This window comes from Nelumbo nucifera, chromosome 5, assembly GCF_055504915.1.
Source record: "Nelumbo nucifera cultivar China Antique chromosome 5, China Antique-T2T, whole genome shotgun sequence".
In the NCBI taxonomy this organism is placed as follows: Eukaryota; Viridiplantae; Streptophyta; class Magnoliopsida; order Proteales; family Nelumbonaceae; genus Nelumbo; species Nelumbo nucifera.
Genome location: NC_142653.1, coordinates 62,783,772 through 62,855,860, shown reverse-complemented (window position 1 = coordinate 62,855,860; position 72,089 = coordinate 62,783,772). Strand labels below are relative to the sequence as shown.

The 72,089-nt window shown below is 40.4% G+C and overlaps 1 protein-coding gene across 3 annotated transcripts; it reads left to right on the top strand.

The window, feature by feature from the left end:
- Positions 1–20,021: 20,021 nt before the first annotated feature.
- Positions 20,022–57,256, top strand: LOC104589040 (uncharacterized). Of its 3 annotated transcripts, none has more exons than XM_010247220.3 (11): positions 20,025–20,482; positions 21,193–21,317; positions 30,038–30,482; positions 30,616–30,731; positions 31,479–31,980; positions 33,105–33,560; positions 33,716–33,904; positions 33,998–34,219; positions 51,827–52,172; positions 52,297–52,480; positions 56,497–57,256. In XM_010247220.3, exons 1-11 carry the CDS (start codon positions 20,273–20,275, stop codon positions 56,966–56,968), a joined length of 3,267 nt encoding a protein of 1,088 aa, XP_010245522.1. In that variant the 5' UTR covers positions 20,025–20,272; the 3' UTR covers positions 56,969–57,256. The 3 variants fall into 3 exon arrangements, with proteins under 3 accessions (XP_088744026.1, XP_010245522.1, XP_010245521.1); XM_010247219.3 differs by having other exon boundaries at positions 20,026–20,482; positions 31,236–31,980; XM_088887900.1 differs by lacking the exon at positions 52,297–52,480 and having other exon boundaries at positions 20,022–20,482; positions 31,236–31,980; positions 56,497–56,690.
- Positions 57,257–72,089: the final 14,833 nt, after the last annotated feature.

Sequence of the window (72,089 nt, the reverse complement as noted above, 5' to 3'; positions counted from 1 at the left end):
CAATCATCCCAATACATACATGCATCGATAGGCCGAATAAACTGGAATTCCCCTGATATTTATTATTGTCTATAAGGTGAACTTCAAGAGGGAATACGGTGAAGTTAAAGGAAATCACTGTAAGTGCTAGAATATACTCCTATGAATTATCCAATTTTATCACAATACATGAGGATGAGGAAGTTGAATAGGACTTTCATCATGACCAGCACCAACTCTACTCATGTGTATAGTGTGCTTGGTTGAAATTTTAATGATCATTCAAGCTATTAATGCACATCTGAACTGTTAATGCATGAATTTCAACAATTGCAAAAAAAAAGAAGAGAAAAGAAAAGAAGAGAGGACAAAGTCCGAATTACTCCGCTATCATGAATTGAAAAGTAAAACTAGTGGTTCATGATATGAGTTCAGTCCCAACTCCGCTATTCCAAGTTGAATAGTAAAACTAGCAATTGGGAATATGAGTATTGTTACCTGCCTCTAGCCTATGACCCGTGTGAGATGGAGCATAAAATGCACTCACACCAAAAAAAAAGAAAGAAAAGAATTCGGTGATGGCTGAGGTTCAAAGGGACAAAATTATAGTTGAAAATTCAATGTAACGCATTGACAGGATTTGAGACCAAGCTCGAGGTGATGGTTTGTTATGGCGGTCAAGGAGCTGCTATACATATTGAACGGACTTAAGTGTTGGAGCATGAAGAAGCTCATGTTCTCCCTTCCTTTGTTCTCATGTAGGTGGTAAGAGTGGCTAATCATGGGGATGAATCGGAGTGCTTATGCAGTATTTCCAATCACTTAATGCATTATCATCCTAAAAGTCATTTGATAGATGGAAATAATCTGGGGGATGATCAGTTTATGGGTAATGTATTTGCTTGAGGACAAGCAAAAACTTAAGTGTGGGGGTGTTTGATGTGCGCGCACGCTACACATCATTTTTACTGTTGTAAACAAGGTTTTGATGATGAATTTTCAATAATTTTCACCCTAATTGAGAATGATTTCAGGAAATCAAGAGTTTGGGACAGCTTAGGGTGAAGATAGCATAAAGACATGTTGATAGGGCAAAAAGGGCAGCACTTCGACCCATAAAGAAGCAAAGTCCAGCCAAAACCCTATGGGAGACACCTAGAAGAAAGGCTTGGCCGAAAAACTCCATGAGAGAAGCACTTCGACCCACCAAAGAGGGAGGCCCAACTGCAGTCCAATTTGCAGCCCTAGGGGAGGCTCTAAAAGGGAGCTAACTTTTAGGAGAGAGAGGCCTAAAGAGAAGAGTATAAAAGGAAAAGAAAAAGGAGGAATTAGGGTTGGAACCCCTGAAAGCAAATTAAAGAAGAGAAGTGCTAGAGAAGGAAGGAGGCTGCTGAATGCGAATTGAAGAGGAATCATATCAAGGAGATCGAAGATTGATGCAAGGATCATAGGTTGTCTTCTTCTTTGGTTCTGCACATTTGGTAACCTAGATTCAGCTAGGGTTTAATGGATTTTTGTCATTGAATCTTTCTTTCTTGCTAATATTCAAACCATGTTGGGTGCTAATTCAAATATGTAATTAATTCCTTTATGTTATTCGATTGATTGGATTCATTCTTGGGATTTCTTGATTAGGGTTTTCAATTGATAGAATAATCTTGGCCAAATTGTTCTTATTTCTTGGATTGCTTGAATTGCTTGAGAAAGAATTTAGGTAATTAGATCAATTGATCAAGGAAATGGATCTAATGCATCTTAGAGATAATATGCATGGTTCGTTTGGTATTCATTCATACTTGAATTGATGCCCTTTGAATTCTTTGTTTTTAACACATCTATGGTGATTAAATTCTTGATAGAGATATAGGAATTGTCACCCATAGATAGAGTGAGATGTGCTCGAGAGAGGCTGCTCATATCATTAGGGTTTTGCCAAACCATGACTGAAGTCCGTTTCAAATGAATAGCTTAATGGTTTAATTGCTGAACCGATTCTGCTAGTGTTTACATGCAACTTTTCTTCTCATTGCTAAAGGTGGTTTAATCCGAAATTAATAAGGGTAGTTTGCTAATTAGGGAATTAGGTTTATTTCTGTTTAGCCCTTTGAATTATCAGATAACAAATGGCTGATTCATTACTAGTAGTTATTGGATCAATCCCCGTGGGAACGATACTCTACTCATCATTATATTACTTGATCGGCTAGTGCACTTGCTACTGTAATCTATACGCATCACTTCGTATGAGCTTGGAACCAATAAGAAACCAAGTGTGAGACACTTAAAGATTTGGGGTTGCTCGGCACATATTAAAAGAACAAGTGATGACAAACTAGAATCAGTGCCTATTTGTAGGTTACCCCAAAAGCCCTACAGGTTACCTATTCTATGACCCAAAAGAGCAAAAGGTGTTTTATAGTCGAAATACCTACCTTTAGGAAGAAGATTACATCCTGGACAATCATCATTAGGAAATTGTTCTTGATGAGGAGAGCTCAGGAGTAGTTGGAGATGTCCAATAGGCTCCAGATAATACCCAACTTAGAATATCTACCTGGGCTTTTAGGCCTCTAGTTCATTACGGCTAAGATCAAAAAAGTTACTTGAGGAAAATCACGATTAGTGAGGAATATCCCATGACTTATACGGAAACTATGTTGGACATAGATTCCTTGAAGTGGGTAGATGCCCTGAAAGTTGAGATGGACTCGATGGAAACCAACAAGGTCTGGACTCTTGTAATCCCACCCCCTGGGGTGAAAGCAATTTGTTGCGAATGGATCTACAAGAGGAAGAAGGGCCCTGATGGGAAGATTGTGACCTATAAAGCTCGTCTTGTAGCGAAAGGGTACACTCAAAAAGAGGGAATCGATTATGAGAAAACCTTTTTCGCCAGTGTCCATGCTTAAATCCGTAAGGATCCTATTAGCTGTAGCAACACATTATGACTATGAGATTTGGCAAATGAATGTCAAAACCACATTCCTGAATGAAGATCTTATTGAAGATATCTATATAAAGCAATCATAAGGTTTCAATGTTGTAGGTTAGGAACACATGGTGTATAAACTTAACCGATCCATCTATGGACTTAAGCAAAACTTCCAGAAGTTAGAATATCCGATTTGACTCAACCATCAAACAGTTTGAGTTTGAGTAGAATCCGGATAAGCCTTGTATTTACAAGAAGGCAGTGGGAGATAATGTTATGTTCTTGGTTCTGTATGTAGATGACATTCTACTCATTGGGAATGATATAGGAATGCTAACTACAGTGAAGGTATGGCTTTCACAGCAATTCTCCATGAAAGATCTTGGAGAAGCCTCCTATATCTTGGGACTTCGACTCTATATAGATAGATGGAAAAGGATAATAGGACTATCCCAGTCTACTTACATTGACAAGATTGTCGAAAGATACAGCATGGAGAACTCCAAGAAGGGATTTGTCCCTTTCAGATATGGAGTTACTCTCTCCAATGGTATGTCTCCCAAGACTCCTAAGGAGATTGAGGGCACGAGAGAGGTTCCCTATGCCTCATCCATAGGGAGAATCATGTATGCCATGTTGTGCACTTGGCCAAACATTGCTCAGGCTGTGAGTGTGGTAAGTAGATACTAATCAAACCCAGGACATGAGCACTGGACAGCTGTGAAGAACACACTTAAATACCTTCAAAGGAGAAAAGAGTTTTGTCTAGTATTCGATGGTAGTTCACTACAGATACTAGGGTATACCGATGCTGACTTCCAATCAGACCCAGATGATAAAAAGTCTACATCTGGTTACATCTTTACAATGGGGTCCTATTGTTAGACAATGTATGCCCTTAGCTCCAATCAGATTGATGTACTTTTGACATTTATTGTAAATTAATAAAAGTACATAATTGATTCATGTTATATCTTGTGTGTTTTTGTGTAATACCCTTAAACTGGACACTTATGAAACTTGTGTTAGTTTAGAATGTTCATAGTCGTTGGATAGACGTAGGGAGGCTTATCCTGCCAAGGCTGACACTAATGTGTTGTCAAATCACTTGGGGTGGCTTCTCTGACTCAAAGCACAAGTAGTGTGGGTTTATTTGAAACTCTGAAATGGACCATTTTCTAGTTATGTCCTGGACCTTGAAGACATATGAGCAAAACTGGAAATTTACACCTAACCACTAGACTTGATTATGGTCCTGCCCTAGGTGTTGGATTGGGCTATCTTTGATATGCCAATCAGTGAGATCCTTAGTAGGGGTCAAAACCTAGGTATGTTGGGGCAGTCTGACAATTCATCTGAGTAGGTGTGATCATAGTGACAAAATCAGCCCCTTTGTCGGACTAAGCGAATGATCGGTGACAACACTCTATTTGATGGAAACCTAAATTGCCGGTAATGGATTTCAAACTGGTTTGAGATTTGTTTTGCAAAATATATTTATATAGATATATATTATGTTTTATGAAAAAGGTTTGCAAAGGTTTTAATTCTCGGGATCCATTCTGAGTAGAGAGTGCAACATTGTACCTTGCAACCGAGGGAGAGGTCATCTCTTATTGGGTAGTGTTTGATCATTATGGCTAAGAGGTTAAGTGTAACACCATTTAGGGTTTCTACCTGATGGGCTAATGTCACTTAAGTCCATAGTCCTTGGGCCTTCATAAGGTGGCTGGACCCAAGGACCATTTAGTGTAAATGTTGGGCTTGGTAAGAGCCCATACTGATGGGCTTAGGGGTTCACTATGTTCAGCTATGAATTCGGCTAGGCTTTGTAACAAAGGCTAGGCTAAACCCATATGTATTTTGTAGAGATCAATATTAGGGTCTCATGCCATATAAAGAGAGCCAAGCTAGCAAACAAATTAAAAGGGAAGTGAGCCTGATAACTTAATGGGCCTAAAGCCCAAATCAAACTAGGTTAATTTGATTAATTACCTATGAGAGAATTTGAGTTTAGATCAGCTTCTGGATCAGCGAGAGGATAAGATATGTCTTATCCACTTAAGAGTTCAGATCCAAATAAAGATTTGGATCAAAGAACCCTTTCCTGATAGGATTAGGAAGCTAATCCAAAGAGGTTATAAATAGAGGGTGAAATCTTTCTGTTAAACAATTTTACTACACCCAGTTCTTTCCTCTGTTCTTGCCGCCCTACCCAATTCGATCTCCATAGTCTTGGACTGATCAAGAATTGTTATTGATTCTGATTTTTGCTAGAAAATCAGATATGAAGTTGTGATCATATCCCCTGCTTGATCCTTGCTGAAGGATTGCGGTTCTTATTGAAGAATTGCTTTGTTGATCTTGCTTCATCCTAAGCTGTGTCATCTTCAGTGGAGGCAGGATTTGGTGACCTCTTTGGGCGTGAACACCTACGTTGGGAGTTACGTTTGTCGATTCCATATTAGGTCTATCCGTCCCTTAATCTTGGTTATAGATCCGGTCCGGTTGGTTTCAAGAACGAACCTTGAAAATTGTAGTTTTTCTAAACTAGGGAATACGATTCCTAGAAGGGAGAAAGAAATTATTTTGAAATTTTGCCTATCCACCCTGCATGGTTCATCTATCCATATGATGGATATCCCTTCCCTTTAGTGGTATTAGAGCCAGGTTCAATTCTTGAACCAAATTCTGAACAAATTTGGACCTACCCAAATCGGTAGAAACTATTCTATTTGATTTGCGCATATTGGCATTTTCTAAGAAATCGGTTCTCGGTAACTAGGCGTATGATCTAAACAATATTTCATTACTATTTTGTTATAACTATGGAACAATTTTGTGGTTGTTTCTTGAATTTTGGGTTGTACGTGTGATGGAGATCAAAATATTTTTGGCGCCAAGATTAGCGCACCCTGTTTTTTTATTCTATTCGATTTGGTCTATAAATATTTTTTTATTTTAGACAAATTGTATAGGATTCAATCTTATGTAATTAATAGAAAACTAGGGTTTTTCTATTTTTTTACATTAGAAGAAGTGTTGGTGCACATGGAGGAGAAGTTTTGCAGATACAAGATCTGTAATCTGCGATTTGCAGAAACCGATTTTGCTATCTGCAATTAATCTTAGGTTATCCAAGATCATCACACTTACAACCCTCTGATTATGTTTTCTTGCTGATCTTGATTGTCTTTTTCATCGTAAATTAATTTCTGATCACTTTCTTGAATTAAATCTTGAATTGGACACCAAACCCAAGGCCGAATTTGACTTGTTTTGGTCCAAACTGGTTGGACTAAACCCATGGTTCGATGGGGTCAGTTCTCTGACCTAAATTCGGTTATGAGCCAAGGGTCTGATGGCCCATTACAAGATGTAAATTGGCACACCCCTATAAAACCCAGCAATCCTAAAAAAAAAAATAGTTCTAAGAACGAAACAAAAAAAAATAATCCTAAAAAAAGTAAATCAGATCTACCAAGAAATAAAAATAATTAACTAAGAATTCGAAAACGCTACTTTACCAAAAAGAATTCAAAAATAAAAACAAAAAAAATCAAGATTAAATTGGGACAACTATACCTGAATCGCAATCCCAATTTCTCTCCTCTTCTCTTTTCTTCAACAGTCCAACAACGCTCTGATACCCCACCTTTTGCTATTTTGTCCTGCAAAATCAAAGAGAAACAAGAATTAAAATGAGATTACAAATCAAGCAATCAAACAAAAATAAAAAAAATAATGAAATAGATTCGAACAAAGCAAATAAATTTTTTTCTCCATTACTTCCCCGGCAACGGCACCAAAAACTTGGTGTGTCCATAAGTGTGTTGTTAACCACTTCAGAACACCAATTTCAATATTTATAAATTTTTTGATTCTCAAAATAACTACAAAACGCAGTTAGTGGTGAGAAAGGGGTCATATCCACAGAGAAGCGAGGGAAAATTTGTTACGTACTTTAATCTGAATAAAATAACAAGATTTGATATTATAGAAACACAAAATTAGATTAACTGAACTGGAATCCATTAAAATAATATTCTAACAATGCTAAAGGTAAAAATTGTAGAAAAATAAATAAATAATAGAAATAAAAAATCTGCAACTTGGTCAGAGGTAGCAGTTTCCGGATCTATCCTTTGACCCTCGAACTCCTCAAGCTGGGCCTACTGTCTTACCTGGCCGAATTTCAGATCTACAAAAAAGGAAGAAAAAAATTAAATTTGATAAAAATAAATTATAGAAATAAAATAAAAACTGGAAAATAAAAACACACGTAAAAAGTAAATCTAAAACTACAAGCAGGAACCCTCCTCTTGCCTGGGCGTTCTCCTCTTCCTCTACCCTTTAACTTCTCAAGAACAACCTTCTGTCTTATTACCTGGGGGCAGAATCCAACCAAAATTAAATCTAAAAGATTGCCAGAATAAAAATAAGATAAAAGAAAATAAAGAAAACGAAAGGGATGGTTGATAAAATCCAGTGGCAGTAGTTGCAGATTGGCTGGACTGCTTGTAGGAACCCCTCTTGACAAGATATGGGCGTCCTTCCTTTCTACAATCCTTGAACTCCTCAAGAAACCTTAACCTTGTGAACTGGGTGAATTGACTAACCCCTTCTCAAGGGCCCCTTGGGTCCTTTTTATAGAAAATGGTGGACATAACTAGGATTAGAGAGGAAGAGATGGGCAGCTCTTGGGTTTATGCGAAAATATGGGCGCCCTAGGGTTTGAGAATGGAGAGTTATAATTGTTCTAAGGAGATCATTAGGCTAAAAAGAGAAGGAGAGGGCACTCAATATTATGTAGGGATGAGATTTGGGCGCCTAGAGCTAGAGAAATGTGATTATTTGGTGTGATGTTGCACCCTAAGGTGATTGGTTGAGGTTTAAGGAGTGAGGTGTAAGGCTAGGATGTTGTCTAGGGAGAGATCTAAGGATATGAGGGGCTGCTAAGGCTTGGATAGTTGAGATTAGTGGTTAAGAGAGAGTGAAGAGTGGAGATTTGATAGCCTAGGGCGGCTAGGGCTTGTTAGAGGTGAAAAAATGAGTGGGGAGGCGCCCTAGGGTTTGCTAAGGAAAGGGGAGTACGCTAATATAGAAGGAGGGGCGCCTATCTGGGTTTAGCAGATAGGAGGCACCCTCCTGTGCTCAGTTTTTCACAAAAACACCCCCTCTCAAAGTTGGAATTCGCACCAGCTTCCCAAAAACTATATTTTAGCCTTGAAACTTCCCTAGTTTTCCCTAGGATTTGCACAGGGACCCTCAGAGGTCACAATATTGAATTTAACTAGAAAAAGGGCACATTTTGACTATTCTAAGGCCTAAAATACCCTTGAAATGATGCCCTTAAGGCATCAAAATATAGAGTTATCAGTCATCGTATGGCAGGCGACGTCTTATTAGACTTATGTAGCTCCTTGCCATGTTAATTTCCTCGACCTTACGTGTGTGGGTGGCGTGTGGTCACGGTTCCTTAGCGAACCAAGGTGTTGCGGTGATTCAGGGTTTATCACAAGGCCAAGTGCATGCGAGCCTCATCGCAGGTTCAGTCCGGGTTTGCTTTGTTTCGAGCTGCAAATGGGCTCGTCGAGAGTGTGCAATGAACCGCGAGTTTATCACAGTCTTGCGATGTGCACTATGGGTTCATCGCAGGCCTGCGATGCATCGCGGGTTTTTCGCAAAAGGAAAGTTGAATGCAGGCTGATCGCAAGCATCCATGTGGTATCAATACGGTGATTAATGTGCTCTGAGGGAATGAGTGAGCACTATGTACCTACACCTGGAGCCAGCCTTGAATACCAGAGCCAGGTCTCTTCTTTGGGTGTAGTTGGGAAGACGATAGACATACTTGCATCATTAGCCCCGTGCTGTAGCATTAGGGCTTGAAAACTATTATCATGTTCATTTGGGTCAGTTGTAGCCTTATATGTATCGAGGGGAGGTGCCCTGAAGTTTTTTGGTCATGGGGCCTTAAGAATCTCTAGTGCCAATGGAGATTCCTAAGTCAGTCGTGGCTCTTCAAATGCGGCATTTGCCTGACTAACCGCTTTACTACTTACTTTGCTTTCTACTTTGTTGTTCGCCTTGCTACCTGATGCCTCCCCAGTTGGGATAGGCTGGCTTTTCTTTCTAGCACAATGGGCATGCCTTCTGTGCCTCCTTCTGTACCCTTCGGACGAGCTGGCAGCCTCTGTCTCGATGGGAGCTGTAGCTCAACTTTCCATTGGCAACTGATTCTGATTCAGTCCAAGGGATACATTGTTGATTTGAGGTGGGTTGTCGATGTGCACCAATACTATGTTGGAGACTTGTACTTGACTACAAACTTGGGTAAGGGCCAGGTTGTTGTTTCTAACCTGGTTGTGCTTTGGGCCAGTGCTCTTTTGGAACACCTATTGGTTTTGTTGGTGGTGCACCTGGTGTTGCTATTGCTATTGCTACCCACCCCCCCCCCCCCCCCCCCCCCCCCGCCATGGAGGCGAACTTGGTTTCCCAATTCTTCAGTTGCTCGCTCATGCCCTGCACACATCGCACCAGATCATAGAAATGAAATGCATTAACTACTACGGGCTCTACCACAGGTCTAGCGCAATAGATGGGTGTAGGGGAACGTCTATCTGGCCAATAGTGACGGTGAGGATTTGGTCATTGTTATTATTGTTGGTGAGCTGGTTGCTTAAGGATGCCATTTCTTAGTTTTCAAAGAGATAGGAGAGAACTTAGCTTTTCTTATAGTTTCCTACAGACGACGCCAATTGATGTAACACAATCTGAAAGTTCCCCATGTGTCTAATGACTCAGACTCTGATTCGGATGTTTCCTGGTCAGGGATGAGCTGCGCTAGGCCCAACGGAAAGGTGGTCGAGCTGATATATGCTGCGAGAAGAAGAGAATTAGAGTGCCTGGGCATCTTTACCTAGGGATGGCACTCCGATGCTTAAGTCAGAGAATATTTGAGAGTTCTTTGAGAGATTGAGAGAGCTTGAGAGTTTATGATTATGCGTACCTTTTCCAGGTAGAAGTGAGTGCCTTTTATAGGCACCAGCAGTCAAAGCCCTCTTGTAATGGGCCTGAGCTCTTCGTGTAGTCATTTTCGCTTTGTTAGGCAAGTTAAAGTGTTGGTTGTGAGATCTTCACGGGGTCTACTAGTTCGACCTTGCTGAGGTGGAGGTTGGCCAAAGCCAGGTGCTCCAAGCTAACTTACTGAGCTGGTCTGCTAATTCAGCATCGTGGTGTCATCTGGAGGCCATGCGTCATTGTATTGATTGGGAGGATCAAATTACCCCTCATCATACCCCAACCTCTATAGTCTCCTATAAAGTGTTGCAGTCACATCTCCACAGAATGTTCTTTGAGTTTCATTCATGACTACTTCTACCTCTTTGGGTCCTAGGCATCTTACCCTGACTCCATCATATCTCCATCATCCTTTTTTATGTCGTCTTTTGTTTCAACCCAGTGTCCTATCCTTTCCGTCGATAGTTCATAGTGCAACTAGATTGTTATGTTGATTGAATTCTCATTCGGTTGTATTTTGGAACCCAATGTGGCTAATGTGTTGGCATATCTATTTTTGGCTTTATTCTTGTGCTCATAGGTTACCTCCAAGTCACTGGTTAACTTCTGTATCAGTGTCCTATATGGCAAGATCATCAACTCTTTTACTGTTGTGATGCCATCCATTTGCCCAATCATTAGTTTAGAGTTTCGTATTACCTTTACTTTCTTTGCTCCGGAGTCCCTGACAATTGTTAGGCCCAATACCAATGCCTCATACTCAGCTATGTTGTGTGAATAGGGGAACTATAACTTAAAGGAGTAGGTTGAAGTGTCTCCAGTAGGTGAAGTCAATGTGACTCTAGCTCCTGCAGAGGTGTTTGTACTACTCCCATCAAAGGTTAGGGTCCACTCTCCATCTTCTACCACTGCAATGATAGTTAGTTCTCTAGGTACCTCTTTAGAGATGGTCATCAGTTGGGAAGGCGGCTAGGTGGTTTGTGACTTCTTGGCATTTAATTGCCTTTGGCTGGGTGTACTCTATGTTGTACTCATTTAGTTGCATCATCCACTTCACAAGTGTCCTTGAGAGTGGGGGTCTATCTATGAAATACTTGATGGGATCACTCCTTGCAATCAACTTCAGTTTCTGGCCTAGGATGTAGTGTCTGAAATTCTATGTGGCAAATACTAACGTCAAACACTACTGCTCCATATAGGAGTAATTCTTTTCTTTCGGCTTCAAGGTTCTACTAGTATTGTAAATTAGACACTCAATGCCCTCATCATTTTCTTGGGCTAACAGACATCCTATGGCCTCTAAGTTTGATGTGATGTACACTTTGAACTCCCAGCCGCTCTTTGGTGGTGACATGGTTGGGGCTTTGGCCAAAGTCTACTTCAACTAGTTGAAGGCATTTTCATGTTCCATCGACCTTTGTATTATGTAGACTTCTTGGTTAACTTTAGCAACAGCATCGCTACATGTGCCAAGCAAGGGATAAACCTTCTAAGATAGGAGACTTTCCCAAGGAAGGCTTTTAATTGAGACTCAGAGTTTGGTGTGGGTAGGTTTAAAACTACTTTTACCTTTACTTCATCTGAGTCGATTCTAGTTTGGTCAACTCTGTACCCCATAAATTTCCTGGGTTGTACTTTGGATGCACACTTTAGTGGATTAAGCCTTAGGTTAAAGGCTCCACATCTGGCGAGCGCCTTTGTAAGTACCTCTGAGTGGTCTTCTCTTTTCTTTGCTTTCACCACTATATCGTCTACGTAGCACTCAATCTCCTTATGCATCATGTCGTGAAACACACTCGTCATGGCTCTCTAATATGTGGCTCCAACATTCTTTAGGCCAAAGGGCATCATCTTATAATAGAAATTCCCAATTAGCGTTCTGAATGTTGTGTGTGGTGGATCTACAGGGTCTATATAGATTTGATTGCATCTATTGTAGGCATTAAGAAGGAGAACAATTGGTTCTTGGCCGTTGAGTTTATAAGGATATCCATATTTGGCAATAGGAACTCATCTTTGGGGCATGCCCTATTCAAGTCTTTGAAATCAATACAACACCTAGGGTAGGGGTGGGAAAAGTCAGTGTACTAATTTCGTTCTAATGGTTGTAAACTAATGTGCTAGGACTTGGATACTAACCTTAGTTGTTTGTTCTTCTTTTTTACTGAAACCACATTGGCTAACCACTATGGGTGAGTGATGGGGTTAATGAAGCCTACTTTTAGAAGTCATTCGACCTCCTCTTTGATTTTCAATGCTATTTCTAACTTGAAGATCCTCTGTGACACTATTTCACAGGTTTGAACTTGGAATCAATGCAAAACAAGTGCTTGACTAGTGCTAAGTCCAGTCCGAGCATCTAGTCATACGACCAAGCAAAAACCTCCTAGAATTCTATCAATATGAGGGAAAACACATTTCAGTTTTGTTTTAACAAATGTCCTAATTTTTGCGATGGGGAAAGGAAAGGTTTCTATACCTTTCAAAAGATCTAATGACCCTCTGCTTTTCCTCAGGTTCTAATCTAGTTGAGATACACACCAACCTTTTCTCTACTCCTTCTGTGGCCATGTTTACCTTTTCTAATGGTTCTTCCACAGCATCAACGAAATTTTGCATGTGTCTGGGTGGCGCATGAACTTCATCGTAATATTCTAAAACCTTTTTATTTTGCCCCTATTATTGTATTGATTTTTAGCATTTCCTTATGTTACTAATTGTATGTACCAATTTATCATTTCGTACCTTTAATTCTAGTGGGCTTTGTTTTGCTTGTTCACGGTCCTTTTGCGATGATATCATTGCAGTGTCCATTTGTGGAGGCAATACAACAAAATAGTTTTGATTGAGGCAATGTTTAGAATGCATGCATATACTTCTTTAATTGTGGAGGTATAAAGCTTACAATGTTCATTTGGTTTCAGTAGTAATAGTAAGTGTATGCATGGTGATCATTCAGTTTAGTAAATGCATGTACAGTGATCATTTGACTTCGTTAATCATTGCATGTAAAAAGTATTAATCATAAAGTCATACCTCAGAGTTACCTATATCATTTGACTTCGTTAATCATTTCACTTCTCGTCCACTCAAAGTTACCTATATCCTTTTGGCCTTACGCATTAGAGACTGCGATTTATGTGTTGAACCGGGTTCTAACCAAATCCGTTCCTAAGACTCCATATGAGCTATGGACAGGTAAGAAACCAAGTGTAAGACACTTGAAGATTTGGGGTTGTCTAGGACATGTTAAAAGAACTAGTGCTGACAAATTGGAATCCAAGACCAATCGCTGTCTATTTGTAGGTTACCCCAAAGGCTCTGTAGGTTACTTATTCTATGATCCAAAAGAGCAAAAAGTGTTTTGCAGTTGAAATGCCTACTTCCTAGAGGAAGATTACATCCTGGATAATTTTCATCAAGAAGTTGTTTTTGATGAGGAGAGCCCAAGGATAGTGGGAGATGTCCCACAAGCTCTAGAAAATAACCAACCTAGGAAGTCTACCCAGGCATCCAGGCCTCTAGTTCGTTACGGCTACGACCAAGAAAATTACTTGGTGGAAGCCACGACAAGTGACGAGGATCCCGTGACTTATATGGAAGCTATTTTGGACATAGATTCCTTGAAGTGGGTAGATGCCATGAGAGTTGAGATGGACTTAATAGAGACCAATGGAGTCTGGACTCTAGTAGTCTGCCATTGGGGTAAAAGCAATTGGTTGCAAATGGATCTATAAGAAGAAGAAGGGCCCCAATGGTAAGGTTGAGACCTACAAGGCTCGTCTTGTGGCGAAAGGGTACACTCAGAAAGAGGGAATCGACTATGAGGAAACCTTTTCGCCCATGGCCATTATTAAATTCATTAGGATCCTACTAGCTATATCAGCATACCATGACTAAGAGATTTGGAAAATGGATGTCAAAACTGCGTTCCTGAATGGAGATCTTATTGAAGATATCTACATGCAGCAACCGCAAGGATTCATTGCTGTAGGTCAGGAGCACATGGTATGTAAACTTAACCGATCCATATATGAACTTAAGCAAGCTTCTAGAAATTGGAACATCTGGTTTGGCTCTACTGTCAAACAGTTTGACTTTGAGAAGAATCTGGATGAGTCTTGTGTTTACAGGAAGACAGTGGGAGATAAGATTATGTTCCTGTTTTGTATATAAATGACATCCTACTCATTGGGAATGACATAAGGATGCTAACTACAGTGAAAGTGTGGCTTTCACAGCAATTCTCCATGAAAGATCTTGGAGAATCTTCCTACATCTTGGGTCTTTGACTCTATACAGATACATCGAAGAGGATAATAGGATTATCTCAGTCTACTTATATTGACAAGATTATCAAAAGATACAGTATGGAGAACTCCAAGAAATGAAATGTTTCTTTCAGGCACGAAGTCACTCTCTCAAAGGGCATGTCTCCCAACACACTCGAGGAGATTGAGGGCATGAGAAAAACTCCCTATGCTTCAACTATAGGGAGCATCATGTATATGTTGTGCACTCGGCCCGACATTGCTCAGGTAGTGAGTGTGGTAAGTAGGTTTCAATGTAACCCAAGTTAGGAGCATTGGGCAGCTGTGAAATACATTTTAAAATACCTACAGAGGATAAAAGAGCTTTATCTGGTATTCGATGGTAATTCACTACAGATCCAGGGGTATACTGATGTTGATTTCCAGACAGACCCAGATGATAGAAAGTCTACATTTGGTTACATCTTTACGATGGGGTTTTGTGCAGTTAGCTAGAAGAGCAGCAAATAGGGGTCCATAATAGATTCCACAACCAAGGCCAAGTACATTGCCGCAAGTAAAGCTGCAAAGGAAGCCGTTTGGATGAAGAAGTTCATTTAGGAATTAGGAGTAGTTCAATTCAGCACATCACTCATTCCACTGTTGTGTGACAACACTGGAGCTATTGCTCAGGCTAAGGAGCCACAAGCCCACTTGAAGTCAAAGCACATCGAGAGGAAGTACCATGTACTACGGGAGATAGTTGGTAGAGGGGACATCCTAATTCAGAAGGTAGCATCAACGGAAAATGTAGTAGACCCATTGACTAAGCCACTAACATAGAAAGTGTTTGAGAAACACATGGAAAGTATGGGACTCCGACTTGTACTCGATTGGACCTAAGTGAAAGTATGGGACTCCAGCTTGTAACAAAGGCTAGGCTGAACCCATGTGGCTGATGTGTAGATCAATGCTAGGGTCCCATGCCATACAAAGAGAACCAAACTAGCCACCATATAATGGGCTAAGTAGCAATATAACTTAATGGGCCTAAAGCCCATTTTGAACTGGGCTTAAACGGTTTAATTAAAATGGGCCATTCTGGGTTTATAGTTTGACTAGGATTAGCAATTGGATAAGATAAATCTTATCAACATGAGAGTTTAGATCTAAATACAAGATTTAGATTAGGAAATCTCATTCCTAATCAAATTAGGAAGCTGATTTTGAAGGAATTATAAATAGGGGGTGAATTCCATAGAAGGAACACAATTCTCTTTGTAGTCTTTTCTCCTCCTCAGCTCTTGGTGCCATTCTAGTTCAATCTCCACTTGCTGGATTAATCAAAAAGTGTTCTTGATATTGTTTCTTGGTGAAGAAACAATCAGAAGTCATGCTCACACCACCCTACTTGATTCTTGGTGAAGAATCCCAAGTTCTTGCTGAAGAACCATTCTTGCTAATCCTGCCTCAATATACGTAGTGTCATCTTCAGTGGAAGCGGATTTGGTATCCTCTTTGGGCATGAACACCTACGTTGGGAGTTTCATTTAATTCCGTATCAAGTATTTCTCTCTCCCTGTTTTGGTTTTAGATCTGCTCCGGTTTTGTTTTAAGAATGAACGATCCTATAGGGTTCGGCAATCCATATGATGGATCTCCCATCCCTTCACTTTCAGATCTCTGTCCAAGGTGAACAATCCTAGGATGTTTTCGAACTTGTTCACATGCCTCCCATCATATTGTGGCCAATATTGAGGCAGGACATAACTGGTAGGGTAAGGTTTGTATGGGGTCCAGTCAGAGTAGGGCTTCTAGAGAATAAGTGAGGCTTGGGCTCTGTTTTGGCTTTCCATCAAGCCTTGGACATATTCCTTTAGTTCATCCCGACTAATTGGAGCTTCCATTACTAGGTTGGTTTGTGCGGTGATAGGGGGTTGTTCAATAGTAGAAAAATGGGTTCTTTGTGTCGTGTCTTATGCTAGCACAGGGTTGGCTCTGGCCGGGCCTTCGGGATTGGAGGGGTTTAGGTTAGCAGATTGGTGGTTGGCAGATTGGCGGGGTTCGGTCATGAACAACTTTTGGAGGAGCAGTTGTAGGGTTCTTCTCATCTCGTTATGCATTTGTTCCATGCGATCAATATGAGAGTCAAGCTTGTACACTTTGCTGGAAAGTATTTCGATGTGGACTTGCTTGGCCGACTCTTGTCCAACCTGGTCTCCAATTTCCAGGCCAATGTTCTCCTATTCATCGATCTCCTCTTTAGGGATGGTGGAAAGGTTGATCTTGTGCATAACCATTCTTCATGATCAAGGAAGAACCAGAGATTCTAATATTAGTAGGGAGGTAAGGCTACGTGCAAGGGTCTCCTTGAAAGATGAAGGAAGGTTGAAGGCAAGGGGTAAGCTAAAGGTTAGGGTGAGTGGAATGATAGAATGATGTTCTCGTTATGAGTTGGACCCCTATTTATAGGGAGAGATCTTGAGGTCCTGAAAGGAAGGAGCTAAAAGTGTTTGATTCCCACTAGGGAAGGGAATCTTGGATTCAGTGTTAGTTGTTAGGTAACACCGCTAGGGTTTCGTCACATGTCTTATGTGATATCTCAAGAATGGGGTTTCCTTTTGTTTGAGGATTCTCATAATACACGTGTGCTACTTCCTTTCGCGAGTTTCTTATATTGACTTGGCACGGGTGACATCGATACTCATCTCACATGTCTTTTCTAATCTTATTGGACATTTTGTCATGTGTGTTATTAATGAAGCACATGTTTCTTGACTCGTTGCGACTTGCGATGGTCTTGGACTCATTGCAAGTTTGTGATGGGTTTGAGCTTATCGCAGGTTTGTGATAGTTTTGAGTTCATCATAAATCTGCGATGGCTTTGTGCTCATCGCAAGTCTGCGATGGATCTGAGCTCATCGCAAGTCTGCGATGGATCTGAGCTCATCGTAAACCTACAATGTCCATCACAGGTTCACAATAGCTTTGAGTTTGCTTTCGTTATTATGGTTCCGGGTCTATTGGGGGCTTGTGGTGGTTTTGAGCTCATTGCAGGTATTTGTGGGTTCTGAGTTCATCGCGAGTGTGAACCGAGTCGTAGATTCATCACGGGTGTTCTTGTGGTGTCGGTATAGCACATTTCATGTCTCCATAGTCGAGGCAATCAACATATACCTACACAAACAATTATGCAATTAGTTTTATTCAAGGTTCAAAATTTTGATACATATCGGTCCGTATCAAATGACATGTATCGCATTAGGGGCTTCTCAATACACTCCTATAGGGGTGTTTTGAGGTCTAGCTTGGTTTAGGAGGCAGTCAAACCTTAAACCGGCCCCTTTGAACCAGTTTCAAAGAAAAACTAAAAAATAAAATGCGAGCAAATATACAGGCTGATACGACCTGTATTGATTTTCTAAACCTTGGTTTTTAATCCATGTGATCAATTATGTATCAATTATTCTCTATCAACATTAACAATGTTAATGAAGAAATTATAAATGTCTTCTCAAAGCCAAATGATCATCAACTCTTTTACCAAAAAGTAAATGGTCATCAATTTAGGATCAAATTAATAGACTTGATTCCATACTATGGCTGGTTAAGTTTAAATATATGATATTTAGGCTCAGTTTGGAATGAGTACAAATGCACATATGTGCAATACAAATAAATACAAAATAATACAAAATACAAGGCTAGATCCAAACTGAGCCTTAGGCTATGTTTGGAAGGAATATAAATACAAATTTATAGAGTACAAAACCTTGTATTTTGTATTATTTTGTATGCATTTGCACTGTATTTGTACTGAGCCTTAGGATGTCTTTGGTTGCAATGCAAATAAATTTTCATTGATGCGAAACTGTGGCAACGCAAATGATTTGAGTGTAAATTTAGACCTATTTTTGTTTCAAATTTTAGCTCATCTTATTTGATTGCATTACAAATGAGAATTTACATTTTTTTTTCATTTACACTATTTGTATTAGTGTAAATTCTTAGATAGGCAAATTCATCCCTGAGGTTTTTTTTTTTTTTGGGAAAATTACTTATTCGGATGTAAGCATAGTTGCCAAAGCGACACCTAGGCGACAAGGCGCCCTTTGAGGCTCCCCTCGCCTAATCGCCAAGTAGTTTTCTACTTTCTACTATCCCCTCGCCTAATCACTAGGCAGTTTTCTACTTCCTACTATAAAATACTTTTTTATTCATTCATTTTTGAGATTATAATTATAAAATAGATATTATTAAACTAAAATAATCATTTTGTGTGTTTATATACTAATTTCTTTTTATTATTTTCTTATTTACTAGGGTTTAATCAACACAGACATTGTTAAATGTTGTATTGAACCCTCAAAGACTTAAAAGCCTGAACCAATAAGTAAGGAAGAACTTAAAATTTTATCTAATCAGCACATTTTCCTCTTCCATATATTCTTCTTCTACTACTACCAATACTTCTTATTTTCTTCTTTTCCTATAACAAAAATAAGGGTTCAACCCCTATATTTTTTTTTAATTTTATTTTCCTTCTTCCTTTTCTTCTCATGAATATGTTGATTTTCTATACTTTAATATGAAAATTTTACTTTTCTTAAGAAAATCATGAATAATTATTAAAGAAAATGGTTATGCTACCTAGGGTACTACCCTAGGATCTATGTTTTTAACATAAAAAAATCCATCGCCTAAGCAACGCCTAGGTGCCCGCCTAGGTGACTAGGCGACAAGGGGCCCCCCAGTCGCCTAGCCTCGCCTTGGCACCTTGAAAACTATGGATGTAAGGATACTTCATTTTTTCCATGCAAAATAATAATGCTTGAGTTGAAGTAGGGATTTTTCAACAAAGCGATGCACAAGTCCTATCAAATATAAAGTTATAAGAGTATTCTAGTCAAAGTAAGAAGGTTGTAGGTAAGCCTTCTTTTTTAGGTGGAGACCGGAAAGGGTGTGTAGCTTTACGCCTTGTTGCATGTGAATATTAGGCAATGTGGAAAGAGTACTGTTTGAGTGTTTGTTGCCACTTCTAACGTCATAGTGAAGCGTAAGGTAAGGTAAGTTATATCAATGTTTTTGAATTGTCGTTGACCCAAATGGTCAACCATTTGGCCTAAAAACCGTTCAAGCAACCGGTTCCGTTTCACCCCTAACCCGTTCCTGGGTCAAAAACCGTTGATTTCGTCAGAAAACTGCTGACTCAGGCGGTCGAACCGTTAACTCGTTTGGCCTGAACAACAGTTCCACAATTTAAGAAAGTTGCAAAGAGAAGAGAAACACGAACTCAAATCTGAGATCCAGTCTGAGACACGAACTCAGATATGAGATCCAATAGAGAGAGAGAGAGAAGAAGAAGAAGAAGACAGATGTTGTAGAGAAATCGATCTTAAATCTGAGATCTGAGAACTCAAATCTTAGATTTGCATCTGTTGTCACCGCCTCGCCGTCGCCGTTACCATTGTCATTGCTAATGAGCGTCGAATCATCCCTCTCCTCTTCATTCTTCTTCCCTTCTTCCTTCTTTTCTTTTCCTTTTTTTTTTCCTTTCTCCTTCATTCCTTCCTTCCTTTTTTTCCTTTTTTCTTTCTCAACCGACAATATTCTCTTCTATGGTTCTCCTTTGAGTCCCTTTTCATATAAATATTTATCCTAATGCAAACCATTCGAACCGTTCAATCCTGACGGTCGAACTGTTGACCCAGAAACAAATTGCTACAACAGTTCCATTTCCGAATCGATTTTTAAAACCTTGTGTTATATAAATACAAACAGAACGTTGAAAAAAAAAAAAAAAAAAACTTGAAATAGGAGAGAAGAAGCAAAATGAGAAAAAGGGGTCAAGACCACAACCCACAACCCCCACTTTGGGCTCGTTGGTGTGTTAGCTGGTTTGTTCAGCGTTGATACGAAATCGAATCCCACAACCCCCACTTTGCGAAAAAGGGGTCAAGGCCAAAGAACAAGCGTTGCGTTATTTGCATCCTTGCACACCTTCTTCTTCTTCTTCTTCTTCTTTGATTCGAAAACACAGATTGTGATCGTAGGCTGATAAGGGGAAGGACTAGAAGTCGTCTAGGGCATGACTGCTGGTGTAGAGTTGACGGAGTCCGGAAGGGTTGCTGGAATTGTAATGGATTTTCCGGCGGAGGATTTAGTGGCGGATGCCTCCTCTTCGTCTCCTCCACCGAAGTTGACTCGTAGGCTTCGGCGGCGGCTTCTTGAGGCCAGGAGTCCTTCCACTGCCGAAGAAATCGAAGCTAAGCTGAGGGAAGCCAATCTTCGTAGACAGGTTATTTCATCATGTTTTAATTGTAACTATTACTCTTCTTCCTTGTAATTGAGTTTTGTTTGTCTTTACTATTTTCCCTTTTTCCCTTTCTGGGTCTAGAATTTCTGGGTTCTTCGTTTTCCTTCCTTGTTGGGTTTGTTCTAAGGTTTTTTCTATATAAATTTTTATTACTTTTCGATTCGGGTAATGAAACTGCTGTTACCTTCGTAGTTTACATCAATTGTATATTTATTTTTATCTTTCTTTTTAATTCGTTATCTGCCTCCAAACAGTTTTGATTTGAGGTTGGAGGTTTTTTTTTCCCTATTTTAGTATCTTTAATCTTTAATGCTTCAATGTTTATTATTCTTTTACTTGATATTTTCGAGTAAGTTGTCTTAATTTGTTCTCTGGCACCCTTGTTTTGCTATTTTTCATTATCTTCCTTTGGTCCGTCCCCTTCGTTTTGTAGATTGAATTTGTTCTTCTTAAAGTGCCCCGGTTCTTTTTTTAGTGATTCTGTTCTTTCCCCCTTTCTTACCCAGTTTTGAAGCTGGGTGCTTTTTATATCTCAATTACAGGCAAGTTGCATAATTACTTCTTTTTGACAACGGTTGTCATGTATTTAAGTTATTAGAGTTGTAATTTTAAACTTTTTATTGGAGTACTGGATTATGCACCTTGAACTAGACTGAAGTTTTTTCTTTTTTCCTTCTGAATTTTGGGTGCAGCAATTCCATGAATGGTTGTCGAACAAGGCTCGGCCAAAGCCAAAGAGTCCATCCTGGTCTTCATTTCAAGATGAAGACCTGGGGCAGCGTCTTGAAGCAAAGCTCTATGCTGCTGAGCAGAAAAGGTATTTTTATCATTAAAGTTGGCCTTTTACTCGTTTATCCTTCTTCTAGAACTCCATGGTTGGACTTTACCTTCTTCAGTTTCCTTTCCTGAGCAAAGCTCCATGCTTTTTTTCTTGATGAATTTTTGCAAGTCTTTCCCTTTTAACCCGAAGTATTCCTCTCTTATGGGAAAGTTAAAACTTAAAGGGTTTTCTAAGTATATTAGCCTAGGATTCCTGAATTACTGATGAGTTAGTGCCCTACAATTTTCATTGAAATGCATAATTTAACTTGGAAAAGATTTGTATTCTATGAGGTCAATGTTACCCAAGTCCATTCCAAGTATGTAGGCAATTCAAAAATAATACACTTCTACGAATCTAGTAGATGTTTGGCATTGATGCATTTCTTGGTCATTCCATTTAAACAACTTGTTGCATCCAAGGTTCAAAATATCGATACAGGCTGATACGCCGGTAGGGGCGTATTGGCCTGTACCTTTGGCTCTTTGCTCGCATTTTTCTTTGAAACTGGTTCAGAGGGGCCGGTTTAGTCTACCCCCTGAACCAGGCCAGACCCCGAAACACCCCCTGTAGGGGCATATCGGGAAGCCCCCGATACGTATTGAAATTTTGAACCTTGGTTGCATCAGAGTTTTAGTATAACCAGACAAAAATCATGTTTGTTTAGGCAAAAATGTAAACTCTAGTGCATACATTTCTATGCTGGGGTGATCATCAGAACCACCATTTTGATGTTTTTATACTTGGGGCATTACTGCAAAAATGAAAAAAAAACTAGAATACTTTTTTGAGTTGTCATATTCTAATTGCAACTAAAACTTTCGATTAAAAATTGTAACACTTTTAAATGCCTAGTCAGCATATGTCTCTACAAAACACATTTCTGGCAGAAATGCTGTATAATTATTGGGAAGGGGGAGCACTGCATTTCTAGTTATGCTCAAACACAATGACATAATTCATTTGTAATGAACATCGCAATGCTAAATTCCCTCCTAATTTTCCATGTTATCCAGTTAACTTGTATCTAGGATTTATAGTCAAAAGTAACTGTGTAATTTTCTCTCTCAATCCTTCAAACAGCTTTTGATGTGGATATCAGAGTTGAATCTAGGATTTTTTTTTGTTTCCTAGTTGATTTTTGTTTTCAAAATTTTGTTGTAGGTATAATTTGATCATTTTACATTTTTTGATGTAGGGTCTGATCATTGTAAGCTGTTACTTAAGTTTTGTTAGGGTTTATTTAAAGTTTCAAAATCATAGGATCAGTATGCTCAAGGTTATAGTTTTTTATATTGGGTGTTGTAGCATTTTTAGCATATTTTCTTTTTTTTTTTTTTTTATCAATAACATAAACTTTATTAAGAATTATGAAGCTAGGTACAAAAAAGGGGGAGATAAAGAGTCTTATCTCCCCATCAGAAAATTACAATGAAAGAAGATTAAAAATTAGCCCAAAAAATAGCCTCCCTATTCACCCCTTGCTTGGCCAACCCATCTGCAAAAGAATTAGCAGTCCTTTTCACCCAGCTGTATTGTATCTCAATGCCTCTACATAGCCATAAGAATTTTTTCTTTTCATTATTGTAACTCCACAAGCCACTGTCCTCTTTCTTCAACCAGCTAATCACCACCTTTGAATCACCTTCCAAAATCAGTCGACTGATATTTAGTACCCTTGCTCTTTGAACCCCTTCCAAAGCTGCAAGGATCTCAGTCCTAATAGAGTCTCCTTCTCCAATAGGGCCTGAGAATAGAGCAATAACAATCCCTTCCTCATTCCTGAAAACTCCCCCAATCCCAGAGGGCCCTGGATTCCTTATGCTACTGCCATCAAAATTCACTTTTATAAATCCGGAGGGAGGAGGGGACCACAAGGGACTAAGAGTCGTCTTACACAGAGTAGAGGTTGCTATCTCTTTCCAGTTTCTTAACAGGTCATCAATAGGAAAGTCTGAGAATAGTTCCATAGTTTTTAGCTAGTGGGCAGCCCTTAAAAGTATTAGGTCTAATAGTTCTTCCAGGGATCTTTCCTTTTCTGAAAATATTCGAGAGTTTCTTTCCTCTCATAGTGACCAACACACGGCTTCTCTAATACTCCACATCATCTTCCCTCGCTTCTTAGGTCATCTGAAAAACAAAGGGGAGAACAAACCTTGGACACTCTTAGGAGGGTTCCAAGTACATCCAAAGCGAGAAAGTACCCACTCCCAAACAGTTTTAGTAACCTTACAAGAGACCAAAAGGTGGTAACCGGATTCCCCATCATCTTTACAGAGAGAGCATCTATTAGGAAGTAAACAAGAATTGGGTCTCTTTTTCTGAAGTAGATCATTTGTATTTATTCTTTTTAGGAAAATTTCCCAACAAAAATACCCAACCCGAGGAGGAATGGGCTTGCTCCAAAATTCCTTAATCGGAAAGGACACACCAGAAGAGACAAATGACTGAGTTAAGGTTTCAAAAAACGAAGCACAAGAGAAGGTTCCTGAAGTAGAAGGGATCCAAATTCTGGTGTCTTCCCTATTAGGATCAAGGAAGATATTCTCAAGGATGGCTAATAAAGGTAAGAGGCTGTCCAAGTCTGTATCCCTAATTACCCTTCGCAGGCCAAGGTTCCACCCAAAACCAAAAGTGGAGTCTAAAGGAACTAAAAAAGAAGAGATAGGTTCATTTTTCAAATTTGACAGAGTATACAAGGAAGGAAACTGGTCCTTCGGAGGTGAAACCCCAACCCAAAGATGTTCCCAAAATTTTATTCGATTGCCAAAGTTAACATCGTACCTGATCCAAGGGGAGAAAACTAGAAGCAGATCATGGATGGATTTCCACAGAGAAGCAGCTGTAGCCCTTGCCACAATTCCAGAATCCCAGCCGTTGTCTTCCAGCCCATGTATGCTAGCCACGATCTTTGTCCACAATTTTTCCTTTTCCACTATGAACCTCCACAACCATTTTCCCAACAATGCCATATTCCTTTTCTTGATGTTTCCAATCCCAAGACCTAGTTTTTTACATCTAATTACCACCTCCTATCTCACCCTATGATTTCTCTTCTCCTCTCCCAACTCCCACAGAAAATTCCTCGTTAATTTTTCCAATAAGTTGGAGACCTTGGTGGGGATCTTAAACATTGACAAATAATACACAGGTAAGTTATCTAGGGTGGACCTAATCAGAGTGACTCTCCCTCCTAAGGAAAGATAATTTCTCTTCCAGGACGCAAGCCTTCTCAAATCTCTCCACTACCGGAGTCCAAAAGCTTTCATTCTTAGGGTTATCTCCTAAAGGGAGGCCCAAGTACGTCAAAGGCCATTCTGACATTGCACAACCTAACATACCTGCATAATTCCTTAACACCCTCTCCTCCACATTCATCCCCACCACACAACTTTTATCAAAGTTCACCTTGAGGTTAGACATCTGCTCAAAAAGTTGTATTGCTAACTTTAAATTCCGGATCCAGCTTATATTCCCACCCTCACAAAACAAAATTGTGTCATATGCAAACCGGAGATGTGTCAGTGGTACCTCCTCCCTGCCAACTCTCCACCCTTTTATCAGATTCCTCGAGTCTGCTCTATGGATCAATCTCCCAAGTACATCAGCCATCAAGGTAAAAAGAAAGGGGGAGAGTGGGTCTCCTTGTCTTATACCTCTCAAAGCAGGAAAAAAGTCAACCACTGTTCCATTCACCAATATAGAATAGTGACAAGTCCTAATACAACCCCAAATCCATTTACACCACCTATCTCCAAAGCCATAGCTTCTCAACACCTCCACTAAAAAAGACCAATCCACTAAGTCATAAGCCTTCTCCAAGTCCAATTTGCATACCACTCCCTTCTTCTTAGATTTCCTAAAGCTCTCCAGACTCTCATTTGCAATGATGATTTGATCAGTGATCTGTCTTCCCTCTACAAATGCTCCTTGGTTGGGTGCAATAATAGAGGGGAGGACCTTCTTTATCTTGAGGGACAACACTTTTGCAATTATTTTATACAAGCTATTCACCAAACTAATAGGTCTGAAAATCCTTAGGTTGTTATGCCTCTTTCTTCTTTGGGACCAAAGCAATGAAAGTTGAGTTCAGGCCCGGATTAATTATTCCCCTACTGTGAAACTCCTCGAAGACTGACCTAAGATCCTCCTCCACTATATCCCAATAATCCTGATAGAAAGCCATTGTGAAGCCATCTGGGCCTGGAGCTTTTGTCCTATCCAATGAGAATACTGCTACCTTTATCTCTTCCGGATCAAACCTCTTCTCCAACCATTCTCTGTTCTCTACACTTAGAGTCGGCCACTCCAAACCCTCCAACCACACCCTCTCATTCAAAGGCCTTCTGAATATAGATTTGAAATGAGTTACTAAGGCCTCTGCTATTTCTATCGGGTTCGACAAGACTGCTCCTTCTACTTCCAATTTTGATATGAGATTCTTTTTTCTCCTCCCATTTGCCATTGAATGGAAAAATCTAGTGTTTCTATCTCCCTCCTTTAGCCACTTACACCTAGATTTTTGCCTCCAACTTATTTCCTCAATCAGAACATCCTCCATCTGCCTTCTCAACTCCCATCTCATTTTCCTGTCTTCCTCTCCAAAGGATCCCCTCTCTTCCTTCATATCCAAATCCTCAATCTGCTCTAGCAAGACTTGTTTCCTTTCCTCTATTCTCCCAAGCTCCAACCTATTCCACTCCTTTAATTGTGATTTTAGAAATTGAAGTTTCTTGTGGAACCTCATTCCCTCCCACTCTACTACCGGATTAGATGGCTCCCACCACTCCCTGATCTTCTCACTGAATCCTGGATAGGTTAACCGCATATTTTCAAACCTGAATGGAGTGGGTCCATCACCTCTCAATTCCTCCTTACACATCACTATAGGCCAATGGTCTGAAGTAATTCTTGGGAGTGCCCTAGATACTAGGTTACCCCAATGTTCCTCCCAGTCTGTTGAGAACAAGAATCTGTCCAGCTTGGAGCATACTGGCCTCGACTAAAGGTTGGACCAAGTGAAGTTATTATTTAGGAGTGGAATTTCTTTAAGCTCAAAAGTATCCACAAATGGTTGAACTTTCTCATACTAGTTGTCACTCTTTGTTTGGGGTTGTTGGTTTCCTCTGTAAATCGCACTACATTAAAATCCCCTCCCGCACACCACGGTCCCCCCCAGAGGCCCCTAACATCACTCAATTCCTCCCACAATTTCTTCCTCTACCTATAGTCATTGGGGCCATAAACGTTTGTTAGTACCCAGTCGTACCCATCTTCCACCTGTCTGAATTTCAGGGAAACAGAGTAAATCACCTATTAGCTCCTCCAAGCCGATTAGTATATTTTCTTTCCACAGTGTTACAATCCCGCCTGAGGATCCCCAAGATGGAGTGGCCACCCACTTGATTCCTCTATCTCTCCATACACTCCTTGCCCATCTGCAATCAAAATCCATTCTTTTAGACTCCTAGATCATTACCACATCCGGGTTAAACTTCTTAATCACCTCTTTAATTGTTGCTCTCTTCCTAACACTGCCCAAGCCTCTCACATTCCAACTTAGAATTCTCATTTTAACTTCTCAACCCCAATTCCTCCACCCTCTACTTAACCCCTTTCCTTCTATCCCCTCTCATCTCAAACTTCTTGTCCCCCTCAATATCTCTTTTCAACCTCTCTACTTCACTCAAATTTCTTTTCTTTACCTTACTATCCTCTTTTTTATGCATATAAACTTTTAGATCATTTGGATTCTTCAATTTACACCCCAGCCTTTGCACAAATTCTGCAACCGATTCTTCCTTGCTAGTTTCCTCCTTATCTTAAAGTTCCTTTCCTCTCACTCCCAGGGATCTTCTCACTCTTTTCCTTATATCCTCCATCATTTGTCCTTTCTATCCCTTCTGTAAACCCCCTCTGCAGTTCCTTCCTTTCCACTTCACCCATTAGACCCTCAATGATTTCGCAAATCTTTGTCTCCCTACAAGTTTCTCCACCACTTCCTCCCCTTCCTTATCCCCTTGTACCCTCACTGTGGCTTTCTGACCATGGGCCTCGGACACTTGGTTGAGAAAGGAATCTGGAACAAGGGACACAGAGCACTCATCAGTAGCAAAAACTGAATTGACAGAGTTAACAGAAATACCTGAAATCAACTGAGGGTGGAGAGGGGTATTCAAATGAGGAAGATTGGTTCACTCCCTGTTCAGAGAAATTGGAGCTCTCTATCTCCTCGGATTGGAGGAAATTAATCCCCGTCACTTGGTCTGCACAAAGACCTCTTTCTGTACCCAATTGTTTACCTCTCTGTGATGTACTCTTGTTCAGTTCAGAGTAAACCCGGGCTGACTCCTTCTCGGATTCTTGCAAGACACTAGAACTTGGGAGGGGCACGTCCAGTTTTGGGCTAAGGACTGCTCTGTTACAGGTGTTTGTTTCGTTCACCCACTCCTGTTTTTCCTTTTGTTCCCCCACTGCCTCCTCAAGAAACAGAAGTTCCAGATTTAACGTTCCCCTGTTTTGATCTTCAATATTATCTTCATTTTCTGAGCTGCCTAAACTTTCAAACTCTTCTGAATTCTCATCACAATCATTCTCTGAGCTGCAGCTTATCCATCCTTTGTCTTCCTCTTCCCTCTCTTCTATTCTGTTCCTCGCATAACGCGGGTTTGGGCGATCAAGACCAAGGCTTTGCTGCTCGTCACCGGCCTGTCTACATACCCAACTCAGAGTCCGATTACCCCCTGTCACACGTCTGTTCTGGTGTTTCAGGTGTTCGGCCGAACCCTCCTTAGACGATGATAGATGACAAGTTTCATCTATCATCGAGTTTTCACAAAACCACCCCACGTGATAACTTAAGTTGTCACGTGGGCCTCTTAAGGTACAACCAGGTTCCCCTCTTGGCTCACCTCTTTTTCTAGCCGGTTCAGTTTTTGTTACAGTCAGTTCAGAAAAGGATTTCTTAACGTAAACCGCTCGCCCTTTTCCCCTTCTGGCCACGTCAGCAAAGGAAGGGCCACCCCCGAAATTCAGTTTAGTTCCAAAGAAATTTGAATTGATAGCCTTAAAGGGAAGGCTTCGATACAAGTACCCTCCCTGTGACTGTTCCCCTTCCTCTTTCACTCTCGCATGCGCATCAGACTTCCCCTCCAATCCCTGAGAGCTATGTGTGCTCCAACCTGCGAGCTCCTCTCCGTCTCCTTCCTCTGTTTGTCTTCCCCACAGCGACGCCTCAGCTTCTGAGGCCGCCCAAACTCTGTACCAAGCACCATCTGAGTGCACTTCAAAGGAACGGGGCACATTTTCTGGTTTGATACCTGCGACTTTGAGTTCTACAGCACGCAAGCACCTCAAGTTCACCTCCAGCAGGACACCCCCCAAAGCTCTTGTGAGTCTCCTGAGAGTAGGTTCGTTCCAGAGATTAAAGGGTAGCCCTAGAAGCTTGATCAGAAGACTACCAGCTTTTGGCTCTACTTCGTTGCAAACTGGAATCCAGTTTTGAACCTGTACTAGTCTTCCTTCTACTTGGACGGTGCAAAGTTCAATTTCTTATTGCCAACATCTAAGATAGCTTTCTTCTCTGCAATGGGTAGCAGCATTGTTACTTCTTCTACTAGGCCCAGTTTCTCAGCAACTGCAACTAGTATCTTCGACCAGTCCCTTATCGCCTTATCTTCCATTAAGATCATCTTGTTTTCCCACTTGCCTCTCCCTTCTTCAAATGCTATTCTCCAGTGTTCAGTTGAACTAGCTACCGATATTTCCGGACTTTGATTCTTATGAGGCTCCGGGGAACAAGACTTTAAGGGGACATTTTTTTACTGGTTTGCTATCAGAAACTTCCACTGGAACTTTCCTCTCAATCTCCACAAGAAATGCCTGAAGACTGAGAGCAAAGGAAGCCCAGCCTTGCCCCTTTTTTCCTTCTGGAATACAAATCACTTGGCTTTTGTTAATGCCAAAGTGCTCTGTAACCGAAATAAACTACCCTCTTCCATTCCTTCTTAGAACAGACTCAAATCTTTTTCTCCGACAGATCACCGAGTTCCTCCATCCTTCTTCCCGGATGGAATTAACAGTTCCATCAACAAATCCTTTCAACCAAAGACACACTTCACCTGGTAGGAAGACTGTTGCCCTGCTGCCTTCTCTGATTTTCAAATGAGCCTCCCCCTTTGTCCTTCCCTGCTCGAATAGGAATATTTTCTCCCTACAATCATTTTCTTTTTCTTTTTTCTTTTTGAAAATCTTAGCCTTATCTTTCACTACTAACATTTCTTATACCTTTCCCCATCATTCTAGTCTCAAATTCTAGCTTTGAAAACTTTCATTACCCAGTTCTCTTCATTTTTTCCTTTCTTTTTACGAAGTCTCCTATTTTCAGCATTTGATAAGTGTTCATAGAAAAGTTGGCCATCCAAGTGGGACTTTATTAATACAATAACCAGATATTGTTTGTCCCCTATTTTCAGCATTTTACGAAGTCTCTATTTTCCTTTTGCAATGATACTAAAGGCATTTATCTTGTGGAACTTTATTAGTACAATAACCAGAATATGTCTGTTCAAGTGGAAATTTTACTAAAATTTTGAAAATTAAAATACTCTTTATTCCTTTTTTCTTTATTTATTTTATTGTTGTTAGTTGCTCTTTCACTTTTGTTGGGTACATTTTGAAAAATTACCTAGAAACCTGGGCCATGTTAAAATGAACAGATTGAGCATTCTAGCAAAGGCTCAAATGCGATTAGCAAGGCTAGATAGGCTGCGTCAAGCAGCGAAAATAGGGGTAGAAATGCGTTATGAGAAGGAGAGGGAGGAACTTGGCACAAAAGTGGAATCCCGAGTTCAGCAGGCAGAGGCAAACCGCATGCTTCTCCTGAATGCTTACAGACAGCGAAGAGCTGCAGAAAAGGAGAGAACAACACAGTCATTATTGCGGAAGATGGTCCAGGAGAGCAAGTATAAGGAATGTGTGCGTGCTGCAATTTCCCACAAGCGTGCAGCTGCTGAGGCAAAGCGATTAGGGTTTTTGGAAGCAGAGAAGACAAGGGCACGGGCAAGGGTGTTGCAAGTTCAAAGGGTAGCTAATTCTGTCTATCACCAACGAGAGGTTGAAAGAAGAATGTTGAAGGACAAGTTGGAAGATCGCCTCCAAAGGGTATGTGAACTCCAAAGTAAAATTTTGGTTGGAGATTTTTGTTTTTGTATGTTTATTTTTTGTTGATCTTTCTGTAGTCATTGTTTTCATTATTCTTCCTTAATTTCTTAATAAAAAATCTTTTGATGCATAGGCAAAAAGACGGAGGGCAGAATATTTGAGGCAGAGAGGAGGTTTCCATGGTTCTGTTCATGCCAATTGTAATAAGATGCACAAGAAAGGGGATTTGCTTTCAAGAAAATTGGCAAGGTATGTAAGTCTGTGCTCACCCATATAAGGTCCTCTGTCCTCCCCTCCAATGGACAAAAAAGGACAAAAAAAAAAAAAGAAGAAACATGTTGCTGCTGTTAATGGTTTTCTGAGCTTTGATGACTTATTGCTAGCTACAGTCCAAGGCACAAAGCCAAGGGTATTATTGTTCTAGGTTAACTAGTTCATGACCTATGGAAGTACAAGAAACAACTTGACAGTAATGGGCATTTAAACTGGAATTAGGTTCATTTTAGGAATAAGAAACAACTTGGCAAGTAACTTGTCTGTTACATTATAGCAAATCACATCAAATCTAATTGTACCTTCCCAAGATGTTTGTAGAGAAATGTAATGGAAAATGAGAATTCAAGGTTAAAGATTTATTGGATAGGAACTTGAAGAAATGTAATGGCGTTTGTCTTGATCATCACCTTCACCTCTTTTGTTTTTCTAAAGGGAATTTCTCTATTATTTTGTTCTAAAACTGCTGCTTTCATTCAGGTGCTGGAGACGGTTCCTGAAGTTGAAGAGAACTACATTTTCCTTGGCAAAAGCTTATAATACACTAGAAATTAATGAAAAATCTATTATGTTAATGCCATTTGAGCAGCTTGCTCTACAGATAGAGTCACCTTCTACCCTTCAGACCGTAAAAGCTCTACTTGACCGATTTGAAAGCTGGTTTACTGTTTCATGTGCTACTTCTAACCCATCCAGTTTTGATAACATTGATCACCTGCTCAGATGCCTTGGCTCCCCTGTACAAAGGTGTACACGTAATAACACATCCAAGGGCAAAGGGGCAAAGCAAGTGGTCTCCAATAAAGAAGCAGATACGAATCCAGTTCAATTGTCGAGGTATCCAGCGAGAGTGGTGCTCTGTGCTTACATGATTTTGGGTCATCCAGATGCAGTTTTCAGTGGGCAGGGGGAGCATGAGATTGCTCTTGCTGACTGTGCCAGAAAATTTGTTCAAGAATTTGAAATGTTGATCAAGATTGTATTAGATGGCCCCACAAAAGGTTCTCATGAGTCTGTCAGATCCCAGCTTGCAACTTTTGATGCAGCTTGGTGCTCTTACCTGTATCTCTTTGTGGTGTGGAAGGTCAAGGATGCTAAGCCACTAGAGGAGGATTTGGTGAGGGCTGCTTGCCAACTCGAACTCTCCATGATGCAAGCATGCAAGATGACTCCCGAAGGAGATAGTAGTGGTCTTACACATGATATGAAGGCTATTCAAAAGCAGGTTTTAATCTTAATTACTCTTTGCTTTTTGAAATGGTTGTTAATATCTTAATTGAATCCAGGGTATTTTTGAGCAGTCAGCAAGGATTGCCTACTTTCAATTACATTCATAGCATAGATTTAGACATGTAAACTATCATCATCATCCATGCCTCCATGGATTCTTAGCCATATGGGGTCAGCTACATGAATCCTGTTTTGCCAATCTATTCTATTTAAGGCCAACTGTTAAATTATTAGTGCTTAAATCATTTGGTACTACTATCCATATCCTTTTGGTCTACCCCTAGCTCTTCTAGCCCCTTCAACGTGTAAGAAATCACTTCTTCTAACTGGAGCAGCTGGTGGTCTTCTATGAATGTAAACTATAAGAGGAATAATTGTAGAACATGATTCCGTGATAGTAGTTAGTTGGCTAAGACAGAACAAAACAGGATCTCGGGTTTTCAGACATGCATTAAGGGAGATTAGACACTTCTGTGAGGAGATGAACACAGCTATAGTTGGATTTCAAGATTTGCCAACTTTTCAGTAGGTGGGTTAGCAAAAATAGGGCTTAATAGGAATTGATTTTCTTTTTGATAAATAACATGTATTCATTAAGAGAGAGAAAAATCTACTGCTCAACAAGAGCAGCAAGCCAAAAGGTACAAAGCAACTTCCTTTGACAAAGCTTCAGAAACAAAGTTATAGATTACAGCCTGGCCCTGGGCAACCCCAATCAAGTACATCCCTCCCCAGCCCTATTCTTGCCAAAGAGTCAGCAAACATGTTGGCACTTCTAGGAATCCAGTTGAATGAGATGTTCAAGTTGGTGCCTAGGAAGTGAGCCAATCTCACCAAAGGCCTAAAAGGCCAGGGGATCCGATCCTGATTCCTCATCCAGCAGATAATCGTTTAGCAATCATCCTCAACCTCCATGTTCTTTAATTCTTGCGACACCATTAATTGATAGGAATTAATTAACTAAATCTTTTGCACCTTCTCAACCTCCATACTCTTTTTAATCATAATGATAATAATATGTGTATTCCTTTTGTCTGTAACAGTAATTTTTCTATTACATAGTTATTATAAGCACTTTGATGACTAATTATACCTTGTGGCTGCTTCTTCTACTGCTAGGTCACAGAAGATAAAAGATTTCTAAGAGAAACAATCCAACGTCTTAGTGGTAATGCTGGAATCAAACGTTTGGAATGTGCTCTCTCAGACATGCGATCTAGATTTTTTGAAGCAAAGGAGAATGGGAGCCAGTCAGTGTCACCAATTATTTCATCCTTAGATTTTTCCAGTTCTTCAGCTGGTTCTTCCTTTTCTGTTTTAGGTAAAGGAAGTAAGCCAGTTGAGGCTGATAAGGGGCCCAACCATGTTGTTCACTCCTTGTTTGAGAATGTTTTCTCTTCTGCACCCAGAGAAAATTTGCCCACACCCTTTGGTGGTATTGTAAATGGTCAACCAGGTAGTTCTTCTGGAGAAAGTTTGTTCAGTGAGAATGAACTTCTTGTACATGAAATTGTCCATGAGCATCACCAAGCTTTTATTGATAACTTAAGTAATAAAGATCAGAGTGATGTCAAGGTTAGTTTATTTTTTCAAATTCATGCTCTCTTAATTTTTTCTCTATTTAGAATGACATTGTATTGATTAACCTTCTTTCTTTCTTTCTTTTTCTTTTTCTTTTGAGTGCATGTGTAGATCAAAATTTTTACCAGATTTGCCTGACTTCTGGGCAGGAAAAAATAAGAGAGACAATGGAGAAGGCTTTTTGGGATGGCATCACAGAATCTATGAAACAGGATAAGCCCAACTATAACCGGGTGGTTGAACTCATGAAAGAAGTGAGGGATGAACTGTGTGACATGGCTCCCCATACCTGGAGGCAAGAGATTCTTGAATCTATTGATCTTGATATTCTTTCAGAGGTAGCTCATGTTACATCTTATCCTGTCCATCTACATCTAATAATGTTGTTACTGCTTGAGTGATTGAATAACTTAAATATTTCTATTTTGAAGGCTCTGATGTCGGAAATTCAGGACATGGATTTTTTTAGAAAAATCCTGGAGTTTGCATTGACCACATTGCTGAAGCTTTCATCTCCAGCTGCTGAGGATGAGATGAAGGAGACCTACAAAAAGTTATTGAAAGAACTAAATGAGATCTCCCAATCTGGAGAGAAGTCATCATTTGTCATTGCGATGATTAAGGGTCTTCGCTTTGTTTTGGAGCAGATACAGGTTAGCTCCATTCTGTCTGTCTCTGTCTGTCTCACTGCCTTTTAATTGCCTATATTTTTTTTTTAAAACATGAATTCGAAAGCTGTGGATCTTGAACTATACCATCACAAGTTGGCTATATTTTTTAAAATACATTTGAGTCAGAAGGGCTGTCTCACTGGATACGTATTGAAACCTATTTAGTGATAAACTGACACAAAATCAAGTCAGATGGACAAATTTTATCAGGTCTTGGTCTCATTGGATAGGTAATTGAAACATATACAGTATCATATCTGACATCAGTATGCTAGCCATATCCTGATATCATAGGCTAGAAATTGTTTTGGCCTTTTGGATCAGCTTTTGAGTCTAAATTGGAGTCTGTAAGGGGGCATCCAAGTTCTTATAGTGGGTTTATAAATAGAGTCATTGTAATTGACAAATTAGAGATTGAAAATGAGAGTATTATGTGTTTTTTTTTTTGATAAATGAATATGATTTTATTAATGAAAAGATCAAGAGGTGAAATCATTACAGACTACCCATGGAGGAGCACGAGCTGTTACCTCTCCTGAAAAAGGAGAATTACATCAAACAAAAACAAAGATTACAGAACTGCGCAAAACAATTGTTCCCTTGATGCCCCTTGCTTAGCTAAACAATCCGCTAAGGTATTTGCTGTTCTGCCCACCCAATGAGGTGATATTCATGTTCCTTGAAAACCAATTAACTTTGCTCAAAAGGTCCCTATAGCACCATATAACTGAGCCTGGATTTGTCTACCATCCCACAACAACTTTAGAGTCTCCTTCAATTGCCAGATTCTGAACTCGTAGTTGGTCTGCTATCTGAATACCTTGTACAGATACTAATAGCTCATCCCTGTTAGACTCTCCTATTCCCACGGGGCCTGAGAACAATGCTAAGATGCTGCTGTCTTTATCTCTAAGCACCCCTCCTAGATCTAAAGGACCTGGGTTGCCTTGGCTACTACCAACCGAATTCAGGTTTACCCAACCTTTAGAAGGAGGCACCCACACTGCTGGTCAGCTGGTGTCCTGTCCTTCCTGGTATTACTGTTAGCCACAACTATCCAGTTCCTCCAAAGATTGTCTAAAGAAAAGGTGTGAAAGGAGTCCAGAGTTCTCAACCAGTGGACTGACCTAGTCAAAATGCATTCCTCTACAGCCTGAGTGCTTCTTTCCTTCTCTTGGAATAACCTCACATTTCTTCCTTCTCAAATTGTGCACAAAGCAGCTGCTCTAATACATCTCCACATAGTTCTACCATTTTTTTTGTAGGCCACACAAAAAAGGAAGGATCAAATAGCTGACTTACAACTATTGGTTAGATTCCACCTGCACCCAAACAAGGCAAAGATCCAACCCCAAATAGCAATAGAAAAAGAACAGGATAAATGTAAGTGGGAGCAATCCTTACCACTAGCCCTGCAAAATACAAACTAGTTAGGGGACAAACACACGAAAGGCCTTTTCTTCTATAAACAGTCCAAGGTATTGATCTTTCAATAAAACACCTCCCAACAGAAAATAATAATTTTATGTGGAACAGGTCTAGACCGGATCTCCTTAGCCAAAAACCCCAACTGTCCCAGGGAGAAGTTGAAGGGATGAGAGATCCATCCTATGGACGCCCAAAGATTGCGGAATAAGGGGCGAATTTCAAAAATTTTATCTCTCCCTTCAACTGGGAATCGTATTCCCTATTTAGAAAATCATATTTTCAAGGATCAATCTTGAACCATAAACTGAACCAGATCTGAACCAAAAAGAAGTGGGAAGGATTATACCTGATACGGAGAAGTAATATCTCCCAACGAAGGTGTTCACGCCCAAGGAAGGATCCAAAGACTGCTCCCACTGAAGATGGCGCAGTGCAGGTGGAGCAGAATCAGCAGTGTTCTTCTCCAAGAACTCTGTCCTTCGCAAGAATCAGCAAGATGGCACGTGAGCACAGCTTCCTTTCAATCCTTTCTCAAAGGACTGATGTCAAGATCCAATCTTGACTTCTCCCACCAGTGGAGATCGAACTGGAAAGCAGGGCGGCAAGAACAGGGAGGCGGCAAGAGAGTATTTGCAGGGAGCAGAATTCTCTCTTCTAGATTTCAGCACCAAAGAAACCTGATGATCTGTGTGTATTGTGTCTCTAAAGGCTGCCGCCCCCTTCTTCTTTTATAGTCTTAAAGGGATCAGCTCCTAATCAGATTAGGAGTTGCTAATCCAAATCATATTTGGTTTTGAAGTCCCTTTAAGTGATAAGGGATAATCCTTATCTTATCTGGAGATCAGATCAGCCATCTCCTAATCTGATTAGGAGGTTTCCAGATCTAAATCTTATTTAGATCTTGGACTCTCTAAGTGGATAGGGTCTAAGCCCAATCCTATTAGCTGATCCACTTCAGATTTCGCCCCTTTATTAACTAAATAAGTAGCCCAGTTCGAAATGGGCTTTAGGCCCATTAAGCTTATGTGCTCACTTAACCCTCTTAACTGCTGCCCAGTTGGGCTTCTTTGTATGGCGTGGGACCCAAGCATTGATCTACACATCAGCCACATGGGTTCGGCCCAGCCTTTGTTACAAGGCCTGGCCGAATACACTGTTAAAGATAGTGCACCCCCTGAAACCCATCAAATGGGCTCTACGGGCCCAACACTTACCCTAAGAGGTCCCTGGGCCAAGCCACCTTGTAACACCCAGGGACTGTGGGCAGATGCAAGATTAGCCCATTAGGTATTAACCTCAATGGTCTTACACTTAACCTCTCAACCCATAATGATCATACACTGCCCGACAAGAGAGGACCTCTCCCTCGGCTGCAAGGAACAGTGTTGCACTCTCCACTTATATGGATCCCGGGAATTAAAACCTTCTTGCAAACATTTTAGAAACCATACATATATACTTTTATATCTTATATAAAATATATTTTGCAAAACAAATCTCAACGGTTGAAATCGGCTGCCAGCAGTCTTGGTTTCCATCAGTGAGAGTGCATCCCCGATCATTACCTTTGTCCGACAAAGGGGCTGATCCTGTCACTATGATCACCCACTCAGATGAATTCTCGGACTGTCCCAACATACCCAGGTTTTGACCCCCGCTAAGGATCTCACTGATTGGTACATCAAAGACAGTCCAATCCGACACCTAGTGTAGTATCATAATCGAGTCTAGGGGTCGGGTGTAACTTTCCAGTTTTGCCCATCAATCTCCAAGGTCCAGGGCAATACTGGAAATCTGGTCCAGTTCAAAGATTCAATTAATCCTACACTGTATGTGCCTAGGGTCTCACCCTGGTAGCTGAGACAGGCCACCCCAACCGACTTGGTGGCACCACAGTGTCAGCCTTGTCAGGATAGGTCTCCCCAGACCGACCCACTGGCTGTGAACATTCTAAACTAACACGAGTCTCATTAAGTGTCCAGTTTAAGGGTATTACACAGAAACATACCAAGGGAACATGAATCAAATATGTATCTTTATTCATTTACAATAAACTCATAAAGTACATCATTCTGATTGAAGCTAAGGGCATACAAAACTGTCTAACAGAAGCAAAGGGACTTAGAAAAGGAGGCACATGTGAAGTAACCTTTTAGGTGAGAGGACCATAATCTCACATCTGACCTAAGAGGTTCCAAGAAAACACTGCCAAGTAGCGACATAAGGTCTGAAACATAGTTGTCAAGGTGACGCCTAGGCGACAAGGCGCCCTTGGAGGCTTTCCTCGCCCAGTCACCAAGTAGTTTTGTATACTATGTTATAAATACTTTTATATTTTTAATTTTTTGACATTATAATTATAAAATAGGCATTGTTAAACTAGAATACTCATTTTATGTGTTTATGTACTATTTTCTTTTTATTATTTTCTTATTTGTTAGGGTTTAATCAACACATTCAAAGTATCGATACACCTGTGTATCGGCAAAGGTGTATCAGTACTTATAGCAATACTCACCCTATTTTTTTTTTATTTCTTTGGATTTCAATTTCATTTTTAAATATATATATATATATTATTTTAAAAAATGGGTTCCCAAAAACACCTGTAAACATGTGTATTGGGACGCCAAAGATACAATACAATACACCCGATACTGGGCATATCGTATCGAAGTTTTGATCCTTGATTGAATCCTCGAAGATTTCAGAACCTGAACCAATAAGCAAGGAAAAAACTTAAAATTTTGTCTAATCAACACATTTTCTTCTTACAGATCTTCTTCTTCCACCTTTTCTTTTCTTCTTTTCCTATAACAAAAGTAGGGGTTCAGCCCCTATATTTTTTGAATTTTCTTCCCTTTGTTCCTTTTCTTCTCAGAAAATGTTGATTTTCTTAACTTAAAACATGAAATTTATACTTATGAAAATTATGAATAATTATTAAGGAAAGATGGTTATGGAACCTAGGGAACTACCCTAGGATATATGGTTTTACTTAAAAGAAAATCCATCGCCTAGGCGACTAGGCGACAAGGCGCTCTCCTGTCGCCTAGCCTCACTTTGGTGCCTTAAAAACTATGGTCTAAATCACAAATAAGTCCATGATCCCTTAAGCCCCTATGAAAGCTAAAGTCCCAGTTCAAAGAGGAAGGTGAGACAAGTGTTGGAAGAAAGTAGAGATAACTTTTTCCTTGTAGAGGGAAAGAGAATAGAGGGATGGAAAATGATCCTTAAGAGCAGAGCTGCCCACCCAAATGTCTTCCCAAAACAAAATAGAGTTTCCAGAGCAAACATCATACTTGACAAAATTGAGGAATTGAGGGAGAACACTTTGAGTTGCTTCCCAAGGAGTTGCCAACATAGCTTGACACGATACACCAACATCCCATCCATTTTCCAATCTGCCATGTATGTCAGCTATCATCTTATGGCACAACCTCTCCCTTTCTAGGGTCCACCTCCACAACCATTCCTAAGTGAGCTTTATTCTTAAGAACTTTCTTAAACCTAGTCCACCCTCCTCTTTATTCCTACAAACTATTTCCCAATTTATTAGATGATCCTTTTTTTCCTCCCTTGGCTCCAAATGAAAATTTCTCATTATTCTCTTCTACTCCTTGGCCTCCCTAATAAGAATCCTAAAAGTAGAGAAATGATAAACTGGTAGATTTGCTGGGTTGGCTCTCAGTAAGGTTATTCTACCCCCTAATGAGGTATAGTTCTTTTTCCATGAAGCTAATCTTTTCTCAAACTTTTCCAAAACCAGGGTCCAAAAGTTACTCTCCTTTGGGTTGGCACCTAAAGGGAGACCTAGATACTGCAAGGGCCAAGAAGAAATAGGACAACCTAAACACTCAGCCACAAACTCAATAGCCCTTCTCATCCATATCAAACCAACCATACAGCTCTTATCCAAGTTTATTTTCAAATTGGAAGCACTCTCAAAGTACTTCAGTAGAATTTTGAGATTCCTCACTTTTCTCCTATCACTCTCTTCACAAAAAATTATAATCTCATCAACAAATTGTAGGTGGGTCACCTGGACATTTTTCCTTCTTACCCTCTAGCCTCTTACTACTTCTTCCCTATCTGCCTTAGATATTAATATGCTAAAATCATCTGCAACTAAGGTGAAGAGAAAGGGGAGAGGGGGTGACCTTGCCTAAGACCTCTACAAGCTAGGAAGAAATCCTTGACCATCCCATTAACCAAGGTTGAATAGTGGTAGGAACTAATATAACCCTTTATCCAATTGCACCATCTATCCCTAAACCCACAACACCCAAGGACCTCTAGTAGAAAGCTCTAGTCCTCAAAATCATAGGCCTTTCTAAACCCAGCTTGCAAACAAAACCTTGATTGCCTGGCTTTCTCATGTTCTCCACACACTCATTTGCTATTAGGATCTAATCTATTATTTGTCTTCCTTGCACAAAATCTCATCGAGCTTGAATAATGATGAAGGGTAACATTACTCTAATCCTCAAAGATAACACTTTAGCCAGGATTTTGTAGATATTGGTCACCGGGGCTTACTTTGTTATTGTCTGCAAATTCCTTAAACGCCTTAGAAAGGTTTTTGTAGAGAGGATGGGCCGAATGGCCCATAGACTGTTTACTTATTTCTTTTGTTTATGTTCTTTGCTGTAATGGGCCTCAACATGGGCCTTATGTTATGCTTTCTTTAAATTATTCGCCCAGTTAAGGGCCTCTCTGTAATTACTAAAAATTAAGTTAATGAAAAGGGATTAGGGTGTAAGAGAGGATTACATTCTAAAACCTCTCTCTCAACCCTTATTGCCGCCATCTTCTTCTTCCTCTTCTCTCTACTTGCTTCTCTCCTCTACTGTTCTCTATCATCTTTTTGACTATTTTTTATTAGTCCATTTGTTTCAAAAGATTGCTTTTCTTCTTGGTATCAAAGCAAGCTCTCCTTTCCTCATTTTTTCCCTTTTTTCCTTTCCATACACAATGTGTATGGAGAACTGAATTGAATGAGTAGTTAATTTTTTTTCCAGTCCAGTTGTTAGTGGTTTTTGGAGAGGAGGCTGTCCTTGTCGTCACTTTGACAGTCTCAGGTATGTTGCCCAAAAACCCTAATTAACTGGAGAAATATACTTACAGGCCCCACAGGGAGTTTGACCTTAGCGCTCAATGATTGAATGACTTCTTATTCTTCATCTTGAAGATCGATTCAAGTAGCTTAGTGTTCTGTGAAGTCTACAAGTTGCGGCTGGGTTTTTTCTGTTTCTCCCGAGTTCCGAGTGTGACACAGTTAATAGGTACGACTGCATAGAGGTTGATTCACAACATATTTTTTTCCTGTCTTCCTTGATTGTTAATTGAAGTTGTTAGAAGTTATTCTGAAGCGTTTTTAAGAAGATGGGTCCTTTGGAAGTTGAAAACAAGCATGTTGCTGAATTTGGACAGGTTTTGGGGGCCTTTGTTGACTCTCTATTGGCTATGACCACAATCAAGCTAGATGGAACCAACTATCTGGCATGGTCACAATCAGTAAAAATTCATGTTTGCAGTAGAGGCAAGTGGGGGTATATCTCTGGGAACAAGAAGGCTTCCTCAAAAGATGATCCATCTTATGAAAAATGGATGCAAGAAAATTACACTGTAATTGGATGGTTAGTAAATTCGATGCAACCTCAAATCAGTCAATACTATTTATGGATGAATTCAGCAAAGGAAATATGGGACATTGCTAAAACCTATTCTCAGAAACTGAATGTAGCCAAGGCATATAAGTTGAGGAGTGATGTGAAAAATTTAAGGCAGGGGGAGAGACCTTTGGCCGTTTATTTCACAATGCTGAAATCTCTTTGGCAAGAAATTGACTTGATGGAAACTATTGCCTGGGAAAGTACTAATGATGCTGAAACCTACAGAAAATTAGTTGAGAGAAACAAGGTTTTTGAATTCTTGACGGGGTTGAATCCAGAGTATGACATCACAAAACAGAACATCTTATCCAAGATGGATAGTGTTTCATTGTCTCAGGCCTATGCCTTAGTGTGTAGTGAAGAAATTTGGAGACAAGTCCAGGTTCAAGGGGCTAGTCTAAATGACTACTTTGCTAACATGGGGCTGAAACCTAAGGGAACTATAGGAAGTCCAGGTGGTTCAAGAAAGAAGGAAGTTATTTGTGAATATTGTAAGAAACCAAAACATACAAAAGACAAGTGCTGGAAACTGCATCCGGAGCTTCTTCCTCCTCGTTTCCAAAAGAAGGTTGATAATGTGAAGGCTGGAAGTGCTAACATTGCTACCAGTCCAGATAATGACAGGTACCTAACCGATGAGAGAACTGCTAGTGAACAGTTAGCAGTTATGAAGGTAGAATATGAGAAGTATGGAAGGATGATCAATCACCTTAAGAGTGCTACTTCTTCCAACCCTCTAGGAAATTCAACTTCTTTTGCATTTGCTTATTCAGGTATAAGGGCCATTGCCAATCATGCAACTATCTCAGGTAATCGTAGGATCCCTTGGATTATATGATTCTAGAGCTTCTGATCATATGACCGGCCTTTCCACTTTGTTTATTTCTTATGTTTTGCTTCTTGGCCAGGATAGGATCACCTTAGCCGATGGATCTCTTGCTCCTATCTCTGGCAAGGGAACCATTAAGGCTACAGACTCTCTTTTACTTCCTTTTGCTCTTCATGTGCCCAAATTGAATACAAATTTGTTATCTATATGTAGTCTAACTAAGTCTTTGAACTACAGTGTAACCTTTTTTCCTTTCTACTATGTCTTTGGGGATTTGGAGTCTCAGAAAGTGATTGGGAGTGGTCATGAGGCGAATGGAATATATTTGTTGGATACTCCTGGACAGTGTCAAGGACAACCTGGGAAAGTTGCTTTTGGATCTACATCTTTAGAGTTTGCCAGTTGTGTCATGTTATGTCATTTTCGTTTGGGTCATCTTTCTTTTGCATTGAGTCATTTATTCCCAGAACTATTCAAGGGAATTAAGTTGTCTAGTCTTCATTGTGAGTCTTGTGAGTTGTCAAAACATTGTAGAAGCAGTTATCCTTTGAGTAATGAAAGATCTTCTCCATTCCATATTGTGCACTCTGATGTGTGGGGGCCATACCACTTACCCTCTATGGGTGTCTATAAATATTTTATCTTGTTTATTGATGATTTTTCACAATATACTTGGTTATTTTTTATGAAGTCCCGTTATGAAATTCCCAGACTTGTGAGGCAGTTCCATGAATTTGTTCTTATTACCCAATTTGATACTAGAATCAAAAGTTTTAGATCCAACAATGCAAAAGAATATTTTGAGAAAAACCTAACCTATTATCTCACTGATTTGGGGGTTATTCACCAAAGTTCCTGTGTTAGGACTACAGAACAGAATTGAGTTGTTGAAAGAAAAAACGGACACATTGTTAAAGTTGCAAGAAGTATCCTATTTGCCTCACATGTTCCTACAAGATTTTGGGGGGATGTTGTTCTCACTACAACCTACCTAATTAACCGTATGCCATCCGGAGTGTTGGGTTTTAAGTCTCCTTCGTCCGGACAAGAACCTTTTTCCTATTCCACTCTGCGTCTTTGGTTGCAACTGTTATGTACACATTCCACGTACCCAAAGACAAATTTGAACCAAAGGCCCACAAGTGCATTTTCCTTGGTTATGCCTCCACACAAAAGGATTATTGTCGTTTTGATCCAAAGTCTGGAACTCGGTATGTCTCAATGGATGTCACCTTTGATGAGTCTTCTTCTTTCTATGATCCTTTTCTGGAGAAGCATTATCCAAAGGGGGAGAATTTGTCACCGTTGTTTGCTCTCCCCCTTCCTGTCCCAGTTGAGTCTTCTTTTGAGCCTCCTTCTATTTCAAATGAGTCAAGGTAGGGACAATCATCTCATTCGCCTTCCAATATTCCTATTCCTCCGTTACCTCCTCGTCCTCTCTTTAATCCCAGGTTGTACCAGCGGCAGAGAACTAGAAGTGGGCAGATTGTTTTCTCTACATCACATGAGCCTCCTACACTTCCAATCACAAAAGAGACAACAGATACTGATAAGTCCCTTTGGAGCCTCCTTTCCTAGACCTTGATATCCCTATTTCTATCAGGAAACGTAAAAGGAAGTGTACTGCACATTGCATTTCCAAACACCTTTCTTATAGTTTGCTCTCTCCTTCATATTTTGCCTATCTTTCTTCTGCTGCTTCTAACCCAATACCCAAGTCGGTGTCAGAAGCTCTTACTATTCCAGAATGAAGGGATGCTATGAGAACAGAAATCGATGCCCTGTATAAGAATGACACTTGGGAAGTGGTTGATTTGCCTGAAGGGAAGGAACTAGTGGGCTGTAAGTGGATTTTCACCATCAAATACCACGTTGATGGCACCATCGAAAAGTACAAAGCTAGGCTGGTTGCCAAAGGTTATACACAAACATATGGGATTGACTATCTGGAGACCTTTGCTCCTGTTGCAAAGATGACTTCTATGAGGGTTCTACTATCTCTGGTTGCACATTCAGATTGACCACTTTATGTGAAAAATGCATTCCTAAATGGAGAGTTACATGAGGAGGTCTATATTGTCTCTTCCATCGGGGATGTATGACATAGATATGGAGGGAAAGGTATGCAAGTTGAAGAAATCTCTTTATCTTAAACAGTCACCTAGGGCATGGTTTGAAAGGTTTAGGGCTGCCCTTGTTAACTTTTGCTATATATAGACTCAGTTTGATCATACCCTCTTTGTGAAGAGGAGGGGCTCTTTGGTGGTATATCTTATTGTTTATGTTGATGATAAAGTTGTGACTGGTAATGATGTAACAGGGATCAATGATCTTAAATCTTTTCTTCATACAGAATTTGAGATCAAAGATCTGGGGGAATTGAGGTATTTCCTTGGCATAGAAGTTGCTCGGTCTAAGGATGGGATCTTTATCTCTCAACAAAAGTATGTGCTTGACTTTCTTATTGAAACAGAGAAGATGGGTGCTAGACCAATAGCTATTCTTATTGATACGAGTCACAAACTTTCTACCTTAGATGGAGTATTGTTGAAAGATAAGGGGGCCTTCCAGAGGTTACTTGGGAAACTGCTCTATCTTTGCATGACTCGGCTAGACATTGCATATGCTGTCAACTGCATTAGTCAGTTCATGCATGCTCCTAGGGACACTCACATGGCAGTAGTAGAACGAATTTGGTGTTATTTAAAGGGTTCTCCTGTAAAGGGAATTTTATTTGCTAAGCATGGTCATATGAAACTGGAGGCTTACACAAATGCTAATTAGGATGGAAACATTGATGATAGAAGGTTAGAAGGTTAGAAGGTCAACTTCTGGGTACTGTAGCTTGGTGGCAAGTAATATTGTTTCTTGGACAAGCAAAACAATCAGTTGTTGCCAGATCTTCAGTTGAAGTCGAGTACAGAGCCATGGCTCATGGAGTTTCTGAGCTATTTTGGTTTCGATCCTTGGGGAGGAATTGGGTATTGAGTATGATAAGCCATTAATGTTATATTGTGATAATCAGGCTACCATCAACATTGCTCACAATCTAATCAACATGACAAGACCAAACATATTTAACTTGAAAGGCATTTTATCCGAGAAAGAGTGGCTTCTGGAGAAGTTTGTCTACCATTTATCTCTTCTAAATGACAGTTAGCTGATATCCTTACCAAGGGAATCCCCAAGGCCAATCTTTAGCATAATACTGGCAAGCTTGGCATGATTGACATCTATGCTCAGCTTGAGGGGGAGTGTAGAGAGGATGGGCCGAATGGCCCATAGACTGTTTACTTATTTCTTTTGTTTATGTTCTTTGCTGTAGTGAGCCTCAACATGGGCCTTACTTATGTTATGCTTCCTTTAAATTATTTGCCCAATTAAGGGCCTCTTTGTAATTACTGAAAATTAAGTTAATGAAAAGGGATTAGGGTGTAAGAGAGGATTACATTTGAAAATCTCTCTTTGAACCCTTATTGCTGCCATCTTCTTCTTCCTCTTCTCTCTACTTGCTTCTCTCCTCTGCTGTTCTCTATCATCTTTTTGACTATTTTTTATTAGTCCATTTGTTTCAAAAGACTGTTTTTCTTCTGTTTTCTTTGACCACATCCCAATGGTCCTAATAAAAAAAGCCATAGTAAAACCATCTAGGCCAGGTGCTTTGGATCTATCCATTGAGAAAATTGCCTACCTAATCCCCTCTTCTTCAAAACTTATCTCTAACAAGTTTACTTGTTCTTTAAACAATCTGGGCCATTCTAAATCTCCCAATCTTAGCCTATTATTCAATGGCTTTCTAAAAATTGATTTGAAGTGATCCACAAGCATTTTGGCTAGCCCATCTTGGTTCATGACTTCCTCTCCATCTACTTCTAATTTAGTCACAAAATTTTTTCTTCTCTTCCCATTGGCCAAGGCATGGAAAAATTTTGTATTTCCATCCCCTTCCTTGATCCATTTATGTCTTGACTTTTGCCTCTAGGAGATCTCCTCTCTAAGAACAACTTCCAATTCCTTCTTTAGATTTCTTCTCAAATCTCTTTCTTACTCATTCATAATCCTTTGAGATTCTTTGGAGTCTAGTTCCTCAATCTTGGATAGCAAATTGGTCATTTGTTCCTCTATCCTTCTAAAATGCTCCCTATTCCACTCCTTTATCTTGGATCTCAATCTCTTCAAATTTTTGTGGAACCTTACTCCCTTCCACTTTACCTCTCTCAATTCTTCTTCCACCACTCCTCAACCAAGCGCACAAAATCTAGGTGAGTTAACCACATATTCTCAAATCTAAATGATCGTGGTCCAGAGTCTAGAGGTTCAGGGCCTAATTGGATAGGGTAGTGATTAAAAGTAACTCTGGGTAGAGCGTTAGCCACCAAATTCCTCCAATGATTCTCCCACTCTACATTAAATAGAAACCTATCTAGTTTCGAGCAAAGGGAGTTTTCTTGGAAATTACTCCAAGTAAAATTGGTTTGTAAGAGGGGTATTTCCTTTAGGTCAATGTGTTAATTAATTCATTGAATTTTCTCATACTGGTTGTGACCATTCTTTGGGGATTGTTAGATTAATTACAAAACCTAGTTACATTGAAACCTCCCCTATACACCAAGGGCCAACCCATATGCCTTGTATTCCATACAACTCCTCCCACATCTCATTATAAGTATTTGGCCCATAGACATTGGTTAAGACCCAAGTGAATCCATACCCACATGCTGAACTTTAAAGACAAAAAATTTCCCTATGAGTTCTTCCATTGATTCTACAACATTCTCCTGCTCCTCATGAAGGAGCCGAGGTCCAACAAACTCCTCTTGATCTCCACACACTTCTAACCCATTTTCTATTCAATTTTGTTAGCTTGGTTTCCTGTAACCAAGGTTCAAAGTATCGATACGTGTCGGCCCGTATCAGCCGATACGTATCGTATTGGGAACTTCCCGATATGCCCCTACAGAGGGTGTATTAGGGTTTTGACCGGTTCAAGGGGTGGATGGACCTTAAACCGGCCCCTCCCCCTCTGAACCAGATTTGAGAAAAAAAAACTAAAAAACAAACTACTAATACTGCCCGATACGCCTCTACTCGCGTATTGGGCATATCAATATTTTGAACCTTGCCTGTAACATAACTATATCAGATTTCTCTCTAATTGGCAAATCTTTAATTGCCCTTTTTCATGTGCTCTCCCCAAGCCTCACATTCCAACTAATGATTTTCATTGTAAGACTCCTTTCAAAAGACCCTTTCTAAAAGACTCCACTTTACAAGGGATCTTTCTCTCTCCTCTACCACTGAACTTGATATCACCCTAAATATCTAAGATTAATCTCTCTGCTTTTGATCTCTTTTTCTTTTTCCTTTTTGTATTCCCCTCTTTTTTTTTTTATTTAATCTGAAACACTAACTTCAACCACCTCCCCACCCCCAACTAAGAGCTTTTGTGATAGTCTTTCGTTAGAGGAGTTATCACTTGTTCCCTGTCATCTACTCCCTCCTTTTCTTTATACTCCTTCAGTAACAGACAGATATGTTCCCATATTCTTTCTAGATCCTCCTGTTTATTCTTGAGTGACACGTCTACCCCACTCTACTCACCCTCAATGTTGCCAGGTTCTCTACTCTCTACTCCCCCCCTCAAATAAAAAATTTCCACTTGGTCCCTTCATTGTTGGAGACCAAGGGGACTACTTCTGAAGAAGGGGGATCAGTGTCAAGAGGCAAGCCTAAGCCTGTTTCCTGAGTTCAGATCTGCATGGGAGAGTTTTTAGTGGAGGTCAAGGCCTTGTCAGCTTTGCGTCCGAGTTAGTCTTCCACTACTGTCCAGCTTCTAGCAAGACGTTACAAACCATTCTGGTAAGCTCTTTCCCTTCCAAACCAATATCCTGTTCTACCTGAGCTAAGGGGCTGACCTCCCTTGCAAGTAGAGGCAACTCCTGAGCCACAGACTCCACAGTCGAGGTCTTTGTAGGCCAGTCCATAGCATTCAAGTTGTCTTCCTCGACTCTTTGTGATCCAGCTTCCTTATCTTCCTGAAACAATACTTCCATTCCCTAGCTATCTTCTTCAAAGATGTTCCTCGAGCTGTTTAGGTTGATGCTCCCCAGGCTCACTGTATTGTCTGAATCAGTGTCACTATAGTCTTCCTCAGAATGAGAAACCTTCCTAAGCTCCTCTAAGTTGCTTTGTCTGATACATCTTGAGTTGCACTTTTCTAGCGATAATCTGTTTAATCTTGCAGATGCAATCTATTGCATAGAGATTCCAAGAGGAGAAGAGTTGGAGCTTCCAAAAACTTGGCTTGTTGAACTCGAAGAAGATAGATGGTAAATACCATCTATTGACAAAACACCTCTAGGCACGTGACTTTTTAAATTCTCACATTTTTCCTTGGGCCCCTTAGATGGGCTAACAATGCTCGGCCCAGTTGAAATCTCCTTTCCAAACCTTTTAATATGCTCTGCCTGACCCACCTTAGGTGGGCTGACAAGGGCTGACCCATTAGAAACTTCCTACCCTGGTCCTTAAGGGCCTACTTGACATGGCCAACAGCAACATCCTCCGACTGAGAGGGCCCATAGTTTAGTTTCCGGGGCCCACCAACATGAGCCTGGCCTGGATTAATTAGAGGTTGAGCCTTGTCTTCTTTCATTTTACCCAACTGTTTATCTTCCCCACCTTTTGGCTTTGGTTCAAGTGAGTTTACTGACCCCTTAGAACCTTCTTGCATTTGAGTAGGTGTATTTGAAAATTTAGATTTGGTGCCACTTGTAGCAGCTAGAGCGTAAGATCTGTCAGATGCCCAGCTAATGCCTTGTTGGTCACATTAAGATTTTCCAACTTCTGCAAGGCTTTTGGAACTCTAAAATCCTCTTCGCCCTTTTTTGTATAAATTCTCTCCCTTGCAGGTCCTCCAACCCCTTGCTGCTATGTAGGGTTTCATCTTCAACCTTTGCATCTTCCTCCTCTTGAGCTTCCCTCTACAGTTCAGCTTCTGTGGAGGAAACCAGCCAAACTGCCATGAAAGCTCTTTTAACTTTTAAGTAAACTTTCCTGGGAATGTCCTCAGGCTTGACTCCATTCAGTAAAATTGCTGTGGATCTGAGGTCTCCCCAAAAAACACCAGCCAGCCTTGCTCCACACAATACTGCAATTGCTTCTGCTACTTTATCATTCCATCAATCCAACAACACGCACTACCACCCCATCCAGAACAGAGAATTCCTTCGAATTTGATGGAGACCACTTGAATATATTCATCGAGCACCAAGCCAAGATCATCCTGTAGACACACAGCCTCAACTTTTAATTTGTTTTCAAGTGGATCAAGCAAAGCTTAGCACCTGTCAAAAGGCGTTGGGATAAAAGTGGTTCTCATCTTCAACTGTTTTTCAGTAAATCAGCAATCTTCTCCCAACCTCTACTTGGTTTGTCAACTTCAACAATCAGTTTACTTGTCCATTCTCCTTTTTCAGCAGTTACCAACAGAGCCACTTTATTTTCAGCTTGCACCAAGGTCAAAACATTTTGCCTAGGGGATTTGAGGTTATCTGCTGTCTTTGAGATTTCCTCTTTTTCCTTCTTTCTCCTTTTCCCCCCTCTGTTTTCACTCTTGACATAAAGTCTCTCAGAATCTTGACTATCTCAAGCCACTATTGGCTCTTTCTTCCTTCGGGGATTCAAACCATCTGCTTCCTGTTCTTAGCATAGAACCCTGAAAGAGCTATGAAAGATCCTTTATGATTTTTCCTGCATTCCAGCACTTATCTCCTTCCCACCTCTGTAAGGAACTCTTTCCAGCTTCTTTCCTCTCCTTCTGAGCTTGCTTCATCTACAAAGTCTGTGAGCCACTCCACCACATCTAATCCTACCAAGAACACCATAGCCATCTTGGCATCCCTGATTTTCATGCTGATCTGCCCTCTGATTCTTAGTTCCTGAAACAGAAAAACTTTTGCCCCCACCTTTAGAGATCTTCTCCATCGATTGGCCTCCACGAAGTTCTCCATCTCTCCAATGCTGGAACCTACATTCTCTCTCATGAGAGTATTTTGTGTTTAGATGATCACTTTGTGGTCTGTTGTATGGTTTTAGTGTGTCATGATAGGATTTTAAACACCAGCTTCAGTAACAGAAATGATTTATGGAAACTCTGTATATTGTAAAGATTTTGCAAATTAAAAGAATTCTATAGCTATATGAAGCGTACATTGATATTTTAGAAAATGGTAAAATGAAAATGAAAATGAAGCACATATTCCTTGTATAACAAATAATTTATATTAAGATTTTGAAGGTAGTGGAGAAGAGTAGATGAGATTGGGTTTCAATGATAAAGTATCTAAAGCAGATGAGAAAATGGGCATTAATGAGGTGGTCAATAAAGAAATAGAGGTTGGAAAGATGGGGATATTCTTCTTAGGAGAGGAGGCTGCTAGATAAGTGTTTATTAAGTCTAAATAAGAGAGGTTGGTAAGTTATTTCTAACTTATTATTAAGTGCTAGATAAGTCTGGCACTAAGAGTGTGACACTCACTATTAAGTGTTTATAGTATATATTGCAGGCCGGGTTTCCAGGCTGGGCTAAGTATGATCTCCCCTAGTGGTTTGTGGCTGATGTATTGCAAGGAAGGTGGAATTCTGTTTGGCTGTTTTTGGATGTTTTGATGATGAGATTCTTCTTTGTTCTTTCTTTAATGATTTTTCTATTTACTATAAAACCAATTTATATTGATGAGAGAAAAACTTCTGGCAAGTAGGTTATTTGCAGAAACACTTGTGAGGTTCTGAGAGCAGAATTACCCATAGCAAACACCAATATGTGTTATTGATGTAATCTAAGCAAATTAATTGATGAACTATTAGGCTCACCTAAGTTGTTGCCACATGAACTTATACCAACCAGCATTGCATGGATTTGAGCACTGGTTGGAATCTGATGCATGTCCAAGAGTCAGATTTGGCAAGATGAGAAAACATGGACTCATGGATACGTCCATGGAAGAGTATATGCTATTAAAATAATTCATGTTTTTTGAATTCTAACATTATATACTTACAAAAAGTGTTACCTTTGTTACTAAACAAAATTACAAAAAAATGGATTCGTCTTATAGTTTTTCTGTTCATTTATGTTAAATAGGCTAGGAGATAAAAAGGAAATGTTATGTAGAAGTGCCCTTGAGAATCCATTGAATGGAAGACTTGGATGTGTGTTTTGATACGATGCATCATCCATTTCAGAGAGTCCATGCAACATCCCCGGTCTTAATTAGAAACTTCATGAAACAATTGAATTTAATATCTGATACAGATTTACAGAGATGTTACATGTGGAAATATTGAGAGGTAAGTGTATGAATGATGTGGTTTGGGTTGCTTGGCACTCCATTGGACATGTTGAGCTTATGGATATCTACCTCACTACTTCAAATTTGATGGTTTTCTTTGTCATTATGGGATTAATGGATAGATCTATAACATATGTCATGCATGGGTACAAGAATTTGGTCTAGATATTAATTCAGTATTTCATGTAGGGATCAGAGAAATTTCTTGCACTAAATTCTCTCTCTATGACACACACGCACACACACTCACATATTCAACTGTCTTATCTGTAGCTTTCTCAGAACAACTTTTATATTCTTGCAGGAACTGAAACGAGAAATTAGCAAAGCACATATAAGAATTGCGGGACCTCTCATAAAAGGGCCAACTGGTTTAGAATACCTGAAAAAGGCATTTGCCAACCGTTATAGGTCACCCTCTGATGCCTCAACAGCTCTACCATTGACAGTGCAATGGCTATCATCTGTAAAGGGTAGTTCAGAGCAGGAATGGGGTGAACATACAGATTCCTTGTCAGCCTCGAGAACAAGTCAGATTAGTTCTTCTCAGGGCCTTCCTCCTACCCTTAGGACTGGTGGCAGTGTGCTTGTATCATCAAACAGAAGCCAAGGGAAATCCTTTCCATCAGTGACAATTGCTACCTTTACAGGTATGAGTGCAAAAAATTTCTTAGGGTGTCCTAAAAACGTATAGGAAAAAAATCCTTTCATAAGTCCTTGAATCCACCTTTTCCTCTTTAGTGGTAGTTCTTTAATTATCAGTTGTTGGAATAGGTAACCAACAACCAGAATGCAAGGGAGAAAGGATTGATCTGTTGGTGAGGCTTGGCTTGTTGAAGCTAGTTTTTGGCACAAAAGGGCTAACACTGGAGACCCTACCTGAAACCCTTAAGCTAAATCTCTCAAGGCTAAAAGCTGTTCAGTCCCAACTTCAGAAGAGTGTTGTTATTGCTATCAGGTAGGTCAATGTTATTGCTCTTTGTTTTTTGTTCTCTACCTTCCTCCCACCTTTTTATAGGATCATATCTAGGGAGAATGTAAAGGGAAATGGATAAGTACTAAAGAAACTTGGTGGTGGAATGAAGTTAAAAAATGTAATCAGATTAAAATGAACATGTTACAAAGGATGGCAAAAAGCTAAAAATGCAAAAAATTGGGAAAATATAAAACCATAAGAGAGGATGTCAAAAAGAAAGTGAATGAAGCTAAATGTAGGGCTTCTAATGAGCTTTACCATAAATTAGGCACTAAGAGGAAGAAAAAAGAATATATATACTAGCAAAGCTGAGGGAAAGGAAAGGCATAGATTTAAACCATGTTAGGTGCATTAATGATGAAGAGCAGTCTTGGCAAAAGATGAGAACATTGAACAAAGATGGAAAAACTATTTTGAAAAATTATTAAATGAACAAGGAGAGGGTGCTAATGGAGGAGAAACTAGCAATAATAATACTATTAAAAATAATACGTACCTTTGTAGAGTTAGACCTACTGAAATAAAAGAGGCACTAAATAACATGAAGAAGGGAAAGGTGTTAGGACCTAATATGCTCAACGAATGAGCAAGGAAAGAACAGCCTGCTCTGATACCATGTCAATGGACCCAGAGCAAAATACAAAATTCTGGGGATGAAGAATGGATGATTCGATCCTACCCCAAGGGTCCTTTATATAGAAAGTGAAATTACAGAAATTACAGAGAGGCCCTTGCAGGGCTGAAGTGAAAATAATAATAAATAAGAAAACAATACAATAAGGACTACAATAAAATGGTACATCAGGGAGTTCCTTCACATTTTATACTACTTTGGGCTCTAGTTTTTGAGCTGGGGTCATCTAAATTTTGACAAAAGTCAAACTTGTGCTAGCCTAAATTGCATCCTGACTTCATTCAGTCTATTTGGCTTCAGATCTTGTCATCCTTCAACAATGAGATATCACTGCTAATAGTGCCTCTTTGATCTCCCGTAAGTCTCCTTCAAACTTGTGGAGACTCAACTCCAACCGATCGATTTGATCTTTCACCATAGTTGATCTTGTGTTGGTCATGGTTTTTTCTTGTGCCCTGATTCCAATTTTGTTGAGTTACTAGTCGAAATAGAAACCACTTCCAAGGTGGCTTAACCTCCTCAAATTTGAAATTAAAAAAAAAAAAGAGAGAGAGAAAATGGACAGAAAATTCTCTTGTTATTTACCTAACACCAAGTATTTCGCTTACAAGTTGTCAGATCCAAATCAAGTAACTAAATGGTTCTAGTCATAGTCAACCCCTTTCAACTAACCGGCTAACATGGCCTCTTATATACATATACAAATCTCAAGGGTGGTGGATTGGAAATCATCATCATCCTCCATGCCTTATCCCAACTATATGGGGTCAGTTACATGAATCTTGTTTCGCCAATCCATTCTATACTTATATTTAAAGCCATATCCACTGTTAAATTTTAAGTGCTTAAATAATTTCTTACTACTACCTGTGTTGTTTTTTGTCTACCCTAACTCTTCTAGCTCCTTTCACTTGTAACAAACCATTTATTCTAACTAGAGTTGTTGGTGGTCTTCTATGCATGTAACCAAACCATTTTAGTCTACTCTCTCATTTTATCATTTATTGGAACTACTGCTTGGTTTCTACAAATGGCTTCTTTCTTGATCCCATCTTTTCTAGTTTTTCCACTCATCCATCTTAGCATTTCCATTTTTGTCACACTCATTTTCTGAACATGTTTCTTGACAACCCAACACTTGTTCCTTACAACATAGCTGGCCTTACAATGTTTTATAGAATTTTCCTTTTAATCTAAAGTGGTATTCTCCTATCACAAAGTCATAATGCACCCTTCCATTTTTCTCAACGTGCTCTAATTCTGTTAGTGTCATCCTCCTCAACCTCTTCCTTGTTATGAATCATTGAACCAAGGTACTAGAAATGGTCACATTGAGTAATCTCTTGGTCTCCAATCTTTATTGTATCTTGTTTTGAATTCCTACTATTACTAAATTTACATGTCATATACTCTATTTTAGTCCTATTCTCTTGTCTCTAGGTTATTTGTCCATAAGCTTAATTTTGCATTTAAAACAATGTCATCAATTAAAGCAATGTCATCTGCAAACAACATACACCATAGAACTTCTTCCTGAACATGTTTAGCCAATTCATCGATGATATGTGCAAAGAGACAAAAGGCTAAGTACTGATGGTGAAGACCCATTGTAACTATAAAATCTTATGTCTTTCTAACTATTGTTCTAACATTGGTTGTTGTCCCCTCATACGTATCTTTAATTAGGTCTGTCTACCTATTTTATACCCATTTCTTTTCTAAGACCCATCATGTTATCTCTCTAGTAACTTTATTATAAGCCCTTTTTAGATCAGTGAACACCATATGATGTTTCTTCTCTCTAAACTTTTTATCAGTCGTGTCAAAAGATATATAGCTTTCATGGTTGATTTTCCTGGAATAAAGTCAAATTGGTTATTTGATACACTTGTTTCAAGTCGCAATCTTTGTTCAATTATTTTCTCACAAAGTTTCATAGTGTGGCTCATTAGTTTAATCCCTCAATAGTTGTTACAACTTTGTATTATCACCTTTGTTCTTAAATATAGGCACCAAGTTTTTCGAAAATCATCTTTTAATTGTTTTTTCTAAACCCACTTGAGTTGCATAAGCACTAATTATGTTAATGATTTCACTCACCAAAAACAAGTCTTACCAAAATTATTCTATCACCAATTCTTTTAACATTTACAATTTCATTTTTTAAATCCTTATTTACTATTATCACTCCATTTCTATTATTCACATCTCGTATATCATAATTTGTGGCCATCAATTTCTTTAGCTTTTTTTCCATTTAATTTCTTGTAAGCATGCAATATTCGCCTCTTCAAAGTGACTAAACAAAGTCATATTTCTTGGATTACTTTCTTTACCCACCTCCATCTAGAATGATGTGTAGTAGTAGGGATAATTGGCTTACTTATTTTGGGCCTGAAAAGAGTTAGAGTGATTATGAGCCTTGCATGGTGGTGTGGGGTTCTATCACTTTCTTTCGTGATGGTTGCTTGATTTAGGACCAGCATGTTGAGAAGGTAAAAAAGGAAATGGTGTAGGTTTAATTTTTTGCCTTGGAATTTGAGAAGACACAGGCTTCTTCCACTCCTACATCTTGTTTGGTTTCTACCACCTTTGGTTTAAGAGATAATTGCAAGAATGTGTGGCATCTTTAGCATAGATGCATGATCCATATGTTGATGTAATTAGTTTTTATTTCATTTTGGATGTTTGCTTTCTAAATACATGGTAAATTTTGCATATCATGTTGTTTAAGCAAAAGTGACATTGAACCTTTTTTTTCCTCCGTTGAGCATCATTTTAAACTGATGCATAGTGATGTATGGTTGTTCTTTTCATTGATGTTTTGCACCTATTACACCTGTAGTGGCTTTTGTTACAGGAGTTGAGCCCCGTCTAGACCAACATCCAAAAATTTTAGTACCCCCCAACTCCCCAAATTTTTTCTCTCCCCACTGATGTTCTCTCATCTTGCATGTGTATCTGCATCTGCATGTGCCACTGGACTAGCATATATAAATCAGATGCCACAATTCTGTGTAAGTGCACAGAACTGGATAAAGTTTCTGTCCATCATTACTACCATTTGCAATGCACGTACTTCCTGCAAATATAGACATTATTGGGGTGGTCAATCCTATTAGAACTAGGAAAAACAAAAATTAACAGTCATCATCATGAGAAAACTATAAATTACTGTAGAACTTTAAGCATAACCCGCTTAAAAAGTAGACAAATCAAATTCTGAGCTCCAGCTCCACAGACATGTAAAATAACCAAAATACTGTCTAAAAGTTGAAATGCCTCTTTGAAAACACCCCATATTTGGCCCACTTGGTTCCTGCATCACCTTTGTCTTCTAATCTGGATCTTTTCTGTGATGCAGCATGTTGGTTCTCCGCCAGATCCTTATTAGTGAGAACTTGGTGACCAGCGCCACAGAGATGGAGAAAACAGTATACAAGTCTGTGAAAGAACTCTTTAATCTCCTGGACAGGGTTGCTGATGTGGGAGTTGCAGAAATCATCGATGCTATTGATGGTTTTTCAGGAGGAGATAACTTCTCGGATGCAAAGAAGATCCAAGCAAGGAGGGAAGTAATGGCAAACATGTTAGTCAGGAGCCTAAGGGCTGAGGACGTTGTTTTTATGAAAGTATCACATGCAATTTACTTGGCAATGCGAGGAGTGGTGCTCGGGGGAAGTGGATTGCAGGGTAGAGAATTGGCAGAGTTAGCCCTTGGACGGGTGGGTGCAACTATCCTCATTGATAACATTATAGAGGCAGGAGAGGTTTTGGTCGTGGTAGCAACGGTATCTATTTCTGTTCATGGGCTTTGGTACGCCCACCTGATCTAAAATCATGTGGTTTTGTTCCAGAGAAAGTAGATAGGTGGAGAAGCGTGGGAAGGGAAATTTCCATTTTATTTTCTAGTGTACATTTGTCTATAGTGCAGTTGCACATCATATGATATATATATAGAAAGCTGTAAATAATGCTCTTCAATGCTTTTGTTTTGCATCGGAGTGCAAATGAAAAGAATGCAAATTCTGGTTCAATTTTATTTTGCCTCATGTCATATTTACTTCAATCAAATAAAATAAGGTAAATTTTGAAATAAAAATTAATCAAAATTTGCACCCAAATCTTTTGCACTAACATAATTTTGCATCAGCGCAAACAAGTTTCCATTGCAACCAAATGTAGCATTAGAATTACCTTTGGCTAGTCCAATTAAAGGGTGCAATTTCTGTGGGCTTGGGTTTTGCTTAAATTTGAAATGGACCTGGCCTGAAAGTCGGGGCTGAAAGTCTAGGCCTGATAAAATGTAAATTCTTTAGATCAGGCAGGAGATGGTCAGGCTAGATGGGGATGGTTTCCTTGAAGGACAAAGGAAGACCGAGAGTGAAGAATCAAACATGAGGCTAGGGTAAGGGGAGTGATGAGATGGCTGAGCAGGGAATCCAATGATTGGGTTAATCAGTAATTGAATGAATGAATATCGTTATGAAGACCTTTATTTATAGGGAGGGACTCCGTTTTTCTATTAGGAAAGAGAATATTATATTTGTTGTCAATCATTAAGGAACATTGCTAGGGTTTCGCCACGTGTGTTTATGAGATCTCTCAAGGGATGACTTTTCCTTCACCTAAGGATTCTCATAATCTACGTGTGTTATCACCTTTCGCATTTTATTTAATCGACTTGGCGCTAGTGACGTCATCGCAGTCAATACTTACGTTTGGTTCTCAATGAACCGTAGTTTTGTAACGGTATAGGGTTTATTGCGAGACCGTGCTCCTCCAGAGTTCGTCGCAGGACCGCGTGTGTCCAAGATTCATCGTAGAACTGCATGCGTATAAAGTTCATTGCTGGTTTAACTAGAACCTATTTTAGGCTCGTGTCAAGTGTAAGTTCATTGCGAACGTGCGATGAGCCATGCGATACACTACAAGTTCATCGCAGGTGGCCGATAAGCTAAAGACTGATCGTAGGCATCCATATGGTATCGATTTAGTGTCTTCTGGACTCTAAAGGACTGAACAAGCACTATGTACCTATATTAGCCCCATTGCTTATCGGTAAGTGGAATCTTATCGCTAAGCATTTTGCCTTCACATTTGCCTTGAGGTTCTACGATGGGTCGGTAAGTATTTGTGCGTTGAGTATGGAGATCTACTCCATTTTGCGATTTCATGTGGGTAAAAGAAAGTTCATTTGGGCTTTTGTCAACCCCTCTATCTATTGACAGGTTAGGAGTTGGTTACTCAAGCAATCGTGTGTCTTTGTGTGTTAATGGCTTTGGGCAAGAGTTAGGTATTTGTTCTTCAATTGGTTTTCATCCCTTCTGTGGTCTAGGCCCCTGTCTTTTGATGATTTACTTTTTGTCAGTGGGAAACTCTGCGTCGGATTTGCGAGCTTCAGCCCCTCTGACCATTGACAGGAAGGAAATCAGCAAAAGACATTCGCATTGTTGTTCCAGTGTGGGCGTTCAACCCCCCTATATGTCAAAGTAATGTCTGTTGTGGATACACGGTGTCAGTTAATGGTGAACGGTGTCAGTTAATGGTGCAGGGTTCAATGACTTATCGTATTCAGTGGCTGATGGAAACGTGGTAGGTATCATTATTGTTTTCTTAACTATCGTATCGTAATAAATGTGGTCTATTCGTGCGTGCGGCATAGATGCGATATTCGATATTTAAAGTGATGGTTGATGACATGGCATTTTGTTTAAATTAATGCATCGTTTTGTCCCACCTTTTGGAGTGTATATGAGTAAATTTCTCCTACTTTTTGTTATGCTTCGTACTCACGTTTGTTCATCTTCCCTAGTGCCATTTGTCATTCCCAACATGTGAGAGCCGTTTATAAAGAGACAGCTGATCGACTTTCTACTTCGCCTTCTTGCTATCATATCCCTATTCTCTTTTTATGTACTCTTTTGTCTACCCTACAACTTTCTTTGTGCCCTCATTCTTGTTTTCCAGCCTAGCCATTATCTATCGAACATGGCCCCTCACCAAAAGAAAGTTGTGTCCCTTTGTTGACTTTGTCAGAGAAGTTGATACGACGAAGTTGTTGTCAGAGCACGAATTGGCCATGGAGGCCAACGGGAGACGGGGTTTCTGGCCTCCAATGCTGGTAGCTAGGGGTATAGGTGGTGTGTTCGACGTCATCAACGACACCGAGTTGATGTGTTTATGTGGCCGGCCAAATCGGTCGGTTTCGTATAAATGTCAAGAACCTAGGACTGACAACTCGAAGTCCCCTAACAGTTATACCGCATGGACACATCACATCTTGAAGAATCCGATGTATTGCCGGATGTTGCAAGACTCTGGTTAGCTCCGGTTCGTGGATTGCTACACCGACCTTCTGAGTAGGGAAGGGGTTGAATACGTGAAGCATTTGCTGGAGCATTGGTGTTGCTGTACCCACACCTTCATGGGTGCGTCCGACTGTTATTGTCTAAGATGTGGTTGCCTTGTTGGCTTTGCCCGTCGGGGGCTCTATGTCTGCTCAGCATCTCCAGCATATTGAATCTATTCCCGTTGATTCGAGGGAACTCTACGATGAAATCATCGGCGAAATTGTTGCATATAAGGCCAAGGTAGACTAGTCCACCGTTTGGGGGAAGATGTCTTTGGAGCAATGGTTGGAGTACTGGTTCGAGTCTCATGGCAAGAGGGATATAATGGTAAGGGTGCGAATAGCAAGTGCCACCTTGCTACATTTTGTATGTCGCCTCTCGCTTCCTTTTCTCGAGATTTCCCGACTATGGCTTGCGTACAGTTTTGGTCCCGCTCGCCGTGCTTGCTGCCCTTAACTTTTATGTTCTTGGGTTATCTATACGAGTAGATGGACGATATTGTCCAACAGATTATGGACCCAAGTTGTAAGAGGCGTATCGGCTACATCTGTGCCCCTTTCTATGGATGTTTTTGTGTGAGCGCTTTGACCTCAGCGTCACACCTCGCCCTCTTTCCCCGATTCATGTTGATGTTGCCACCACGGAGGGGGACGAGTCTGAAGAGAAGGTGATCGAGGCCTGTAGGGGGAAACGCTGGCTCCAAGCTAACGGACATAAGTGGTTCAAAATGAGCGAGATTGACTATAAGATGGTTTCCCTCGATGGGTTCGTATGGAGGCCGTACACGCAGGTTGTGTCTCACGCAATGCCATTCTGTGTCGGCATTTCGGTTCCAAAAGGCGGCGATCAGCAATGCTGGGGTCAAATACCTTGATCGCACCGGCGAGGCTCAGTTGGTTGTTTACCATCTAGACCGGGTGCTCTAGCAGTTTGGTTACTATGAAATGGGCGCCCGATTCTTGCAGTCCTCAGGAAAGATGTTTTCTAGGTCTGACGCCATGACCTTGCATTTCCTGGCTGTTCACGATTCCCTATTGCAGGGTATTTGAGGGTATAAGTCCCTCCATTTTGCCTATCTTTGCGCGTTGTTTGGGGATTTTCAAATGTTGATGAGAACAAACCCTCACCTGCGCCAAAGTCTTAGTTCCTCTTGAAGATCATGCTACCAAGCAAGGTGAGAGTCCAACTGCTCCTACATCGCACCCCCCCAAAAAAAGTGAGCACAAAACATGAGCAGAAGCGCCCGATTTTAGAGGAGGGAGAGAGTAGCCATCCTCCTGTGGCGAAGAGGCCGAGGTCAGCAAGAGTGCCTCGCCCAGCTCAGCCATCAGTTGTACCACAACTTGCTGGCTCAGACATGGCTTCATCGCAAACACGGGAATGTTGGACTAAGGCCATGCAAGAGCCCCCTGCTCCAACACCCAAGGAGAAAGATCGCTCTGACGTAGAATCAGCGCAGTCAACAATTGTTGTCCCTCCCAAGAAGGTTACTTGTGTCCGTTTCTCAAGTGGACGCGTGAAGAAGATGGCTCCCCGACCTCAGAAGAGGGGGCCAGAAGGAGAAGACTCGGTATGGAACTTATCTCTCTACTCTTATTATCTCATTATTGTTGCGATTAATTTTCCTGCTTGTAACTGAGTCGTGTTCATTTTTTGTTTTGAAGTTTATGGAGACCAACGATGTTCCACTGGGTACGTGTATATTTTCTTTTTAGTTATTTGCGATTGACTTATCATACCAACTTTCGTAATTTACCTCATCGCAGATTCCTTGTGAGATGGACCCATCTACTATGCCAGTCCAGCCGGTCATCACTGTTACAAGAAGTACAACCATCGCAGCCCCCAATCAGGGCCAGGAGGCTGCTGAAAATGCTGGCGTTGGTGGTAACGCTCCAGCTGCCGTGGCACAAGAAGAAGAAGATCCTATGGGAGCATCTGAACCTCTCGTATCTAGATCGCATTGGAGCAATGTTGAAGTGCGAGAGACCCCTACTGTCGTGGTGTGAGTTGAGGCACCGTGTGAAACGCCAGTGCCGGAAACTCATCGCGAGGAGGCCTCCACTCTTGCTGCCGCTGTCGAGGCCAAAGTTCCCACACTAACCCAGAGATCCAGATTGAGGAAGAGGCCGAAGCCCCCGCTGACCCGGAAGTCCAGCCTGAAGATGAAATCACAAGATCGGGGGTGGTGTCACTGGTTGAGGGTTGTCGTATGATGAGGAGCTTGCTCTAGTCCAGGAGGAGCTCACGGAGTATTGCAACAAGAACAACATTATCTCCTTGGGCTACGATGTCGTAAACCCCATGCATATCCAGGGGCTTCATAGGATTGGCTGGTATTTTGTGTCAAGCTTAGTGGCGAAATTTGCTGCAGTCATCATCCACAGTGGTTTGTTACCACCTGCTGCCCTTTCCCCGATGGTCGTAGGGCCAGCCCTTAATACTATTGCGACCATGATGGACTGCATCATGAACTAACCCTACGATGAACTCTCATGGTGAGATTTTGCTCGGTGGCTGAAGACTTGTGAGTGTTTTTCTATTATGGGCTTCCATATGAAGCAGATTGAGGAACGTGTTATCATGTTAGCCCATTCATTCCGGAAGGTTGGTCTCGGGGTGTCGTAGTCCGTGTTTGGTCAGTCGCTGAAGGATGTGCGCATCCGTCTAAGAATGGTCAAGGCCAGCCACTATTCTTAATGAATAGTGGCTCACTTTGTAAATTATTTTTATATATAAAAAAAAAAGAAAAGATGTGACTTTGTAATTTGTGTGCCAGTGCTTTATCGCAGCACCAGTGAGCTACCGGCCAAGGTGTGTTATTATTAAGTTCTTAGCGTATAGCAATTTTAATCATTAAGGAAGGTTCTTTCATTACGAGGGAGCCCTCGCAAAGACATTTCGAAAGAACTTCGTTTTTTGTCAAGGAACTTTGATTTCAGAATGCAGTTTTATCATTCATTAGATGTCATCAGTCATCAGTTATGCCGGCAAAATATCCGGTGAAACTTAACAGAATTTCGTAATTTCGTGAGATACAACATTCGCGATTATAATGATCTTGTGTTCATCCGCAATTGAAAATAACAAAGCTTTGAAGCAAAGCATTATCACAACATTCATTCCTGCAAAGCAAATCGTGCATACTCCTTACTTTAGAAATTCAGTAATAGTGTCAAAACAAAATTCGAATATTTAAAGTCAGGTGTTTTGTGAACTTTTATCGTGAGCGTAGTGGTCTTTAATCATAGACTGTTAGAGAAAAAGGTCCAAGTGTCGTACTGACTTCTGAACTATACTGTATTTATGCCAATTGTTGAGTCATGTCATTCTAAGAAAGTTCTAAAATTGAACATCGTCACATCGCGTGTGCTTGTTGAAATATACTTGTGCGCGTCTTTCGGGTTGAAGGTTCAGTGCAAGCGCCGAGTAACATGGTGCAATTTATTCAAAGTCGCATGTTCCACAAATTTTATTGCAAGTATCAAAAATAAAGCACAAATATTTGAAGTCGGGCATTTTGTGAACTTTCACCACAAGCGAACACCTCTGTATACTTTCTGGATTTGCAATCGCAATTGAACATCAGTACAATTCGCCTCTAATTGCAAACGGTTAGGTAAAAGAAATCGAGTGTTGTTCTGATCCCGAAAACATCGTCAAGTGCAATAAGGATATCTCAATGCAAATAGTTAGCATGTGCATAGGGAAGGGGATTAAGCCGTTTCGCAAGAGGGTGCGGCTGTCGCAAGGGCCAAGTGTCATCATGCCTTGAGGAAACAAGGCCCTGTATTGGTAATAGGTTCAAGTCTTGGTTATAATGCAGCTAGTTAGCACACAGTATGCTGTCGTCGTGACCCAGTTTGTGGAAGTGACTAGATTTATGGGCTGACTGTGAGCTTCAGACCTTGGTTGCCTTTGTGAAAAATTTTGGTCATCACATGAGGAAACTACTTGAACTCTTTTTGCTAAAGTGAGAAATCAGTAGTCAGAATAAGTTGCTGCTCTTAGCAAAGCATTATATTATATGCATGGGATGGCTTAACTTTGTTCTTCCTTAGACCATTGCATTCACAAGCAGGTAAGGCATTTGCATTTATAGATTAGAGAAAGATCATACCTGATGTCGCTAAATTCTCCCTAGGGCTGCTAGGGAATGTGTGAGCGCGTCTGGGGCTGCCAAGGCCTTCTTGGGGTTGCTAGGGGATGAGAGTGCACACCTGGGGTTGTTAGGGCCTTCCTAGGGTTGTCAGGGAATATGTGAGTGCGCTTGGAGTTGCCAGGGCTTTCCTAGGGTTGCAAGGGAATATGAGCGCGCCTGGGGTTGCTAGGGCCTTCCTAGGGTTGCAAGAGAATATGAGCATGCCTGGGGTTGTCAGGGCCTTCCTAGGGTTGCAAGAGAATATGAGCATGCCTGGGGTTGTCAGGGCCTTCCTGGGGTTGCAAGGGAATATGAGCGCGCCTGGGGTTGTCAAGGTCTTCCTAGGGTTGCAAGAGAATATGAGCATGCTTGGGGTTGCCAAGGCCTTCCTAGGGTTGCCAGGGAATATGTAAGTGCGCCTAGGGTTGCCAGGGAATATGAATGCAAGCCTAGGGTTGGCAGGTGATAAGAGCGCGCTTGGGGTTGCCAGGGCCTTCCTAGGGTTGTTAGGGAATATAAATGCAAGTTTAGGGTTGTCAGGTGATAAAAGCACGCCTAGGGTCACTAGGGAATATGAGTGCAAGCTTGTCGTTGCTAGGTGATAAGAGCACAACTAGGGTTGCCAAGGAATATGAGAGCATATATGTACATGTATATATGTATGTGTAAGAGACATACCCAAGACGAAACATGCTTTGACAAAGAATCACAACTTTACTCTATTTTCATATTGCATGGGTATATCAAAACTTTATCGCAAGAACTCAGAGCTCATCAAAAAATATATCTCATCGCTCATCGCAAAATATGAATTGTTAGCATATGCATCAGGAGTACATCACACTTTATTTACAAGCAAAGTATGATTGACATAATCACATGAGAACTTGCAAGACTTTCGAAAAAAAGTGGGTGATACATCCAATATATTCATCTTTAAAGCAAATACATGTGATAACCATATCTTATACAATTTTATTCAAAGTAGGGCTTCAACCAGTTGTCATTCACCATCTCGTCTTCCTCTCCTGTGTCTGCGGTTTTTAGCACGTAATAGCCAGACAGGTGAGCTTCTCTGATCACATATGGTCCATCCCAAGTGGGAGCGAATGTTCCAACAGATTTGCCTTGTCTAACATGGAGTGTTGTCTTAAGAACTTTGTCTCCTATAAATTTTCTGGGCTTCGCTATTCTGTTGAAGTTCATGGCTAAGGCTTGTTTGTACTTAATTTGTTTTTGTAATGCCTTCTCCCTTTCTTCATCAATACATTCTAGCTTTTCGCTGATTAGCTGGTTCATGTCCTCTGTTTTGAATTTCTTCCCCATCGCAAAGGCTACACGAGCGGAGACTGATTGTATCTCTACCAATAGCACTGCTTCTTGGTCGTATACTAGAGAATAGGGTGTTGCCTGCGTACTTTTCCTAATTGTGGTGTGATAAGCCTAGAGAGTTTCTAATAACTTTTCTGACCAATCCTTCTGATTGTCAGCCACCGTCTTGCTCAACATTCTTAGTAAAGTCTTGTTAGTGGCTTCTGCTTGCCCGTTCCCTTGCGGGTAATATGTCATGGATGTTCCTAACCTTGCTCCGTGCTGCACCAAAAGGTCTGGTACTTCTGGATTCTTAATGGACAAACCATTGTTTGTCAAAATTCTCATTGGGACTCTGAATCTATGAACTACATATTGCCTAGGGAAGTTTGCTATGTTCTGCGCACAAACCCTTCGTAAAGGTATAGCTTCTGCCCACTCGATGAAATAATTTGTGGCCACTATGATGAAACAATATCCTCGGGAAGGTGGGTGGATTTTGCCTATTAGGTTTACTCCCAAGGTGTGAAAAGGTCAGAGGGTGATGACAGAGTGGAGGTTGTTGGCAGGCCGATGTATCCTCTCAACATGTATTTGGCACTTTATGGCATCTGTGCACATGTTTTTGGGTGTCGTCCACCATAGTGGGCCAGTAAAAACCTAAATCCATGATGTGATTGTATAAAGTCACTTGTCCTTGGTGTGGGGTGGGTTCGGAGCTATGGGCCGCTTCTAGTGCTTCCTCTATCTCCTCATCGGCTAGGCATTGTAGAGGCTTTACAGTGTGAGACTTCCTATACAACACTCCTTCCTGAAGATAGAACCTTTTAACCCTTAATAAAAGTTTTCTCCTCTTTGCTAGGTTAAATGGCAGTGTGTTGTCCTCCATGTAGTTAATGTACATCCTCCTATAGTCTACCTCTCCCACCGTAAGGCATTCTTTCTCATCTACTTTCAGGATGCACTTCTCACAATCATTCTGTACCTTGGCCGCATCTATCTTCATCACAGGCCAGTAGTACCCTAATCTTTGTAGCCTTCTGTATAGTGTGTTGGTTATCTCCCCACAATACATTATGGGTTTCGCTCAGAACTATCTCTATCTCCTTCAACCCCAAACACCTCGTTCTGACCCCATCTGCTAGCCGATGGTACAGTACCCCGTACACCAGTTGGAATTTCAGAACCACCTTGTTGTCTTGTGTTGCCACCCTTGGGTTACTTAGCTTTTGTATTATGCTATATCTCTAATCATCCGCCATGATTTTGTCCTCTTTTTCTACCTAGTGCCTTAGTTTATTGACTGATGGCTGACAAAGTGTTTGAATGGTGATGTCAATCTGGTCTTCGCTGGGTTGGATTTTTTATCCTAGGGTGGCTAGCACGTTGGCGAATCTACTTTTGGCTCTGTTTTGATGTTCGAAGGTTACTTCCAGATCACGGGTTAGTCTTTGTATTAAGGTTCTTTATGGCAGGATTGTCAGTTCTTTAATAGTGGTGCTTCCATCTAGCTAACTAATTACCAATTTAGAATCCCCTGTCACCCTGATCTTCTTAGCTCTAGAATCTCTTGCTACGGTCAGCCCCAGGACTAAGGCTTCGTACTTGGCTATGTTATGGGAGAAGGGAAACTGGAGTTTGAACAAGTAGGCAGAAGTGTTACCAACGGGTGATGCCAATGTGATTCCATCACCGGCTAAGGTGCTGCTAGTACTGCTTCCATCGAAAGATAGAGTCTGTCCATTCTCCTTCTTCAACCACTACAACTATGGGGAGTTCTCCCAGAACTTCTTCTGATATAGGGAAGTCATCGTTGGTAGGGAAGGCGGTCAGGAGGTCTGTCGCTTCTTAACATTTAATAGCCCAGGGTTGAGTGTACTCGATCGTATATTCACTGAGTTGCATCATCCACTTAACCAATCTCTCGGAGAGAGGGGGTCTATCCATGAAAAACCTTATCGAGTCGTTGCGTACGACTAGCCTCACCTTCTAACCCAAGATATAATGCCTAAACTTTCGCACAATGAATACCAGTGCTAGACACTGTTGTTCCATGTGGGAATAGTTTTTCTCGGTTGGTTTGAGGGTTCTCCTGGCGTAGTATATTGGACATTCAACTCCATCATCCTCTTGTGCCAGTAAACATCCTATTGCTTCCGAGTTTGATGTGATATATACTTTAAATTCTCAGCCGCTTCGGGGTGGTGACATGGTTGGGGCCTTAGCCAGGGCACTCTTCAGCTGTTCAAAAGCTCTCTGATGCTCTTCTGTCCATTTGAACTCCACAGACTTTTTAACCAACTTCATTAGCGGTGTAGCCGCGTCGCAAGACCAAGGATGAACCTCCTAAGGTACGAAATTTTTCCTAAAAAGGTCTTTAACTGGGACTCATTAGTTAGAGGTGGGAGGTCTAAGACTGCTTTCACTTTGTTTTCATCTGGGTGAATCCCGATATGGTCCACTCTATATCCCAGAAACTTTCCAGATTATACTCCAAGCACGCACTTCAAGGGGTTGAGTCTTAGGTTGAAAGCTCTACACCGATTGAACAATTTTTTCAATATATCGGGATGATCTTCCTGCTTCTTTGCTTTGACCACTATGTTGTCCATGTAACACTCAATCTTCTTATGCATCATGTCATGGAGGACACTCGTCATCGCCCTCTAATATGTGGCTCCGGCATTCTTCAAGCCAAAGGGCATCATCTTGTAATAGAAATTTCCAATTGGCATCCTAAAGGCTGTGTGAGGTGCATCTGTGGGGTCCATGAAAATTTGGTTGTACCCGTTGTAGGCATCTAAGAAGGAGAAGAGTTGGTTCCCCGTCGTCGAATCTATCAAAACCTCCATGTTCGGAAGGGAAAATTTGTCCTTGGGGCAGGCTTTACTCAAGTCCCTAAAATCTACGCAACATCTGCGATAAGGTTGGGAGGGGTTAGTTTTCAGTAATGCGCTAAGGGCTCGTCCAAGTAACTAAACTTAAGGTACTAACCTGAGTTGTCCATTCTTCTTCTCGACTGGCACTATGTTGGCTAGCCACTGAGGGTGCGCTATAGGTTTGATGAACCCTACTTTTAGGAGCTGCTCAACTTCTTCTTTGATCTTCAGGGCTACCTCTGACTTAAAAACCCTTTGGAGCTGCTTTACGGGCTTGACCTTGGGATCTATACATAAAGGGTGTATGACGAGGGCCAAGTTTAAGCCTGGCATCTAGTCATATGACTAAGCAAAGACATCTTGGAATTCTGTGAAAATACACACAGATCAATCAATCTTTTAAACATGTCTTAGTATCTTGTGATGAAGAAAGGTTCTTACCTTTCATTAGTGCGATTAATTTTTTCTTCTCTTCAGGTCCTAGTCTGGTGGATATGTACAATGGCCTTTTCTCCATTCCTTCCGTGGCCATATTGATTTCTTCTAAAGGTTCTTCCACCGCATCGGTGGAATCAATCATGCACTTGGGAGGTTCTTGGATTTCATTGCAATACTCTAAGGTCCCTTCTCTTTGTTCCTGTTATCGCAAGTAGCACTTAGCGTTTTCTGGTTCCGTTATTAATCACGAATTTAGTACATTTCACTGCCGTGCCTCTAGTGTTTGCAATACTTGTTCAGGTTGCGATGCATCTTTTTGCGATGAAACTATGACAATGTCCTTCTATGGGAATGGCCTAGTGAAATAATTCTGATTGAAACATTACTTAGAGTTTTGTTAGGGGAAATTTACGATTGTCTTGCTTATGTTATTTGAGGATAGCTTGTGGCACACTCATATGTCCAAAGAAAAGTATGCATATATGTCTTGGAAATAACTTAATGGTAGTAACTATGACTTGCGATAAAGTTACACATATCATGCTCAGAATATCATAAGATAAATCATAATTTGGAATTACCGTAAACTTATATCTCAGGAATGGATCTCTTAGCTGTCGATGGTCTGTCGTCTTCATAATCTGTGACGATGGTGTAGTAGCTCTTTCCATTGCCACCGGTCACCCGTACACATCTGGTCCTTTTCTTCTTTTCCGTCGCCACTGAAAGCTTGTCCCGCACAAGGTCTAGTAGCTGCAGTCCTTCTACTGTGGCTATCTTTGTTTCTCCCTTGTCTGCCAGCTCTGTGTAATAAATGGCATCCTGTAGGTGAGCCTCCGATCTATCAAAAGGGACTTTGGTGGCTGAGATTTTTATCATGCATCCCTTGTGCTTGGCCTTTATGCATTGTGGAATGTTGATGGGACCAAGGCTAGGCTATGTACCAGAGGTCGCCCTAGGAGGGTATGGTAGGTGGTCCTTCCTGAGATGACTTGAAACTCTTGCATGATGGAGAACGGTCCGATCACTACTTGTAGTTCGATGGATCCTTCCATAACGGACACGTTCCTATTAAAGTCGGTCACCTCCATAGGTAAGCCCTTGGTTGTCTCCTGTTGTTCATCAACTTCAGTGTATGGACAGAGATTAAGTTGACAGAACTCCCGGGGTCGACCATGGACCTTCTCATCTTGAAACCTCCCACCCTTGTTGTAACATATAAGGGTTGATTATGGTGAGGGTTCGTGGCCAGCATGTCTTCCAAGGTAAATTCTACACTGGTTCAATTAGGCCAGTAAGGTTCCAACGGTCTCTTAAAGACTTCCGCTAGTGCCCTGATGACTAATTTCATTGTCGAAGTGTTTGCCCCTTGCTTACTAAAAAAGTGTTGGAGCTCCAGGCTTTGTTCAAGTTTCTTATCAACATGTCTGGTTGGTATTGACCCGATGCTCATACTACGTTAATTCTTCCCCCTTGGGCATGAGCTAGGAGGGGATCGGTTTCTACCAACGTAGGGTTTCGCTTCACAAATTCATCCAATTTTACTTTTTGGTCCAATTCATGTGTGGCCAGGATTTGATCTGGCCGACGCCATGTGGCGTAATCTGAGGTCCGCCAAGTATCCCTACATCAATTAGGAAACTCTTTTTAGGATTATAGGACTTCAGATTATAAGATAAAGTATAGGAGAATTTGAGAGACATTAACATCAAGCATTGTTCTTCCAAACCCTAGTTTGACCGAGGTTGAAAGGGGACATTCTTTTCTTTTCTCTCTGAATTTTTCAAGCAGAAATACAGACCTTTTGAGTGATCAACTTCTGCATTCAACAAGACAATTGAAATGCGCATCAATTCACACTATTGACTAGGATCAAATTCTTGCAATTTTGGGTTGTGCTATCTTCAGCTTGGAGTTCAACTTTGAATTCTTGGGCGTGTTACAACAATTTGGGAGTTTGATTTGTGGTATCCAAATTAAGTAACATTATACTCAATCTCTGAAATAAAATATGATGGTATCTTGCAATTTGGGAATTTTCTCATGAAAATTCGATTTCCACCTTTTTTGGGCTGATCAAGATTTGAAATTCCTACCTTTCTACCCAACAAGGTTCAATCTTTTTGGGCTAAGAACATCCCGTTCTTCAAGCTTTTGTTATTCGGAGTATTATTCAGTGTTTACCATGTACTTTTAAGAATAGTTTAACTCCATCTCAGCAACTCACTTTGTATATATTGGGCTTAAAACAACAGGTTTCAACACCTAGGAAGGTGAGACTGGTTTATGTACAACCCACTCAAAGGGAATCCAGGGACAAGTGGATGTGGAGGTTTGATTCGGAGTGGAAGGAATAATATATTGGTTACCTTCTCCTCTTACTATGGTAATGGATTAAATCTATTTAAGTGACTTAGTATTGGTAGCATCTAGTATTGGTGGGCAACGAGTAAAGCCAAATGGAGCTATCCTCTAAGAATAGTCTCCGAGAGGGTAATAGATTTGCTGCTGCCTGCTGGGTTGGCTAATCTTTCTTGTACATGTCAGTGCAACAAGGTTTTTAACTGCACAGAATTAGTTGCGATTAAGATCTAGAAAATTCTAAAAGGGGGTGTCAATGGACCGGGGACCCGTCTAAACCAAAATCAATTTGGACAGATTGGACAGATCAACAAGACATTGAATTGGACCAATCCAGACTTAATGGTCCAAAGTATATTAAATTGGATTTGACTTGGTCCATCCGTAATGAATTTATATTGAATTGGATCGGATTGAGCCAATATCCGATCCATTGATATAAGATAAGAATATAGGTGTCAATGGACTAAGTTTACATTGGAACCAATCTAATTAAAACGAATTTGAACAGATTGGACGGTCCAGACATTGATTTGGACCGGTCAAAATGGTTTAAAATATTCATTGGATTGGATTGGACCTAATCCATTTGTAATGGACTCATTAAACTGGATTGGATTGGAGTCGTTGGACCAAATCCAGTCCAATTGACACCCCTACCCTCAAGGATAATGCATCATCTAATCCTTTTACCTAGCAATCAAAATATATTGCAATGTGCTTTGACACCCCTACCCTCAAGGATAATGCATCATCTAATCCTTTTACCTAGCAATCAAAATATACTGTAATGTGCTTATCATCATCAATTCATTATATACTTTGGTGTTATAATCAACTACTACATGCATCAACCCATTACTAAATTATTTATTTTGTATTAAATAGTAGTAACCATAGGAAATATATAGTAAACCTAAAAATTATATTTAATTTAGTACTTAATATTACATTTATCAACCAAAACTAGGGGTGGTTTCGAGCCGAGCCGAGCCAAATAATACAAGGCTTGAGCTCGGCTTGCCAAGGAAGTATGAGGCTCGAGCTCGAGCTCAATCTTAGTTCAAGCTAGAACCTTGAGCTCAAGCTCAACTCGAGTCAAAAACTCGTAAGCTCAAGCTCGGCTCGAGCTCGACTTGAGAAAAAATGTTTTATAAAAATAAAAAACATATATAAAAATATTTTTTATTTAATATCTAAAAAAATTATGAATTATAATAATCAGTTATTATTGTATACAAAAATATTATTATTATTCAAGCTCGGCTTGATTAATAAACGAGCCTGAAAATTGGGCTCAAGCTCAGCTTGAAGTTTCGTTGAAACCGAGCCAAGCTGAGCTCGAGTAGCTCATAAAGAGCTCGACTCATGACCACCCCTAACCAAAACACAACATACGCAAATGCAATCATTAAAGTCAGAGTCAATTATATTTTAGTTATATTTCGCTCTATAAACCATCAAAACATTATGT

Bases quoted from the DNA above. Each gene is read 5' to 3' on its own strand.
- LOC104589040 (XM_010247219.3), top strand. From the start codon at position 20,273: ATGACTGCTGGTGTAGAGTTGACGGAGTCCGGAAGGGTTGCTGGAATT. The intron at 31,981-33,104 runs GTTTTAATCTTA...TTCTACTGCTAG, and splicing joins TGAAGGCTATTCAAAAGCAG to GTCACAGAAGATAAAAGATT. The intron at 33,905-33,997 runs GTAGCTCATGTT...TCTATTTTGAAG, and splicing joins ATCTTGATATTCTTTCAGAG to GCTCTGATGTCGGAAATTCA.